The following is a 72,089-nucleotide window of genomic DNA, read 5'->3' on the forward strand; positions in this document are numbered from 1 at the left end:
ATTTATCATTAATAAAGACTCTATCAAGCCTCTTCCAAATTCTTTTCCTTGGCCCTATGTTATTACACCAGGTGAACTTGGGACCTGTATAGCCAATATTTGTAGTACTACAATTATTCATATAATTTTGAAATTCCAGGCTCCTGTGCATCATATGAGGTTTACCACCTAGCTTCTCTCCGGGGTCAAGAATAACATTGAAGTCACCTCCAATGCACAAAGGACCATTAATATTTAGGCTGATGTTCTCCAGGATACTCCATAGATCTCTTCTTTCCAAAGCAGTACATTTGCCATATATAGCAGTGATAATGATGGGGTGGTTGTCTGAACCATTTTCAATTTTAATAGAAATTTGTTGGTCATCATTTGCAATAATAGAGGTATTGCTGATATTTTTCCAGAAGCACCATATCTTTCCATTATCATTGAAAATGCATTCTTGATAGCCCAAGAATTTTATGTACCCTTCAATTTTTTCCTTTCCAACCATGGGTTCCATTATTGAAGTGTAAAGAATGTTGTTAATGTCTATATGTTGTTTTAGCCTATGAATGGCCTTTTTTGGCCTCACTGCCCTAATATCCCAAAAGATTGTAGTGATCATGATATATTTGGGGAGAGAGTATCTTTCTTTTGTTTTCTCTTTACAGAGGTAGCATATCTATTTTTGTTACCCTTGCTTGAGTTTCTTGTTCTACTTCTTCCCCTTTATGTTTGGAGATACTCTTCTTCTTCATAGTTGCCTTTGTCTTGGTGCCTCTATTTACTTTGCTCAGTTCTCTGTGTACTTTGATGTAGTGAAGAGTCTTGCATTGGGTGGTCAACTGTCTTGTGTGTATTGCTAGGAATCGCCTAACAATGGTGAGTCTACATTCATCAGCCATGATTCTATAATAATCCTAGCCTTTGAAGATCACCGCTGGAATACCATTATGGGTGGTATGTATAACAATGACTGTTTTTCTGGGATGATGTGTATTGGTAGCCGAAATTGGGATAGCAGCAGCGACAGTGTTGGCGTAGGTAGGATTCTTTGAAATTGCTTCAGTAGATGGGTGTGCTGACATTGGGAGATAATTTTGATTAGTAGTATGCTCTTGGGGAGATCCGTCCGACGGTGCTATGAGGCGACGCGTAACAAAGACGCACCTAAGCTACCGTCTTTTGGGTGTTAACGGCTAATTGTACGAAGAGAGAAATAATTTTAGAGAGATGTTTAGAGGTAAAGCCACTTCTCTCCTTGTTCGCTAATTAGTTTAGTTAACAAGAAAACCTCTTACAAAAATAACTTAAACAATGAGTAAAGAAGGAAATTCATCCAAACATGTGATAAGTTAAATATAGAGTAAACCGTAAATTTTTAAAGTTAATAAGATAATTACTATTTAATTTTAAATCAATTGGTTATATGAATCTTATTATAGTCATTCCCCTCTTTCTAGGAATACAACTATGCGCACATTGAATATTTAGCATAACTAGACACTATATATACACTAACCATCAATTTATTACAATTCTCTTTCTTTTCTTTTAATATTTTTTTTTAGCTTAGGACCGATAATGATTTACGTGCAATGTTCAAATAAGTAGAGTTAGATCATGGTGCAAACTGCAAAGGTGTAATGACCCGGCCGGTCGTTTCCAGAGTTATAGCCTCGTTTTCTCTATTTTTACTTCTTTTTGTGTTATTCAGCTATATTATGTTATGCCGGGTTAGTTGGTTCGGGACCGGAGTGGTTTCAGAGTGAATTGAGACACTTAGTCTCTTAAGTAGAAACTTAAGTTGAAAAAGTCAACCGGATGTTGACCTATATATAAACGATCTCGAATTTGAATTCTGATATTTTCGCTAGCTCCGATATGTGATTTTGGACTTAGGAGTGCGTCCGAAATATGATTTGGAGGTCCGTGGTAGAATTAGGCTTGAATTGACAAAATTGGAAATTTGGTGATTTTGGTCGGCAGTGAAAAATTTGATATCAGGGTCAGAATAGAATTTTGGAAGTTGAAGTAGGTTCGTAGTGTCATTTGTGATGTGTGTGCAAAATTTGAGGTCATTCGGACGTGGTTTAGTTGGTTTCGGCATCGGTTGGCAGATTTAGAAATTTAGAAGTTCTTAGGCTTGAATCCGAGGGTAATTTCATGATTGGATGTTGTTTTGAGTGATTTGAAGGTTCAACTAAGTTTTTATGTTAATATATGACTTGTTGGTATTTTTAGTTGAGGTCCTGAGGGCCTCGGGGTGATTCCAGGTGGTTAACGGATTTGTCGAAGTTGGAATTTGTAGCTGGAGCTGCTGCTACTGCTATTTTCACACCTGCGGAAGAAAGCCTCGCAAGTGCGAGGCTGCTGGTGTGCGTGGGGAGTGCGCAGGTGCGGGCAACGCTGGGCCAAGGCTGGGAATGCAGGTGCGAAGAATTGGCCGCATCTGCGAGCCCGCAGGTGCGAGGCCTTGAGCGCAGATACGGAGATGAGAATTTTGGGTTGGTTTCGCAGATGCTCACCAGGGACCACAGATGCGAGTCCACAGGTGCGAGAAAGGTGTCAACAGGTGCGGAAGCTGGGGGATTAAGTGATTTGTGCAGGTGCGGCTCCTTGGACCGCAGGTGCGAGAAAATGGCCACAGGTGCGAAAACACCTGGGCAGAAACTATAAATAGAACCCTTCGGGATTTTGGTGCATTCTTCACCATTTCTATTCGATTTTTGAAGCTTTTGGGAGACATTTGAAGAGGGAATCAAGGGGGTTTCATTGAGGTAAGTTACTTGAGCCCTAATACTTATATATATGGTAATTTTTCGTTGTTTAATCATGATAATTAGTGAAAATAAGGGGTTAGAGCTTGGAATATTTGGAAAGTAAATTAAGGATTTGAAGGACCAAATGTTATCGGATTTTGATGAATTTGGTATGGTTAGACTCGTGAGTGAATGAGCTCTCTAGTTTTGTAAATTTTGTCAGATTTCGAGACGTTGGCCCAGGAGCCGGGTTTGAGCCAATTTCGGATTTTGGTCTAATTTTGAAGCTTTTCTTGTGGAATTCATTCCATTAGCGTATATTAATGGTATTGTACTGATTGTGAATAGATTTGGTGCATTTGGAGGCCGAGTCCAGAGGCAAAAGCATTGCGGGGGTAGAGATTTGACCGTTTTGAGGTAAGTAACGATTGTAAATCTAGTCCTAAGGGTATGAAACCCCGGATTTTGTATCATTCTACTATTTTTAGTAACGCACATGCTAGGTGACGGGCGTATGGGCATGCACTGTTGGTGATTTGTGACTTGTTCCATCTCGTAGCAACTGTAAAGTTGCATACTTTGTTGAAACCATATGATACTTATATGTTTTAGAAAGAATTTCTGTAAATTGAGTTGAATGCCATGTTTGGGCCTTGCGCCAATGCTGTTTGGACCCTTAGGGGCTGTTTCTTACCATCCTCTCATTGTTTTCGATTGAAAATCTATACTCAGTCATATTTATACTTGTTCACCGCATAACTCAATTTTATGACTCTATTTTGATGCATATAAATGTTTTGGGCCGAATGCCCTGTTTTACTGAAATGCCCGAGTGGCTTGAGAGGTTTATGACTGAGTGAGGCCGAGGGCCTGATTTGCGAGGATGAGTGTAGATCGGGGCTGCCCGCCTGCAGCATACTTTATTATTATGGCACCTGAGTTGTCCGTGCAGCACGTGAGTTGTCCGTGCAGCTTATAGCGCTTGGGCTGAAGGAGCCCCTCCAGAGTCTGTACACACCCCCAGTGAGCGCAGGTACCTACTGAGTGCGAGTGCCGAGTGCTGAGTGACTGGGAGGCATGAGTGATTGTGAGGTATGCCCAAGTGGCAAAGTGATTGTGAGGTATGCCCGAGTAGCACGAGTGACTGTGAGGTTTGCCCGAAGGGCTGTTTATGAGTGATGTTTTGCCTGAGGGGCTGTTTATAATTTTATCATTTTTGCTCACCTTTGCATTTTTCCCCTGTCTGAAAACTGTTGAAAAATATCTTTAAATGATTTTTACTGGAACGGGGTTAAACGAGATGTTTTGATTCAAATCCTGATTTTTAAAAGCATGTGGTATTTTACTGAGATTTCTCGATATGAATGTTATATGCTTTATTGCTCGTCACTACTGCTTAGTCTTTATTTATTGTTGTTACTTACTGAGTTGGCGTACTTGCGTTACTCCCTACACCTTGTGTGCAGATTCAGGTGTAGCTGGTCACGGTAGCAGTTATTGAGTGTTCTGGTTGCAGATTTTCTTGGAGATAGCAAGGTAGCTATTTGGTGATCGCAGCCCTTGCTCTTCTCCCTCTTATCTTCCTGGTCCTTCCCAGTTCGGTCCCAATTTCCCTTCGTTCAGGTTTCGGGTGCTCAATGTGACCTTTCTTAGTACCAAGTCTCCGGTATTGAAGTGTCAAAGGTTGGCCCTTCGATTGTAATACCTTTCGATCCGCTGTTTTTGGGCAGCCAACCGGACAAGGGCGGCTTCGTGCCTTTTATCTAATAGCTCCAAGCTCGTACTCAAAGCCTCATTATTTTATTCCTTTGTTGCATATCGGAATCTGATACTTGGTTCTCCGACCTCGACCGGTATTAAAGCTTTAGTGCCGTAAACCAAAGAAAATGAGGTATCCCCGGTACTGGACTTTGAGGTCGTACGGTGTGCCCATAGGACTTTGGGTAGTATTTCCTTCCATCTTCCTTTGGCATCGGTTAACCTCTTTTGAAGGTTTTGGTGTATGATTTTGTTGGTAGATTCAGCTTGTCTATTCCCACTAGGGTGGTAGGGTGTTGACAGGATCCTTTTGATCTTGTGGTTTTCATGGAATTTGGTTACTTTGTTGCCGATGAATTGTTTCTCATTATCGCATACAATCTAGGCCGACTTTCCGAATCATATGATGTGGTCAAAAATGAAATTGATGACATCCTTCTCCCTGAACTTCTCGTACGTCTGGGCTTCTACCCATTTAGAAAGATAGTCAAGCATAAACAATATAAATTGAGCCTTACTGAGTGCACATGGAAGGGGGACAACGATGTCCACTCCCCACTTTATGAATGGCCATAGCGACAAAACCGAATGCAGCAGGTCCCTGGGTTGATGAATCATTGGAGCATGCCTTTGGCATTCATCACATTTTTGAACGAACTCCTTTGCGTCTTTTTCCATGTCGATCCATTAGTAACCGGCTCTGACTATTTTTTGAACTAGCGATTCGGTGCCTGAGTGATTTCCACAGGTACCTTCGTGGATTTCCCTCAAAACGTACTCAGTATCCCCTCGGCCCGAAACATATTGCAAGTGGGCCATTGAATGTTCTTATGAACATGTTCCATCTTCAGACAGGCTAAATCGGGCTGCCTTTGTGCATAGGGACCTCGATTCTTTTGGATCCAAGGGCAGTTCACCGATCCTGAGATATTTCACGTACTTATTCTTCCAGTCCCAAGTTGGGCTCGTTGAGTTGATCTCGATGTGTCCTTCTTCCACCACCGATCTTATAAGCTATACGACTTCTCCCGAGTTGAACTCGTTGTCTTCGAGTGACGACTCCAAATTAGCGAGGGCATCGGCTTTGCTGTTTTGATCCCGAGGTCGGTACTCTATATTGTACCCACTTATTTCTACAGCCCATTTGGACAATCGGCCCGAGAGTTCGGGCTTATGCATAACGTTCCTCAATGGGTAAGTAGTCACAATAAATATGGGGTGACACTAGAAGTATGGTTTTAGCTTTCTAGAGGCGCTTAGCAAAGCGAGCACCAATTTTTCTAGGTGAAGGTACCTAGTTTCTGCCTCACCTAAGGTCCTACTAACATAGTAAATTGAAAATTACGTACCTTGCTCTTCCCGAACTAAGAATCCACTTACCTCTATCTCTGAGACCGCCAAGTACAAGTACAGTTGTTCGTCTGTCTTTGGTGTGTGAAGTAGCGGTGGGCTCGATAAGTCCCTCATGAGTTCCTCCAAAGCTCATTGGAACTCCGGTGTCCACAAGAAGTTATTCTTATTGTTTAATAGTGCAAAGAATTGGTGGCTCTTATTGGATGACCTCGAAATAAATCGCCCCAGGGCGGCTATGCGCCCAGTTTACCTTTGCACGAACTTTACATTGTCCACGACTGTGATATCTTTGATGACTTTGATATTATCGGGATTGATCTCGATTCCCCAATTAGATACCATGAATCCGAGAAATTTACCCGACCTAACTCCAAACGCACATTTTTTCGGGTTCAGCTTCATATTGCATTGCGTCAGTATGCTAAAGTTTTCCTGCAAATGTTTTAAATGGTCCTCTGCTCGCAGGGACTTAACTAATATGTCGTCAATGTAAACTTCCATTGATTTTCCTATTTGTTCTTCGAACATCCGATTTACTAGGCGTTGGTATATGGCGCCGACATTTTTTAATCCAAACGACATTACGTTATAACAGTATGTGACGTATTTAGTGATGAAGGAAGTTTTTTCCTGATCACCTGGGTCCATCCATATTTGGTTGTATCCAGAATAGGCATCGAGAAAACTAAGGATCTCATGGCCGGTCGTGGCATTGATCATACGATCGATGTTGGGCAAAGGAAAAGAGTCTTTGTGACATGACTTATTTAAATCTTTGTAATCTACACACATTCTTAGTTTATTCCCCTTTTTAGGGACTACCACTATATTTGCTAACCAATCCGGGTATTTAATCGCCCGAATAGACCTTATTTTAAGGAGTTTAGATACCTCGTCCTTGATAAAAGCATGCTTGATCTCGACTAGGGTCTCCTCTTCTGTTTGACCGGGTGGAACTCTGGGTCCAGGCTTAGCTTGTGAATGGTTATCTCTGGGGGGATCCCTGTCATGTCAAGGTGGGACCAAGCGAAACAATCTTCGTTAGATATAAGAAAGTGAATGAGTTTTTTTCATGAGCTCGGAGCTTAACCCCGTGCTCAGGCATACTTTTCGATCGGGCAAGCGTTCTCAGAATATGACTTGTTACAACTCCTCGACCATCGATTTAGTGGCATCAGAATCATCGGGGGCTATAAAGGATCTAGGAACCCTATAATCATCATCCTCGCCTTCCTTTTGTTTGTCCATATCTGCCGAGGATGGTACCGGTGATTGCTATTTGGCCCCGTTTCTAGCCATCTAGTTTGGGTCCTTCGATGTTGAGACTGTAGATGCCGGTATCACCTCCTCGGTCGTGAACATTTCCTTTCCTGCCGGTTGTTCACCATATAATATTTTGACTCCGCCAGGTGTTGGGCATTTCAGTGACTGGTGCAGTGTCGAGGGCACCTCCCTCATGTTGTGGATCCATGGCCTTACGAAATAAAGCATTGTATCTCATGTCTCCTTTGATAACATAAAATTTAGTTTCCTGGATGGTCCCGACAGTGTTTACTGGTAACGTTATTTCGCCCTTAGTGGTCTCACATGCCATGTTGAATCCGTTTAGAACTTGAACTGCAGGCACGATTTGGTCTTGTAGACCGAGATGCTCCACGACCATCGATCGAATGATGTTGGCCGAGCTACCTGGATCAATTAACACACGTTTCACCTGAATTTTATTTACGAGTACAGATATTACCAGTGCATCATTGTGGGGCCGTATGATCCCTTCCGCATCCTCGTCACTAAAATATAAAGTTCCTTCCGGTATGTAGTGTCGAGTTCGTTTCTCCCTAGTGATGGATACTTTGGTGCGTTTCAACATCGGCCCCTGTGGGACATCAATCCCACTGATGATCATGTTAATGACGTACTGAGGTTCTTCTTGTTCTGCTTGTTTGTTAGAATCCCAGTTCCTGAAATGATTCTTGGCTCGGTCGCTCAAGAATTCTCGAAGGTTCCCATTGTTGAATAGTCAGGCTACTTCCTCTCTCAGCTGTTGACAATTTTCCGTTCTGTGACCGTGAGTGCCATGATATTTACACATCTAGTTAGGATCCCTTTGGGTTGGATCGGATTGTAGGGGCCGAGGCCATTTGGTATCTTTGATGTGACCGATAGCTTATACAATGGCGGCGACGGACCTTCCGATAGCCTCGACGCTTCTTTAGGCCCGACGGACCTGTCGAAGCCAATTTTGGTCATAAGTCCCCGGTTGATTTAACCTCGGTCATTTCTCCTTTCGTTTCTCATGGAGTTACACCCAGACCCACTGCTTCTCTGATCTCCATTATATGGCTGGTACCGATCCCTCTTTGGCCTCAGTTCATGATCAATGTCTTTCTTGATTCTGTCGAGGGTTTTGACGGGATAGACAGACCCCGAAAGGGCCCCGAGTTGATCAACTTTGACTCTGATTTTTGATTAATATCGGTTATGCACGTTGGCCCATGTAATAGCCGGGTATTCTATCAGGTTCTGCTTCAGCTGGTGTGAAGCCACCGAGCTTCGAATATTGATTCCCTGAGTGAAATCTTGAACAACCAAATCATGACCGACCAGCGGCAGATCCATTCGTTCCATTTGAAATCGGGACACGAATTCCCTGAGCATCTCGTTAACCCTCTGTTTAACTTTGAAAAGTTCTGATTCCATGGTCTGGACCTTGATGGCACCAGCATGTGCTTTTACGAAAGCATCTACAAGCATAGAAAATGAGTCAATAGAATTAGGAGTTAAGTTGTGATACCATATCATAGCTCCATTTGACAGTGTCTCCCCAAATGTTTTCAGCAGAACAGACTCGATCTCGTCGTCCTCAAAGTTGTTCCCTTTGATGGCACATGTATAAGAGGTCACATGCTCATTTGGGTCGGTCGTTCCATTATACTTAGATATTTTGGGCATACGAAATATTTTGGGGATCGGTTTTGGAGTCGCGCTCGGAGGATCAGGTTTTTGCACGAACTTCCTGGAATCCAGTCCTTTCAATATGGGAGGTGCTCTTGGGATTTGATCTACCCTGGAGTTGTAGGTCTCCACTTTTTTGTGGTTAACTTCGATTTTCTTCTCCCCTGATTCTACCCGCTTTGTCAGCTCCTCGAGCATATTTATAATCTAGGGGTTAGCCCCCGATTCATGTTCATTTGACCTTTCGATGACCATCCCTACAGGTGACTTTTCGGGGCGGATCGGGCTCAACCCTGCTCGGTGCATGACTTTGGTTCTGTAATTGAGCAATCGCCGCCTGTTGAGCTTGCAACATTTTGAAAATACCTGTAGACTGATTCTGTCTCCTTCAACATTTTGTGTGTTTCGAGTTGCCAATTGGGCTCCACCACGAATGCTATTTTCGGGGTTGGTAGGCGAGTTTGCATCGATAGCCACATGTGAATTAGCGTCAATCGGGTATGCGATCGGAATTCCAATGGGAGTAGCATGTGGTACCTCGTTTATGGGAGCTATGTTGTTATTTTCACCTTAATGACCGGACTTGTTTTCAACATGTAGGGGTGCTGATTGAGAGTTCGACATTTTGTATTTTAGCCTGGAATCAAAGTCACTTCAAAGGGCAAGTCTAAAGTAGTGTGTGTTATTTGAGATTTGTATCAAATAACCACTATTATCCTTAGCCCCACAGCGGGCACCAAACTATTTACCCTCAAAATCGGATAACAATTGAATTTCTACGTGGTTTTAAGAATACGTGATCTAACTTGATACAAAATGAGAAATCGGATTAATATTAAAATAAATGATGAGGAAGTAAATGCAAACCACACAAGTTGAACGATCTTAGCCTTGAAGATTGGTTACCCTCGAGTGAGAAATGCTTTTATCGATGCCGAAACAGAATGACAAGATAATGAGAACTAGAAATAATAATATATTTCTTTGTGATGCGTGTTATAGTGTGTTGAATGAATTATCAGATCCCCTTTATATAGTAGAGGAGTCATACTCTAGGTACATTCCTATAAAAGGTAGAAATCTTATGATTCGCTGATATTCAGTTCCTTGCTGATACGTGCCGAGATTCTCGCCGTAATATCCGACCTGTCGCGAATATTTTTTATTTTTGTTAGTTCTCCGAGCTTGTTCGAGGATAAGGACGACACCAGACTTAATGTTCCTCGAAGGCAGGCTTTCCGACCATGGGTTCTAGCTCGACGGGACTCGAGGTCGATCTTCAGTTCTTGGTCGCCACGTTCCAAGCCTAATCCACCAAGTTGTAGTCGAGCTCGACTTCGACCGTATACATACTTAATGATAGTCTTTTTCCTTTCTTCTTAGTTAACCAAAACATTCTTGCTTGTGTCGCGACCCCAAATCCCCTTTGAAGGATGTCATGATGGAATCTAGTCTCTACGACTAGGTAAGCCTAACAAATAGCAACCACTGAACAAATGTATAAATACAAGATACTGAAAGTGGCTAAATAATGGATAGAACCATCTGTAAATAGAATTTCACAATTTCATATCCCAAAACCGGTGAAACTAATCAAAAGCTCTATAGAATGCTACTACATTAGTGCTAGCTCGTGCTTGTGAAGATGCTAAGCAAACCCGTTGTTGTTTATTAAAAATAATTCATTTATCATTTATACAAGCAAGAGGGAGGTGAGGCCTTACCTCGTCAATATAAATCTAAGAAAGGTGGGACCATACTTATATAAAATTCAGTCAGATAAACATTAAGAGGATTAATTTCTCTTTTCTGGATGTTAAATCTGTTTACCCTTAAATTGGATAACAATTAAACTTATAATGAGGTTCTAAGAACACATTATTTCATTTAATACCAACTGATAAATATGAAGATTAATAATAGAAATGAACTATAAAGTAAAGCAAACCAGTGTTAGAATAGAACTCAGCCCTTGAGTTTGGATACCCTCGAACTAGTTGATGCAAGAACAATTAAAATATAACAAGCTGATAAACAATAGTATAAACGAAAAAGAGAATTATATTGCTTTTATATCTGTGAACAGTATGTCCTTACAAATGGCTAATACTCCCCTTTATATAGTAGAGGAATTCTACTTATGGTATAACTCTAATTACAGAAGAAAATCCCATTATTAGCTAATTAACCGTTCCTAATTTGATCCGTTCCTATATTTCCGCCATGATCTTCGATCAGTCACGGATATTTCGCCTTTTTGTTATTATGTTATCTTCGATCTTGCTCGATCCCTGTCTTATTCGGTCTCGATCGCTGCTGGCCTCGATCTCGACAGGAACCTCGAATCCCGAACTTGGTACTTTGTCCTCGTACCTTGGTCTGATCCACTACGGGACCGACCTTCGATGCAGCTCCCTGGTCCCGATCAGATAGAAAAATTGGGCGAGCTCGGTTTTAACCGTATACAGATAGTCCCCTCGATTTTTGGAGTGTAATGACAAGAAAAAAATTGAGCCTTTTATTTTTACCACGACCTGCCATGATGTCACCATCGTGATGTAAGCGATGGAAGTGACCGAAACATCCCGTCGGTACAGTTCCCCAAGTTATTAATGTGTATGTATACGGTCGAAATAGATTTCGTCCTTCGTACGATTGATCGAGGTCGAAACATAACGGATCGAAGAAAAACTTCGTAATATCGAGACGGGTTCTGGAGAGGGTACAAATAAGCTCCAGATTTCAGGTATAGGTCAAACACCGAGTTCGAAGTCATTATCGAGCTCGGTCCTGAATCCAGCTATGATGAGATGATTTCGAGCTTAAGGGGCAGAGGACAACCGGGATCGAGTCCAAATCTTCACCTGATCCTGAGTACATATTGAGTTCTAGAAGCAATACCAACCAGCACCGAGGCCGATCGAGCTCGAGCTCACAGACATGAGCCGTTGCAAACACACTAAGGGAAAGAATCTCGGCGGAAATTATGGAAAAGGTGATTTATCATGGGTTCTCCACTATGTATTTTTAATTATATCTAAAGTAGGATCCTCCACTATAAAGAGGATGGCTACATTTCTATAGAAGGCAGTGTTTTGCTTACATTGTAATTCAGGCACCATATTCTCCTATATTCAAGGATTATTTTTTTAGGATTCATGAATTAATTCATTTTGCTTAGTCCTAAAAATTATCTTTTTTCCAATCATGTTTTTATTTTGCATTCTTTGCAATCCATATTTGATATTTCTATTTGTCTTTACGATTTGTATTAAGCTATACCACATATCCTTAGAACTATGTACAAATTCAACTCTATCCGTTTTTCGGGTAAACAGTTTGGCGCCCACCGTGGGGCTAAGGATAACAGTGGTTATTTGATACGAATCTGCAAAAAGACACTATTTTGCACTTGTTTCTGAAAGTATCTTGGATTTCGGATTAGCAACGACTAACTACCAATCAAATGGCCTCACCTATCGACAACGAAGCTGGTCTTCAAGATGAGAACAACAACTTGACAGCCAGTACCGAAAGAATACTGTCAATGTCGTTGGAGCTCGAATCGAAGTGCCGATATATATCAATTCGCATGTGGCCATTGAGGCGAACCTACATTCTGAACCTGAAAATAGCATTCATGGTGGCACTCGCTCTGCAGCTCGAGATACCCATAACGTCGAGGAAAACGGCTTCAGCTTGCATATGATTTTCGAAATATTGCAAGCTCAACAGGAAGCAATAGTTCAGTTGCAGAGCCAAACCCAACTACCGAGCAGGCCGGAGGCCAGTCCACCTCGAGAAATTATCCACAGAACGGAGCAAACCATAGTGAGGTCAAATGAGCAAGGATCGAGGACTACTCCTAAAATTGCTAAAATACTCGAGGAGGTCACAAAGCGAGTTGAAGCCAACGATAAAAAAGTATAAATATATAACTCCAGGGTCGATTAGATCCCGGGAGCTCCACTAATGATAAAAGGGTTAGATTCCAAAAAATTCATGCAAAAAACTTTTCCCTCGAGCACAGCCCCAAAACCAATCCCCAAAAAATTCTGTATGCCCAAAATTCCCAAATATAACGGAACGACCGACCCCAACGAACATGTCACCTCTTACACGTGTGCCATCCAGGGCAATGATCTAGAAGACGATAAAATCGAATCTGTGTTGTTAAAAAAATTCGGAGAGACCCTCTCGAAGGGAGCAATGATCTGGTATCACAACCTACCACCGAATTCCATCGACTCGTTTTCCATGTTAGCAGATTCTTTTGTAAAAGCATACGCCGGCGCCATAAAAGTCACAACAAGGAAATCATACCTTTTCAAGGTAAGACAAAAGGATAACGAGATGCTGAGGGAGTTCGTATCTCGTTTTCAAATGGAACGAATGGATCTGCCACCAGTCACAGACGATTGGGCTGTTCAAGCTTTTACTCAAGGTTTGAACGAACGAAGTTCGACGGCTTCATGCCGGTTGCAGCATAACCTAATCGAATACCCAGCCATCACGTGGGCCGACATGCACAATCGGTACCAATCAAAAATTAGGGTCGAAGATGATCAGTTGGGGTCTGAACCTGCTGCTCGAAAGGATATTAATCGAGAACAACATCCGATCATGGATCGATACCAACCGTATAATGGAAACCACAGAATCTGTGAATCGAGACATAACCCCAGACAAAATAACAAAAGAAGTGATCGAGGTCAAGGGTCTCGGGGGCTGATGAACAGAAGTAGGTTCGACAGGCCTGCCGGATCTAAGGAAGCGCCTCGGTTATTGAAGTATAACTTCAGCATTGATGCATCTGCCATCGTGTCGGCTATCAGATGCATCAAAGATACTAAATGGCCTCGACCCATGTAGACCTATCCTGTCCATAGGAATCCCAATCAAATGTGCGAATATCATGGCACCCATGGCCACAGAACGAAAGATTGCAGGCAACTAAGAGAGGAGGTAGCCCGGTTATTCAACAAAGGGCACATTCGAGAATTTTTAAGTGATAGGGCAAAGAACCATTTTAAAAACATGGATTTCGGCAAGAAAAAAGAACAAAAAGAACCACAACATGTCATTCACATGATCATCGGCGTCACCGATACCCCTCAAGGACCGGTGCTTAAAGGCACTAAGACATCGATTGAGAGAGAAAAGCGATATTGAACTCAGGATTACGCACCCATAGGAACTTTGTCCTTTAATGATGAAGATGCAGAAGGAGTCATACAACCTCATAATGATGCACTGGTAATATCCGTACTTATGATAAAAATTAAAGTTAAGCGTGTGTTAATTTATCCAGGTAGCTCGGCCAACATCATTAGATTAAAGGTCGTAGAATAGCTCGGTCTACAGGACCAGATCGTATACGTAACCCTGGTTCTAAATGGATTCAATATGGCATGTGAAACCACCAAAGGCGAGATAATTCTACTGATAAATGTGGCCGGGACCATCCAAGAAATGAAGTTCCATATAATCGAAGGCGACATGAGGTACAACGCCCTTTTTGGAAGGCCATGGATCCACAACATGAGAGTTGTACCTTCGACCCTACACCAGGTCCTTAAATTCCCAACATTGAGGGGAGTCAAAAAAGTGTACGGAGAATAACCGGCCACAAGAGAAATGTTTGTCGTCGAGGAAGAGAATCCAATATCCTCGCCTTCGTCAATAAAGGGATTGGGCTCAAAAGGGGAACGAGATGCCAAATAGCAATCACAAACATCAGCTTTAACTCGACCAGAAAATCAGAAGATCGATGAAGATGATGATCAAAGGATCCCTCGATCCTTCGTGGTTCCCGATGATTCCGATGCTACTAAATCAACGATTGAGGAATTGGAGCAAGTCACACTAATCGAGCACTGGCCCGAACGGAAGGTATACCTGGGAACGGGGTTGGCCCCTGAACTCAGGAAAAAACTTATTCAATTTATTATCGATAACATAGATTGTTTTGCCGGTACCATTTAGATATAATAGGGATCCCACCGGATATAACGACGCATCGGCTAAGCTTGGACCCTAGGTTCAGACTGGTGAAGTAAAAGAGAAGACCCCATTCCGAGGTAAAGTACACATTCATAAAGGACGAGGTAACCAATCTTCTCAAAATAGGGTCCATTCGGGAGGTGAAATATCCTGAATGGTTAGCCAATGTAGTTGTAATGCCTAAAAAGGGAACAAACTTAGAATGTGTGTAGATTATAAGGATTTGAACAAAGCATGACCCAAATATTCCTTCCCGCTGCCCAACATCGATCGCATGATCGATGCCACGGTCGGCAACGAGATACTTACTTTTCTCGATGCCTATTCCGGGTATAATCAAATCCAAATGAACCTGGAAGACCAAGAAAAGACTCCGTTTGTCACCAAGTATGGAACATATTGTTATAATGTGATGCCCTTCGGGCTAAAAATGCAGGAGCTACTTACCAACGCCTAGTAAATAAAATGTTCGAGGAATAAATAGGTAAGTCAATGAAAGTTTATATTGATGACATGCTAGTTAAGTCCCTGCGCGCAGAGGACCATTTGACCTATTTGCAGGAAACATTCAAGATTTTAAGGAAATACAACATGAAGCTCAACCCCGAGAAATGTGCTTTCGGGGTCGGTTCGGGAAAGTTCTTCGGCTTCATGGTGTCAAATCGGGGGATCGAGATTAACCCCGATAAAATCAAGGCCATCGAATACATCGCCATCGTAGACAGCGTAAAAGCCATACAAAGGCTAATGAGACGGATTGCAGCCTTAGGCCAATTCATTTCAAGGTCGTCAGATCAAAGTCACAAATTTTTCTCTCTACTCAAAAAGAAGAACGATTTCGCTTGGACCTCGGAATGCCAACATGCAATAGAGTAATTAAAACGATATCTATCGAGCCCACCACTTCTTCATACTCCAAAAACAGATGAAAGGTATGCAATTTCCCGTTTATTATGTAAGTCGAACCTTAGGAGAATTTCCCGTTTATTATGTAAGTCGAACCTTAGGAGAAGCAGAAACTAGATATCCGCACCTAGAAAAATTGGCACTTGCACTGATAAGCGCCTCTAGAAAGTTAAGATCGTACTTTCAATGTCACCCCATATGCGTATTGACCACTTACCCGCTTCGTAATATTTTGCACAAGCCCGAACTATCAGGCCGATTGGCCAAATGGGCCATCGAAGTCAGTGGGTATGATATCGAATATCAACCCCATACGGCCATCAAGGCTCAAAATTTAGCAAACTTCGTGGCCGATTTCATGCCGACCCTCGTACCCGAAGTTGAAAAAGAACTCTTATTGAAATCGGGTATGTCACCCGGGGTATGGACCCTTTTTACGGATGGGGCTTCGAACGTGAAGGGGTCCGGGCTAGGCATCGTTTTAAAGTCACCCACGGGTAACACTATTAAGCAATCTATCAAAACTACTAGGTTGACTAACAACGAGGCCGAGTATGAGGCCATGATTGCAGGTCTCGAGCTAGCTAAAAGCTTGGGAGCAGAAGTCATTGAAGCCAAGTGTGACTCTTTGCTGGTAGTAAATCAAGTGAACAAAACCTTCAAAGTTCGAGAAGATAGAATGCAAATATATTTGGACAAACTGCTTGTCACTTTGCACCATTTCAAAGAATGGACTTTACAACATGTTCCACGAGAGCAAAACATTAAGGCTGATGCACTTGCAAATTTGGGATCATCGGTCGAGGAAGGTGAGATAAGCTCAGGGACTGTCATTCAACTCTCGAGATCCGTGATCGAACAAGGTCATGCCGAGATAAATTCTACAAGCTTAACCTGGGATTGGAGTAATTAGTATATTGAATACTTAAAGACTATAAAGCTCCCATCAGACCCTAAAAATTTGAGGGCCTTATGAACCAAAGCTGCTCGATTCACATTAATTACAGATGGAACGTTATACCGAAGGACATTCGATGGACCATTGGCAGTATGCTTAGGTCCAAGAGACACCGACTACGTCCTACATGAGGTGCACGAAGGCACTTGTGGAAATCACTCTGGTGCCGATTCATTAGTCCGAAAAATAATCATGACAGGGTATTATTGGATTGATATGGATAAAGATGCAAAGACGTTTGTTCGAAAATGTGACAAATGTCAAAGGTTTGCACCAATGATCCATCAGCCCGGAGAACAACTTCACTCAGTCCTATACCCATGGCCATTCATGAAATGGGGAATGGATATCGTCGGCCCCCTGCCATCGGCCCCAGGTAAAGCTAAGTTCATTTTATTTATGACTGACTATTTCTATAAATGGGTTGAAGCACAGGCGTTCGTGAAAGTAAGAGAGAAAGAGGTTATAGACTTTATCTGGGATCATATCGTATGTCGATTTGGGATACCCAGCGAAATAGTATGTGACAATGGGAAACAGTTTGTCGGTAGCAAAGTGACAAAATTCTTCGAAGACCACAAAATAAAAAGGATATTATCAACACCATATCACCCCAGTGGGAATAGACAGGCCGAATCAACAAACAAAACTATCATTCAAAACCTAAAAAAGAGGCTGAACGACGCTAAGGGGAAATTGAGAGAAATCCTACCCGAAGATCTTTGGGCATATCGAACAACATCAAAATCCAGTACGGGGCCCCGTTCTCTTTAGTATATGGCTCTGAAGCCTTGATTCCAGTCGAAGTCGGGGAACCCAGTGCCAGTTTTTGATATACAATAGAAGAGTCAAATAACGAGGCTATGAACACTAGCCTCAAATTATCGGATAAAAAATGAGAGTTGCTGTCGTCCAATTGGCTGCCCAAAAGCAGCGAATCGAAAGATACTATAATCGAAGAACCAAGCTTCGCCATTTTAAACTCGGGGACTTAGTGCTAAGGAAAGTCACCCTCAATATCCGAAATCCAAACAAAGGAAAACTAGGACCGAACTGGGAAGGACCTTATCTGGTTCTCGAAAGCATCGGAAAAGGATCTTACAAGCTCGGTATTATAAACGGCAAATAACTATCAATCAATTGGCATGTGTCACACCTAAAATGATACTACATTTAAAGTACGACCCTCCCATATTCGTTTATATTCCGAAACTAACCCATGCAGGAGTCCGATCAGGAGCTAGGATGGATCCTTCAATACAAAGCCCTAGGTCTGAAAGCACGTGTTGCACTCTTTTTCCCTTAGACCGGTTTTATCCAAAATGGTTTTTTCAGCAAGGTTTTTAATGAGGAAACCATTGATCGTGCTAAACTTAGAAATAATTCGACAGTATCCGAGGCCTGTTCATAATCGACCTCTAATACTGGGGGGCATTAGCCCTTAAATATATCAAGTTCTGATGCAAGAAAGTTATTTCGTAACAACAGGATTCCAATAGGAAAAGTTGTAAGCGCCAAATGGTCAAAACGAACCATGCTCATGTAGTTGGCCCGAGCCCTGACGCAAAACATGAACACATGTATAATGACTTGCAAAGAAAGTTCTCTTCTTTACCGATATCTTATATCCAAGAAAGATTTCTCTATTTCGAGATTTATTATGCAAACAGGATTGAGATAAATCTCCGAGTTCGAGCAAGCACTCACTCGACCATTATGCCTACGGGCTACATTACTTCGAGTTCGAATCATTCACTCGACTACTAAGCCTACGGGCTACATTACTTCGAGTTCGAATCATTCACTCGACTATTATCCTACGGGCTACATTACTTCGAGTTCGAAACATTCACTCGACTAATAAGCCTACGGGCTACTTTTGTTCCGAGTTCGAGCAAGCACTCACTCGACTATTATGCCTATGGGCTACATTACTTCGAGTTCGAAACATTCACTCGACTATTATGCCTACGGGCTACATTACTTCGAGTTTGAAACATTCACTTGACTAATAAGCCTATAGGCTACTCTTATTCCGAGTTCGAGCAAGCTCTGACTCGACCATTATGCCTACGGGCTACATTACTTCGAGTTCAAAATATTCACTCGACTAATAAGCCTACGGGTTACTCTTATTCCGAGTTCGAGCAAGCACTCACTCGACTATTACGCCTACAGGCAACATTACTTCGAGTTCGAAACATTCACTCAACTATTACGCCTACGGGCTTATTACTTCAAGTTCGAAATATTCACTCGACTAATAAGCCTACGGGCTACTCTTATTCCGAGTTTGAGCAAGCACTCACTCAACTATTATGCCTACGGGCTACATTACTTCGAGTTAGAATCATTCACTTGACTATTACACCTACGGGCTACATTACTTCGAGTTCGAAACATTCACTCGACTAATAAGCTTACGGGCTACTTTTGTTCCGAGTTCGAGCAAGCACTCACTCGACTATTACGCCTACAGGCTACATTACTTCGAGTTCGAAACATTCACTCGACTATTACGCCTACGGGCTACATTACTTCGAGTTCGAAACATTTACTCGACTAATAAGCCTATAGGCTACTCTTATTCCGAGTTCGAGCAAGCACTCACTCAACCATTATGCCTACGGGCTACATTACTTCGAGTTCGAAACGTTCACTCAACTAATAAGCCTACGGGCTACTCTTATTCCTAGTTCGAGCAAGCACTCACTCGACTATTATGCCTATGGGCTACATTACTTTGAGTTCGAAACATTCACTCGACTATTACGCCTACGGGCTACATTACTTTGAGTTTGAAATATTCACTCGACTATGACGCCTACGGGCTATATTATTTCGAGTTCGAAACATTCACTCGACTAATAAGCCTATGGGCTACTCTTATTCCGAGTTCGAGCAAGCACTCACTCGACTATTATGCCTACAGGCTACATTACTTTGAGTTCGAAATATTCACTCGACTATTACACCTACGGGCTATATTATTTCGAGTTTGAAACATTCATTCGACTAATAAGCCTATGGGCTACTCTTATTCCGAGTTCGAGTAAGCACTCACTCGACCATTACGCCTACGGGCTACATTACTTCGAGTTCGAAACATTCACTCGGCTAATAAGCCTATGGGCTATTTTTATTTCGAGTTCGAGCAAACACTCACTCAACTATTATGCGTATGGGCTATATTACTTCTAGTTTGAACCACTCACTGAACTAATAAGCCTAAGGGCTACATCACACTTCAAGTTCAAACAATCACCCAACTCGACTACTAAGCCTATGGGCTACTTTACTTCAAGTTTGAGTAAGCGCTCACTCGGTTATAAAGGCTACGAAGACCAAATTCGATCAAATTGCCAAAATCTTTTTGAAAACATTCATAAGGCATGAAAAAAATGTTCACAAGGCAGGAAACAAAACAGAAGCAAGTCGGTAAAACAAGAAGATATTTATAAATATATATATACAAAAGATTGTTTACATAATTGATTGCAACATAAAAACAAAGGGCTAAGTTTCTTGGCTATCTCCGAGATCGGTCTCTTCTCCATCGGGCTCCCCTCCATTCTCGGACCTGCTCTTACTCCCATCACATCATCATTATCATCATCATCATCATCGGAAGCTAAGGCTTCAGCATCGGCTTTGAGTTCTTTAGCGCTTTTTATCTCTTCAGCGAGATCGAAACCTCGAGCATGGATCTCCTCTAGGGTTTCCCTCCGAGATCGGCACTTAGCAAGTTCAGCGACCCAATATGCTCGAGTATCGGTGGTCTCGGCTGCCTCTCTTTCTTGGACCTGGGCAGCTTCAGCATCATCCCGATAAATGGCCACGAGTGCATCTGCATCGGCCTTTTCCTTTTCGGCATCAGATTCGGCCTTGGCAAGTTTAGAGGCCAATCGAGCCTCGAGCTCCTCTATTCTTCTTGCTTGAACTGAGCCTTATTCATTCATTTTTTGAAGTTGGTTTTCGGCCGATGATAATTGGGTTGGAGAAGCTTCTTTCTCTGCAGCAAAGCGGTCCATACCTTTTTTCCACTTCAAAGACTCCGCTTTTATCACATCGACTTCTTCACGGAGTTTTCCGATCATCTCAATTTCCTGCTGCAGCTGTGAGACCGAAAGATTAGCCATCATTCCGGTATCAAGCCCATAGGCTTTTAAAAGTATTATTACCTGCTCGGACAGATCGGTCTGATCTTGGTGAGCCTTGGCCAACTCAGCTTGGAGGTCTTTTATTTCCTCTCCCCTTTTCCCTAAGAGGAGTTTTAGGGAGTTCCTTTCCTCCATAACTCGTTGAAGATCGGCCTCGTATCGACGTACCTCGGTTCGGGACCGAGAACATGCTTCTCGATGAACTGCCGCAGCCTGCAAAGAAAGAAGAAACGAAGTTAGAAAAGAAAAGCAAACATAAAAGTAATACCAACAAAATAATTTAAGGCTTACCTGATTCAAAGCCTGTTGCACCCCCGTGAAAAAGATTTGATGCATCACTAGTACCGGCAACATCCTCGATACCGGTAAACAGGTCATGAAAAGGATCCTCTCCATCATGAGGCCTATCTAGTTCGAGGGCCCCCAAAGCTTGGGCTTCCCGAATTGCCCCTGCGGAAAAATCAGGGAAGGTTGGCGAGTCTTCGATTGCTACTTCCCTAAGTGAATCACTTGGAGCATTCTCTTCGGTTCGAAGAGATTCGAGGAGAGCCTTTTCAAACATATCCCCCATCCGTTGGCTTCGATGGGAAGCATTTTCGATCTAAAACAACTCGGGGACTCCGTCCAACCATATAGTCCTGAGCAGTTGCAACTGGCTGGGCTGGTGGTGCCCCCAGTGTCTGGAATCCCTGCACCACCTTCTCTGTTGTGTGGGCGGCGGGAGTCTGAGCACCTCCCCCAGCCTAAGAAGTGGTTACTGCAGCCGGAGCAGAGATCGCCTGAGCAAGACTGGTACACGTAGTCAGGATCTGAGCTAAGGCCTCCTGAAGTCCTGGAATCACAATGGGCACTGGTGGTGCCTGAGCTGGTCCCACACGCTCATCCATAACTGGAGCCTGCTCCCGAACTGGGGCAACTAGAGGATCTGCAGGTGCTGCCCTAGCTGCGGTGCGAGTTGCACCTCTACCCCTACCGCATCCTCTATCGCGACCTAGGCCTCTCGCAGCCCTAACTGATGGTACCGGTGGTTGTCCATCCTGCCCCATAGTACGCGTCCTTACCATCTATGAGAGAATTAGAACAACAAAAATTTAGTTACTAGAATCAAAAGATTCGCACGACAAGAATTCAAGAATGTGAAATTTCCTAAGGGTTCGGCAGCCTCTCGAAGATAAGTATAGACATCTACAATCATCGATCCAGCTGCCTATGGAACGTCGATGGTCTTCTTCGTTCGGGCCGCCAGTGCGGACCCATTATTTTCTTCTTCTTCTTCGTCTTCATCCCTTAGACGTAGAACTGATTCTACGGTCAAAGGAATGGTATTCTTCTTCGGCTTACAAGCCGTCCTCTTCTTCGGTTTTGGATCTTCGGGAACGGAGGCTCTTTTCCTCTTATTTTCTTTCATCGGCTTTGGGACAGAGGCCGAAGCCTCATCCTCAACGGACGAGGGCCTCAAAACCACATCTTTGCTCATACCTACATATGGGTAATTTTATTAAAGTATATGGAAATCATCTCGTTTGAACTACCAAAAAGTACGAGAAAGGGGCTAACCATGATATTTGGCCTCCCATCGGCCCTTTGACAAATCACGCCATGAGCGCTCGGCGTATGTGGAGGTCGAAGCCAGAGCTCGTACCTAGTTCTTGAGATCAGGAACTTCTCCAGGCATCCAGGGAACTGCTGCATCACAAAAAGAAGAATATCAGTGAGAAAAGAAATGAAAGGGCAAAATAGAAGGAAGTAACAACAGAATTACACTTATGCTTCATATTCCACTCCTCGGGAAAAGGCATCTTTTCAGTCGGAATCAGGTCCGAAGTCCTTACAAGAACGAACCTGCCCATCCAGCCTCGATCCCTATCCTCGTCAATTCTCTAGAATAGAGCCTTGGTAGCCCGGCGTTGAAGTTTTATTAACCCTCCTCGAAAAAGGCGAGGACGGTACAATCGTATGATATGGTAGAGGGTGAACGGCATCCCCTCGATTTTTTTCACAAAGTATCAAATCAAAATAATGATCCGCCAAAAAGAAGGATGGACCTGGCCTAGGGTTATTTGGTATTGATGGCAGAAGTCAATAATAACAGAGTCAAGGGGACCTAACATGAAAGGGTAAGTATACACACTTAAAAACCCTTTGACGTAAGTGGTGATATCTTCGTCAGAAGAAGGGTTTATTATTTCCTTTTTCTCCCAATTGCAATCTTCTTTAGCTATTTGAGGTGCCTCTCAGTTATCAAACACATGTACCTCAATACTGGATCACATCGGCCGGGAATCGATGAGCCTTTATCGACCTTAAAATCAGAGGTAAGAACACACGCCCCAGGAATGCACTCCTCAGGTCGTGGCTCTACCGGTGTTTCGTCGGCGATAGACTGTGAAGATGAAGCTTTCTCTTTCTGATGAATGGTTTCTGATGTTTCGCCATTTTTGAATTTAAAGGTCGAGAATAGAAGAAAGTGACAAAGAGGAATCACAGATATGCGAATAAACTCAGAGGGTACAAAAAAGAACTTAGGAAATTTGGAAGATTGAAAATGTAAAAGTTGTAAATGGTAAAAGGAAGGGCTATTTATAGATTAAAGTAATGGCGGTTCAATATCAGCGGTGGCCAACCACCATCTGACATGCATTAAATGCCTTGAAAAACTAAATCGACGGGACAACTATCACGTACGTCATGATCAAGCCCAATGTGAACGTCAGCATATAATCCAATCGAGCCATCGAGAAATCATATCGTTTCTCACCACATCCTTCCCGAGAAATGAGGGGACTATCTGTATACGGTCGAAATAGATTTCGGCCTTCATATGATTGATCGATGTCGAAACATAACGGATCGAAGAAAAACTTCGTAATATCGAGACGGGTTCCCAAGAGGGTACAAACAAGCTTCAGATTTTAGGTATAGGTCAAACACCGAGTTCGAAGTCATTATCGAGCTCGGGTCCAAATTGAACTATGATGAGATGATTTTGAGCTAAAGGGGCAGAGGCCAACCGGGACCGAGTCCTAATAATCACCTGATCCCGAGTCCATATCGAGTTCTAGAAGCAATACTGACTAGCACCGAGGCCGATCGAGCTCGAGCTCAGAGACAAGAGCCGGTGCAAACACACTAAGGGAAAGAATCTCGGCGGAAATTAGGAAAACACTTATTTATCATGGGTTCTCCACTATATATTTTTAATTATATCTAAAGTAGGATCCTCCACTATAAAGAGGATGGCTACATTTCTGTAGAAGGCAGTTTTTTGCTTACATTGTAATTCAGGCGCCATATTCTTCTATATTCAAGGATTATTCTTTTAAGCTTCATGAATTGATTCATTTTGCTTAGTCCTAAAAATCATCTTCTTTTCAACCTTGTTTATTTTGCATTCTTTGCAATCCATATTTGATAATTCTTTTTGTCCTTATGATTTTTATTAAGCTATACCACATATTCTTAGAACTACGTACAAATTCAACTCTATCCGTTTTTCGGGAAAATAGTGTATTAGTTGGTGGTCGGCCACTAGTGTCCTTGAGTCGTCGCCGTGAATCCCATAAATATGCCTCTTTTTACATTCTTTAAAACTTTACCTTCAACCTTTTCTAATCTCCAAAGCTTTTTACATCTTCTAAGTTCTTCATCTGCAAATCTACGATTTTCACTGCTAACCTCTTCTTAGAACACCAAATCTTATCATTTCCATCTATTTTTAACTTCAAATCCAAATGGTGAAAACGTCAAAAATAGTTCCTTAAAAGGAAAACGCTTTTTCATCGTGTTCAGCCGGCGACAAAATACCGGTGGAGCCGCGCCCTGAGGAGTGTATTCCTGGGGGGTGCGTCCTCACTTCTGACTTTAAGATCGACAAAACTCCATCGGTTCCTGGTCGATGCGAGCAAATGTCGAGGTATATATGCTCTATAACTGAGAGCTTCCTTAAGCAGGTGAAGAAAGACTGCAACTGGCAAGGAAAAGAGGTGGTGATTCCAACCCCCGAGGAAGACATCACTACCCATGTGGAAGGGTTTCTGAGTGTTTACACTTACCCTTTCACGCTGGGCCCCCTCGATCCCATTATCGTCAATTTCTGTCACAAGTATCAAATAACCCTAGGTCAAGTCCATCCCTCCTTTTGGCGGATTGTTATTCTGCTCCGATTTTTCGTGAGCAAAGTCGAGGGGATTCCTTTCACCCTCGACCACATCATTAGGTTGTACATCCCCCGCCTCTATCAAGGCAGGTTAATAAAACTTCAATGTCGGGCTACCAAGGTGCTGTTCTCGAGCATAAATGATGACAAGGACCGAGGTTGGATAGGGCCGGTTCGTTTGAGTGAGGACTTCCGACCTAATCCTAGCCGAGAAGATGCCATTTCCCGAGAAATAAAATATGAAGCGTAAGTACAATCCCACTGTTAGCTCCTATTTATTGTTTTACTCCTTTGCTTCTTCTCATCGATATCCTTTTCCATGATATAGTGGTCGCTTGGATCCCTAGTGCAATTCCTAACCTCGAGAGTTGGGTTCGAGACCTGGCCTCAACCTTTACGTACGTCGAGCGCTCATGGCGCGATTTATCAAAGGGTCGATGGGAGACCAAAAATCATGGTAAGCCCGTTTTCCATGTCTTTGATGATTTTTTTAAAGCATTTCTTACTTAATTTCCTTTCATACAGGTCTTGGCAAAGATGCTGTCATGAGGGCCCTATCTGGTGAGGAGGAGACTTTGATCCTGGCACCGACACCAGCAAAGGATAAAAAGAGGAAAAAGATCTCAACCTCCGAGGATCGAGAACCTAAGAATAAGGCGGCTCGTAAGCTGAAGAAGAACATCATCCTTCTGATCGAAGACTATGTTCGATGTCTAAGGGAAGAAGATAAATAAGAGGAAGAAGACGAATCCGGGCTGGTGGCCCAAGTGGGAATGAGCACCGAGGCCCCAAAGGCCACTGAATCGGTGAAGACTGCAGAGACCCCATCTTAAGATGAGTGGGTCTCGGGAAGAGACTTGGGCGAAGTCCTCGAGTCATCAAGGATTGAAGATGCCTCCCACCCTAATGAGACAACGATGGGTATGGCTGTAGGGGCTGGTCTCGATGCCCCTCGAGATGGAGAGAACACCCCAAGTTATCCACGTGGGGCAATAGAAATTGGAGGCTCCCCGCTGCTCCCCTCATTTTCTGAGGAGATAATTCAAGAGGCTCGGGCCTTGAAGGCCCTCTCCATCGAAGGAGCCCACGGAAGGGAGGACCCCTTCCGAGATTACTTTACTAGGGTCAAGGATGCTACCAGCCTGGGCGACTTGGAGGTCTCGAGGAAGGATTCGTATGAGGTATCGAGCCTTTTCAATGAAGCGCGACAAGCTCTGAATCGAGTAAGCCTTAACTCCCTTTGTTGGTATTACCCTTGTGTTCATTTTTCTCTTCCTGTCTAACTTTTTTTCTTCTTTCTGCGTAGGCCTCAGCGCTTCATCGGGAAGAATTTTCTCGGTCTTGAGCTGAGCTGAGTCGGTATGAGGCCTACATTCAAAGGATTACCGAGGAGAGGAATGCCCTCAACCTTCTCGGTGGGCAAAAAGAAGAAAAGATCAAGGACCTCCGAGCCGAGTTGGCCACAGCTCACCAAGATCAGACCGACCTGATCGAGCAGGTAATGAAAATCTTAAAAGCTCATGGGCTCGATTCGGGAATGATGGCTAACATTTCAATCTCACAGCTGCAGTAGAAGGTCAAGAGGATTGGGCAGTTCCGCGAGGAGGTCAACATGATGAATGCGGAGGCCTTGGGGTGGAAAGAAGGTATGGACCACTTTGCTGTACAAAAAGAGACAGCTCGAGCCCAATTGTCATCGGAAGAAAGTCAGCTTTGAGGCATGAAAGAGAAGAGCTCGTCTCAAGCAAAGAAAATAGAGGAGCTCGAGGCTCGGTTGGCTTCCGAATTTGCAAAGGCCAAATCTGAAGCCGAAAAGGCAAAGGCCGAGGCAGATGTGATCATGGCCATCTACCAGACCGAGGCTGAAGCCGCTCAAGTCCAAGCGAGAGAGGCATCCGAGATCGCTCAAACTCGAGCACATTGGATTGCTGAACTCGCCAAATGCCAATCTTGGAGGGAAACCCTCAAGGAGATCCACGCTCGAGGTTTCGATCTTACCGACGAGATAATAAAGGCTAGAGAGCATGAAGCTGATGCTGGAGTGCGGGCCTCTTCCGATGATGATAATGATGAAGGCAGCAAGAGCGGGTCTGAGAATGGGGAGTACCTCAATGGAGAAGAAGCTGCCCCTGAGAAAAATTAGGAATCTTAGGCTTTTTCTTTTTTTATTTTTGTGCGGGACCCTAATCGGTCCTTGTAAATATCTTCATATATATAAAAGATCTTTTTTCTGTTTCATTCACACTTTAGGAAAATATTGCTCATAAGTTTGAGGCGTAGGCAACTTGATCGAAGCCGGACTAGTGTAGTCTTAATCGAGTAAGTATTTGCTCGAACTCGGAGTAGGGTGACCCTTAGGTTTTAATTGAGTGAGGATGATTTCTCGAACTCAGAAATAAAATGGCCCTTTAGGCTCTTGAATTAGGCCGATACGATAATACTAAGAAGAATGGATTTCTCCCCATTTTCGGCATAAAACATTTATTGTTTAATCATATAAAATCTATTGTACCTTAGCATGAAATAAGGGATTTGCTCGAGAGTTTAAATGATTCCGTACCCATTAGGATTTTCAAGGGTCGATATTATCGAGACCCTTTGTTTCATAATGCCTTAGCATAAAATAAAGAATTTGTTTGAGAGTTAAGTTGGACTTTGTACCCATTAGGGTTTTTGAGGGTCGATATTATTAAGACCCTTAGTAATTCAGCCGAGGGTAGCCTTTTTAATCGGTTTATGAAAATATTTGAAGGCCGGTTTTATAATTGAAATCGGACGTCTCCAAACCGTGTTAATTTGGCCGTAGCCTTTAGCTTGGGATTCACCTTTTGGGCTTGTTCCCCTGTTATACTTCGAACTTGTTTGAAGTATCAGTCCCCGAGTGGGGTGTCCGTGGCCTATAAAATCGAGGGTTGCCTTTTTAACATCTTACGATCTCGAGGTTTTAGTAATTCGATCATGTCAATTTTTTGGATGGCAGTCCCCGAGTGCTGGGTCAATTGTTCGAACTTTAGTTGTGACCGGCCCTTAAGTCAGTTTCCACAATAGATCACAAACACGATATTGTAAAGTAAAACTTTATCTACGACATAAAATATCTGGCAAGGAAAAATAATTTTTTCAATAGATTAACATGTGTACATGTTTGCCATTAGGGCTCGAGTAATCTAGATGGGCATGGTTCGTTCGACCGTTTGACCCTTACAAAATTTACATATCGAGACCCTATCGGCACGAAGTATTTTCCTTGTAACTATCCGAGGGTAATGCCCCCCAGTATTCGAGGTTGATTGTAAAGGAGCCTCGGATACTGTTGAATTGCTCTAAGTTAGCACGGACAATGGTTGCCTCGTTAAAAACCTCGCCGAAAAACCCATTTAGGACAAAAATCGGTCTAAGTGAAAAAAAAGTACAACGCGTGCTTTCAGACCTAAAGACTTTGTGTTTGAAGAATCCTTTGATGTCTTCGATTAAACACCTGCAAATTATTAGTATAAAATATAAACGAAAGTGGAGAAGGTCGTACCTTAGCAGTAATATCGTTTGAGGAGTGATATGTTCCGATTGTTTAGTAATTGTTCGTCGTTCATCATGCCAAGTTTGTAGGATTCCTTTCCGATGATATCGAGGACCTGATACGGTCCCTCCCAGTTCAGGCCAAGTTTTCCTTCGCTTGGGTACCGAGTATTGAGGGTGACCTTACTCAGAACCAAGTCCCCGATTTTAAAGAGTCGGAGATTGGCTCTTCGATTGTAGTACCTTTTGATCCGCTGTTTCTTTGCGGCCATTCGAATGAGGGCGGCTTCCTATTTTTCATCTAGCAATTCGAGACTTGTATTCATAGCCTCGTGGTTTGACTCTTCTGTTGCATATCGAAACCTGACATTAGGTTCCCCGACTTCAACCAGGATCAGAGCTTCGGTGCCATATACTAAAGAGAATGGTGTTGCCCCCGTACTAGATTTTGGCATTGTTCGATACGCCCAAAGGAATTCGGGCAATATTTGACTCTTTTTTCCCTTAGTGTCGTTCAATCTTTTCTTTAGATTTTTAATGATGGTCTTGTTTGTTGATTTGGCCTGTCCGTTCCCACTAGGATGGTATGGCGTTGACAGGATCCTTTTTATTTTATGATCTTTGAGAAACTTTGTCATTTTGCTGCCGACGAATTGCTTTCCATTGTCGCATACGATCTCGGCAGGCATTCCGAATCGGCATATAATGTGGTCCCAGATAAAGTCTATGACTTCTTTCTCACTAATTTTCTTGAAAGCCTCTACTTCAACCCACTTAGAGAAATAGTCAGTCATAAACAAAATAAATTTAGATTTACCTGGGGGCGATGGTAGAGGGCCGAAGATATCCATTCACCATTTCATGAATGGCCATGGGGATAAGACATAGTGGAGTTGCTCTCCGGGTTGGTGAATCATCGGCGCATACCTTTGACATTTGTCGCACTTTCGAACAAACTCTTTAGTATCCTTTTCCATATCGGCCCAATAATATCCTGCTCTGATGACTTTGTGAACCAATGATTCGGCACCGGAATGATTTTCGTAGGTGCCCTCGTGGATTTCTCGTAGGACGTAGTCGGTATCTCCTGGTCCCAAACATATTGCCAATGGTCCATCGAACATCCTTCTATATAGTGTTCCATCTTTGGCCAATGTGAATTGTTCAGCCTTCGTATGTAGAGTCCTCGATTCCTTAGAATCCGATGGAATCTTCCCGTTCATTAGGTACTCGATATATTTGTTCCTCCAATCCCATTTCAGACTTATGGAGTTGATTTCAGCGTGGCCTTCTTCGATTAGTGACCTTGAAAGTTGTACGACGGTCCCCAAGCTAATCTCGTCGTCTTGATGACCCAAAATTTTCAAGGGCATCGGCCTCGCGGTTTAGTTCTTGAGGCACATGCTATAATGTCCATTCTTTAAACCGATGTAGAGTCACCTATAATTTGTCCAAGTACATCTGCATTCGAACTTCTCGAACCTTGAAGGTTCTGTTGACTTGGTTTACCACAAGCAGGGAGTCACATTTGGCCTCGATGACCTCTACTCCCAAACCTTTAGCTATCTCGAGACCTACGATCATGGCCTCATACTCGGCCTCATTGTTAGTTAACTTGGAAGTTTTGATAGATTGTCTAATTGTATTACCCGTGGCGGCTTCAAAACGATGCCTAGCCTAGGCCCCTTCACGTTCGAAGCGCCATTTGTAAAGATGGTCCACACCCCCGATGATGTACCCGACTTTAATAATAGTTCCTTTTCGACTTCGGGTACGAGGGCTGGCGTAAAGTCGGCCACGACGTCCGCTAAGATTTGATACATGATGGTTGTTCGGGGTCGATACTCGATATCGTACTCACTAATCTTGATGCCCCATTTGGCCAATCGACCCGAAAGTTCGGGCTTATGTAAAATACTGCGAAGGTGATAAGTAGTCACCACACAGATCTGGTGACGCTGAAAATATGGTTTTAATTTCCTAGAGGCACTTATTAGGGCAAGCGCTAATTTTTCTAAGTATGGGTACCGGGTCTTGGCCTCACCTAAAGTTTGACTAACATAGTAAACAAGAAATTGCGTACCTTGCTCTTCTCAAACTAGGACCCCACTTACCGTGATTTTCGAGACTGCTAAGTACAAGTAGAGTCGCTCGTCCGCTTTCGAAGTATGAAGCAGTGGCGGGTTCGAGAGGTACCGCTTTAACTCTTCCAATATTTGTTGGCATTTCGGGATCCATGTAAAACTGTTCTTCTTTTTGAGCAGTGAGAATAACCCGTGACTTCTATCTGAAGACCTCGAGATGAATTGGCCTAGGGCGGCTATGTGCCCTATTAATCTTTGTATGACCTTAACATTGTCCACGACTGTGATGTCTTCGATTGACTTGATCTTATCGGGGTTGATTTCGATTCCCCGATCAGATACCATAAAGCCGAGGAACTTGCCCGAGCCGACTCCGAATGCACATTTCTCCGGGTTGAGCTTCATGTTGTATTTCCTTAGTATATCAAAGGTCTCTTGCAAATGTGTAAAATGTTCATCTGCTCGTAGGGACTTAACTAGCATATCGTCAATATAAACCTCCATTGATTTACCTATTTGTTCTTCGAACATTTGATTTACTAAGCGTTGATAAGTAGCACTAGCATTTTTTAGTCCAAACGGCATTATATTATAACAGTAGGTGTCGTACTTAGTGATGAACGAAGTCTTTTCCTGATCCTCCGGGTTCATTTGTATTTGATTGTACCCCGAGTAGGCATCGAGAAAACTAAGGATCTCGTGGTCGGCCGTGGCATCGATCATGAGATCGATATTCGGCAGAGGAAAAGAGTCTTTAGGGCATGCTTTGTTTAAATATTTATAGTCTATGCACATTCTAAGTTTATTTTCCTTTTTAGGGACTACGACTACGTTTGCTAACCATTCAGGATATTTTACCTCCCGAATGGATCCTATTTTGAGAAGTTTGTCTACCTTGTCCTAGATGAATGCATGTTTTACCTTGGACTGGAGCCTTCTCTTTTGTTTTATCGGACGGAACTTCGGGTCCAAGATCAGTCGATGTGTAGTGATCTCCAGCGGGATCCCTATCATATCTAGGTGGGACCAAACAAAACAATCCATATTATTGATAAGCAATTTAATGAGTTTTTCATTAAGCTCGGGGGTTAACCCCGTACCGTGGTATACCTTTCGATCAGGTAGATGCTCGATCAGTATGACTTGCTCTTGCTCTTCGACTGTCGATTTGGTGGCGTCGGAATCCTCGGAGATTATGAAGGATCGAGGGATCCAGTAGTCATCGTCCTCATCCGTTCCCTGCTTCTCCGACTGAGTCGAGGCCGGTGGTTGTGGCTGTTATTTAGCTTCCTATTTTTCTTTGGACTCCGATCCCTTTATTGACAAAAGCGCTAATACCGGTATTACTTCGTCGACCGCGAACATCTCTTTGGTAGCATGTTGTTCCCTATACACCATTTTTATCCATCTGGTGTTGGGAACTTCAACATTTGGTGAAGGGTTGAGGGGACCGCCCTCATGTTGTGAATCCGGGGTCTTCCGAGCAGTGCGTTGTATATCATATCGCCCTCGATCACAAGGAACTTTGTTTCTTGAATTGTTCCAGCTATATTTAATAGTAGGATGATTTCACCTTTAGTTGTTTCACTCGCCATGTTGAAACCATTGAGAATCCGAGTTGCGGGTACGATCTGATTTTGTAGGCCGAGCTGTTGCACGACCCTTGATCGAATAATATTAGCCGATCTTCCTGGATTAATTAAAACATGTTTAACCTGAATTTTATTCATAAGGATAGTGATTACCGAAGCATCATTATGGGGTTGTGAGATCCCTTCTACTTCCTCATCTTTGAATGATAAAGTGCCTTCTGGCACATAGTCTCGAGTTCGTTTTTCCCTGGTGATTGATACTTTAGTGCGTTTGAACACAGGCCATTGTAGAATATCGACCCCGCCAACGATCATGTGAATCACCTGCTGTGGTTCTTCTTGCTAATTTTTCCTGTTCGCATCCCTATCTCTAAAATGGTTTTTAGCTCGGTCGCTCAAGAATTCTCGAAGGTGACCCTCGTTGAATAGACGGGACACATTCTCCCTTAGTTGTCTACAGTCTCCGGTTCTATGACTATGTGTACCATGGCATTTGCATATTTGGTTGGGGTTTCTTTGTGATGGATCGTTTTGTAGGGGTGTAGGCCATCTAGTATCTTTGATTTTCCCAATGGCTGACACAATACCTGATGCGTCGATGCTGAAGTTGTATTCTGATAATCGTGGTGCTGTTGTAGGATCGGCATGCTTATCGAAGCCACTTTTGCTCATGAGCCCTTGAGAGCTCTGTCCTCGATCGTTCCTTCGATCATTTCGGATGGAATTGCGTCCTGGGCCGTTGTTTCTACGATCTGCATTGTATGGTTGATATCGATCTCTGTTCGACCGGGGTTCTATGTCGATATCCCTTTGAGTTCTGCCGATGGGCTTGTTTGGATAAACGGAACCTGAAGGGGTCCCCAATTGATCATCCTCGACCTTGATCTTTGACTGGTACCGATTATGTACATCGGCCCAGGTTACCACTAGATATTTAATTAAATTCTTCTTTAGCTGTCGTGATGCCACCGAACTTCGTTCATTCAAAACCTGAGTAAAGGCTTAAACAACCCAATCGTCTGTGACCGGTGGTAGTTCTATGCGTTCCATTTGGAACCGAGATACGAATTCCCTCAACATTTCGTTGTCTTTTTGTTTCATCTTGAAGAGGTCTGACTTCCTAGTTGTAACCTTTATTGCTCCGGCATGTGCCTTTACGAAGGAGTCTACAAGCATGGCGAAGGAATCGATGGAATTAGGCGGCAAATTGTGGTACCATATCATTGCTCCTTTCGACAAGGTTTCTCCAAATTTCTTCAGTGAAACAGATTCAATCTCATTGTCTTCCAAGTCATTCCCTTTTATTGTGCATGTATAAGAAGTGACGTGCTCATTAGGGTCGGTGGTCCCATTGTACTTAGGAATTTCTGGCATTTGGAATTTCTTCGGAATGGGTTTCGGAAAAGCATTTGGAGGGAAAGGCTTCTGTACAAATTTCTTTGAATCTATACCCTTTAGAATCGGTGGCGCCCCCGGTATTTGGTCAACCCGTGAGTTGTATGTCTCTACTTTCTTGTCATTTACCTCGATTTTCATTTCTCCTGATTCAATCCATTTAGTGAGCTCCTCGAGCATTTTCATAACGGAGGGGTCAGTACCCGATTCGTTGGCGTTCGACCTTTCCGGCACATGCTCGGTCCTGTGGACGACTTCTGGTTCGATCCTACTCGGTGTTCGGTGCTAATTTTGTAGTTGTGCTATAGTGGCTTGTTGAGCCCGTAACATTTCGAATATCAATTGGAGGCTAACTCTACCATCTTCTCCTCCCTGTGTACTTCGACCGCTTGATCGAACTTCCCTGCGTACGCTACCTTCGGGATCAACTCCCAAATTTGCATTTAGGGCGATATGTGAACAGACATCGACGGGATTTGCAATTTGTACTCCCTCGAGGTCAGTCTGAGGCACCTCGATTCCTGGGGTGGCTATATTGTCATGAAATCCGAGGCTGTTGTCACCCTGTGTGGGTGTTACTTGTGAGTTTGACATGTTTATCATGAAAATAAAGATTCTTACGAGAACAAGTGTAAAGCAGTGTATGTTATCGTAATCAGTATTAAGCAATCACTATTATCCTTAGCCCCATGGTGGGCGCCAAACTGTTTAACCTTAAATTTGGATAACAATTAAACTTATAATGGGGTTCTAAGGACACGTGATTTTACTTAATACCAATTGATAAATATGAAGATTAATAACAGAAATGAACTATAAAGTAAAGCAAACCAGTGTTAGAATGGAACTCAGCCCTCGAGTTTGGATACCCTCGAACTGGTTGGTGCAAGAGCAATTAAAATATAACAAGCTGATGAATAATAGTATAAACGAGAAAGAGAATTATATTGCTTTTATATCTGTGAACAATATGTCCTTACAAATAGTTAATACTCCCCTTTATATAGTAGAGCAATTCTACTTATGGTATAACTCTAATTACAGAAGGAAATTTCATGATTAGCTAATTAACCATTCCTAATTTAATCAGTTCCGAGATTTTCGCCATGATCTTTGACCAGCCACGGATATTTCGCCTTTCCGTTATTATGTTATCTTCGATCTTGCTCGATGTCTGTCTTAGTCGGTCTCGATCACTGCTGGCCTCGATCTCGACAGGTACCTCGAATCCCGAACTTGGTACTTTGTCCTCGTACCTTGGTCTTATCCACTACGAGGTCGGCCTTCGATGCAGCTCCCGATAAAATAGAAAAATTGGGTGGGCTCGATTTTAACCGTATACAAAATCAAAATGAGGAGAAATATCTTATCAAATCGATCGGAAGTTTTTTTTTTAATCATGGAACGTTCATTAGGTTAATAAAACTTTGAGGAGAGTGTATCTTCTGACCATGCACCCAACTTAATTAAGTCTTCTTTTTAGCAGAAAAATTAGAATTATTCTTGTTATTCTTTTAACACAAGAAACCTTCAACAAAAAAGAAAGAATATTGAGATGAGGCAACTGGTAAATATGATTAGGGGCTGTGAAAGCATATATTTTATGGCATCCTTGGGACTTAAAGAAAGATTGACAGAACTCAAGAATGGAGCAAGAGCATATAAAAGGGGTGAAACGAATTTTTTTTATGAGTTCAGGACTAAAGATATATATACTTAATTAGAAACGTCTCTAACATAAACGTTAATTATTAATGCAATTCAATCCAATAAAAATTACAAAATATCCAAAGTATATTACAAGAATCGGATTTGCATTTATTTACTGTAATTTAAACAACTCCTAAATATGAACTTATTTCTTTGACCAACTCAATTTATGAAAACATAGTTTATTTAAGTTATGTTATTAACATGTCACTTAAAAGATAAGTTCATATAATTTAGCTTTATCTTGTTTAAACTGAGCTTTATACCAGCAAATCCGTTCAATTTAAGATTTTCTGCTAATAAGGAATATTTCGAATTTGTAACTTTTTAAAATATTTATATGTTATAGAATTTACACCTTGTTATTGCCATTTTAAATGTTCTAGTTGCTATGGATAAATACTATTGTTTACCCACAAAATCGGATAACAATTAAATTTGTGCTTGGTTTTAAGGATACGTGATCTAACTTGATACAAATTGATAAATCAGATTGAAATTAAAATAAACAATGGGAAAGTAAATGCAAACCACACAAGTTGAACAGTCTTAGTTTTAGAAGGTTAGCCGCCCTCGAGCCAAAAGTGCTTTTATCGATATCAGAACAAAATAACAAGAGAGTAATAAGAACTAAAAATAACAATATATTGCTTTGGGATGCGAGTTACCGTGTGTTCAATGAATTATTGGACCCCCTTTATGTAGTAGAGGAGTCCTACTTTAGGTACAATTCTATAAAAGGTATAAAATCTCTTGATTTGCTGATTGTCGGTTCCTTATTGATACGTGCCGAGATTCCCTCTGCAATATCCGACCGGTCATGGATATTTCGGTCTTCTGTTAGTTATCTCAACAATGTCTCTCCGAGCTCGTTCGAGGCTAAGGTCGACACCGGACTCACCGCTAGTCGAAGGCAGGCATTCCGACCTCGGGTCCTAGCTCGGTGGGACTCGAGGTCGATCTTCATTCCTTGGATGTTGTCACGACCCGAAATTTCCACCTTCAGACCGTGATGGCGCCTAACATTTTACTTGCTAGGCAAGCCAACGTTAGAATAATATTAACTAATTTTTAAGCAATCTTTAAATTATTAATAATCAAAGAAACAAATACGGAGGAAAAGTTTGAAATATAGTGAAATAACCCATAAAACAACGGTATCTAAATACCATCAGAATTGGTATCACAAGTGCACGAACTTCTAGAATAAATACAAATAAAGGTCTGAATAAAATAAAGCTGTCTGAAAATAAGCACACAGCCAAAGTAAAATAGACGGAGACTTCAGAATTGCGGACGCCACGTAGTTATACCTCAAGTCTCCTCTGGTAGATGAAATCCGAGCAAGTCTATGGTACGCCGCTGGGACCAGCTCCAAAATCTGCACAAGAAGTGCAGAGTATAGTATCAGTACAACCGACCACATGTACTGGTAAGTGCTAAGCCTAACCTCGACGAAGTAGTGACGAGGCTAAGGCGGTTCACTTACATTAACATATACGCAATATTAATAACAATAACAAATAATAAAAATAAATCAGGTAACTCATTTATAATAATTGAAGCCAACTCACCAGTCATAATCCATTATTATTTCAACCAATTCTGTTGCAGCGTGCAACCCGCTCTCACAATATATTCACATTCAATTCTGTTGCAGCATGCAACCCGCTTTCACAATATATTCACATTCAGTTCTGTTATATATTTATTTCAATCAAGTATATATAGACTTTTTAATAAGTCTGTTGCGACGTGCAATCCGATCCCCCAATATTGACTTTTAATAAGTCTGTTACGGCGTACAATCCGATCCCCCAATATTGACTTTTAATAAGTCTGTTGCGATGTGCAACCCGATCCTCCAATATGGATTTTTTAATAAGTCTATTGCGGCGTGCAACCCGATCCTCCAATATAGACTTTTTAATAAGTTTGTTGCGGCATGCAACCCGATCCTCCAATATGGACTTTTTAATAAGTCGGTTGCGGCGTGCAAACCGATCCTCCATTATGGACTTCTTAATAAGTCTGTTGCGGCGTGCAACCCGATCCTCCAATATGAACTTTTTAATAAGTCTGTTGCGGCGTGCAACCCGATCCTCCAATATATCCATTTCAATCAATTCTTATAGAAGAAATTTCTCCAATAAATGCAACAATTAATATAAAACTATAAGACAACAAACATACAATAATTATGATTTAATTATGAAACAAACAATGACAAATAACAATTTATTATGGGAATCAAGGAGAAAATAGGCAGTTTAATATTTAATATGCTAAATGTCACGTAGCAATTAATACACATAATTCAAATAAGATGTAACAGTTAATGCAGGAATTCAAGAATTAATATTTGACAAAGAATAGGAGAGAAACAATTATTATAACAATTAATTCATGATTTAAAATAATTTATGATTTTTCAAGTAAATATGCAAACAATTAATTTGACTATGTATAGACACTCGTCACCTCGCCTATACGTCGTTCACATGCATTTCACATAACAAATAATTTAAGGGTTCTATTCCCTCAAGTCAACGTTAACCACAACACTTACCTCGCTTTGTAATTTCCAATCAATTATTCAACCACAGTTTTTCCTTTTAAATTTGTCTCCGAAAGCTTCAAATCTATTCACAAACAATTCGATATATTCAACACTAATCATTGGAATTAATTCCATATGAATTTACAAATTTTCCGGATAAAAATCTGAAATTCATTAAAATATTCGACTGTGGGACTCACATCTCAAATCCCGAAAAAACTCGTGAAATCCGAACACCCGTTCTGCTACGAGTTCAACCATACAAAAATTGTCCAATTCCGATATCAAATGGACCTTCAAATCTTAACTTTTTATTTTTGAAAGATTTTATAAAAATCTAATTTTTTTTCCATCTAAATCCGAAATAAATGATGAATATAGACATGGATTTGTGAAATATAATCACTTTTGGTTATAGAACACTTACCCAATTCAAAGTCGTGAAAAACCCCTTTGATATCGCCCAAATCCGAGACTTGAAACTCAAAAATGAGTAAAAATGGCTAAGACCCAATTTTATGTATTCTGCCCAGCATTTTCGCATCTATGGGCTATATTTTTGCACCTTCGGTCACGCATTTGCGAGAAAAATCCCGCATTTGTAAAGTAGGGCTGCCAGGCGAGGTTCCGCATCTCCGAACATTTCTATAGAACATGCGACGTAGCACATGCGATGTCGCAGAAGCGACCAAATGACCGCAGAAGCGGTCTCTTCCCCATAAGCGATTCAGCCTTCGCAGAAGAGGTCGCGCATTTGCGCCCCATTTCTCCGTAGAAGCGACGCAACTGGTCAGTGCCCAAGTCACAGAAGCGACCATCTTCTCACAGATGCGGTTGCGCACCTGCGATCACCATTGCGCAGGTGCGATTACACCAGGTTCTGCCAAGAACCTGCTGCTTTCAACATGCTCTAAACAATCCGAATTTCGTCCGAAACTCAACCGAGCCCCTCGGAACCTTATCCAAATATCCCAACAAGTCCCGTAACATAATACGGACTTACTAGGGGTCTCGTATCACGTCAAACAACGCTGAAATTACAATTCACATCCCGATTCAAACTTTGAGTTTTAAACTTTTCAATTTGCAAACCTCGTTCCAAAACATATTAAATGAATCCGGAATGACTTTAAATTTGTCACACAAGTCATAAATTACATAATGGAGCTGTTCAAATTTCCAGAATCGGATTCTGGCTCCGATATCAAAAAGTCAACCCCGTGGTCAAACTTTGAATCTTTAGCCTTTAAATTGCTAGTTCCGTTAAATGGTCATAACTTGAGCTAGGGACCTCCAAATTAAATCTCGGGCATACGCCCAAGTCCCAAATCATGATACAGAGCTATCAAAACTGTCAAAACACTGATTCGGGTCTGTTTGCTAAACATATTGAACAAAGTCAACTCACTTGAGTTTTAAAGCTTTATTTCGCATTTTAATCTATTTTTCTCATGAAAACTTTCCGAAAAATTTTATGGACTGCGCACGCAAGTCGAAAAAAGATAAATGGTGCTTTTTGAGGTCTTAGAATACAGAACTATTTATTAAATTTAAAGATGACATTTTGGGTCATCACATTCTCCACCTCTAAAACAAACGTTCGTCCTCGAACGGAGTTAGAAAAAAAAAGTACTTGAGGTGGTGAATAAGTGTGGATATATACTCCGCATGTCCGACTCGGACTCCCAAGTAGATGCCTCTACCGGCTGACCTCTCCATTGCATCCGAACTGAAGGATAACTCTTTGACCTCAACTGTCGGACCTGCCGGGCTAGAATAGCCACCGGCTCTTTGTGATGACCCAAAAGGTTATCTTATGTTTTAGAACTCGAATCTGTGCTCTTAAGCCTAAAAAATCTCATTTTAACACTCCTCAATTTGCGTGCGCAACCCGGGCAGGTTTTCAAAAATCCTTTATGTTGAAAACTAATGAAAATAAAAAATTTTGCCGTAAAAGTTGATTTTAGAATACTTCGTCCAAAATAAGAATCTGTGCGTTGACGATTCTGGTAGGTCCGTATCAAATTATGGGATCTGGGCAATGCCCGGAATTGAATTCGGAGGTCCCTAGCTTGAGTTATGAATTTTTGATAAAAATTAAAAGTCTAAAAATTTATTATTTTTAAGAATTGATTGATGTTTGGCATTGTTAGTACCGAGTTCGTATTTTGGTTCTGGAGCCCAGTACAGGTTCATTATGATATTTAAGACCTGTCTGAGAAATTCTGTCAGAAATGGAGTTGATTTGACGTGATTCGCACCTTCGGTTTAGAAAATAGTAATTTTAAAGTGTTCTTGAGAATTTCATTCGATTTGGTGCTAAATTCAGAGTTTTAGTTGTTATTTTGGTGATTTGATGGCACGAGCAGGTCCGTATGATATTTTTAGACTTGTGTGCATGTTTGGTTTGGAGCCCTGAGGGCTCGGGTGAGTTTCGGATAGGCTACAGGGTGATTTGCACTTAGAAAATCTGAGATTTTTGCTGTAGCAGTTGTTCTGGTGTGCCCTTCTTCGCGTTCGCGTAGGTAGTGTCGTGAACGCGAAAGGTAAAATTGGGGCAGGAGAAATTTCTTCTTCGCGAACGCGAAGGATTGGTCGCGAACTTGAAGCGTTGGGGGTGGTACCCTTCGCGAACGTGATCTGTCTCACGCGAACGCAATAGTTTAAGGGACTTGAGGGAGGGGGTCATGTTTTTCTACACGAACGCGTCCACTAGTCGCAAACGCGAAGGCTTGGGGGGCGTTTCCTTACGCGAATGCGAACGCGAAGGCCTTAGGCCGCTGTGCATTGCGATCGCGACAGGCCTCTCACGAACGCGATGAAGGCATGTCCAGTGACTTAAAACAGACTCCAAACACGGGTTTAAGCTATTTCTTCAACATTTTTCAAGAACCAAATGGGTAGAGGCAATTTTCAAGAGTCAGTTTCTTCCCCAAAGTGTCTGTAAGTGATTCTAAAACATTTTCTTTCAATTACCCATTACATTTCTTGAATTATCAACCTAAAAATCTATAGTTTCATGGTAGAATTAGGGGTTAGGGTAGAAACTAGGGATTTCGAAAATTTGAAGATTTAGACCCCAATTGAAGTCGGATTCCAAAATTAATTACATATTTAGGCTCGGGGGTGAATGGGTAAAAGGATTTTTGGTCCGAACCTCGGGTTTTGACCAAGCGGGCCCGGGGTCGATTTTTTGACTTTTTGGAGGAAAATTTGGGAAATTTAATTTATGCAATATAATTGATTTCTTTAGAAATATTTGATATTATTGAGTTATTTTTGAATAGATACGAGTGGTTTGGAGGTGAATTCCAAAGGAAAAACTGTGATTGAGAATTAAGTGGCCTTCGGAGCGAGGTAAGTGTTGTGTCTAACCCTGACTTGAGGGAATTAGGAACCTTAGATTACTTTCTAAGTGAAATTCATGTGAGCGGCGTATATGTGAGGTGACGAGTACTTATGCGCCGCCAATTTACCTGTTTTCCATGTTTCTCTATTTTTCTTATATTGTCTCATTCCTATGCCAAATTGCTACGTGTTATACTACTGTTGTTCAATTTATCGTTCTTATCATGTTTACGAATTTTCTGGTGATAGTTCAGTTTTTATTTCAAAGTTGAGATTAATATTATGGAACCAAATGTTGAAGTAAGGTTTGTACTTGTTATTCTATCTCCCTGTTAGTATTTATGCATTGCATTATGGTAAGGGAGAGTGTTAATGCATGAAGGGTGATGTCGTGCCATATTTTGAGTGTTAATGCACGAAGGGTGATGCCGTGCCATATTGTGAGTGTTAATGCATGAAGGGTGATGTTGTGCCATATTGTGAGTGTTAATGCACGAAGGGTGATGCCGTGCCATATTGTGAGTGTTAATGCACGAAGGATGATGTTGTGCCATGATATGAGAGTTACTGCACGAAGGGTGATGCAGTGTCGTTTCTATTAATTTTATGGTAAGATTGAGAGTAGAAGCACGGAGGGTGATGCCGTGCATTTTTACTTATTGTATTCACTATTCCTGTTGATTCATGGTATATTGACTACTCCGATGATCATTCTGTTGTAGTTCTTTATCTTGTATTCCCCTTAGTATGTTCCCCTCCCGACATTTCCTGTTTAGTTCTTCATTTCTGTTATTTGCATATACACTGTTAAATTATACAGGTTGATTTGTAGGTGCCTTGCCATAGCCTCGTCACTACTTTATCGAGGTTAGGCTCGACACTTACCAGTACATGGGGTCAGTTGTACTGATACTGCACTTTGCACTTTCTGTGCAGATTTTGATAACGGCTCGGGTTGATCGAGATTTTGCTATTGGTCCGCTGTCCGGAGACTCAAGGTAGATCTGTCGGCGTTCACATACCTTGAAGTCCCCGTCTATCTTTTCTGTTCTATTGTTTCTTTCATTCAGACTGTTGTATTTCTTTTCTGACTATTACTTGTAGCAATTTCTAAAATGGTCGTGAATTGTGACTCCAGATCCGGGTAGTAGTAATTAATACAGTTTTATGATATTCCGTGCTTATTATATTTCATCTTAGTTAATTATTGATATTTACTGAATGGAAATAAGTAATTGGTTTAATGATTCTCTAACGTTGGCTTGCCTGGGAAGTGAAATATTAGGCGCCATCACGGTCCCGTCAGTGGGAAATTTCGGGTCATGACAGTTGGTATCAGAGCACTAGGTTACATAGGTCTCACGAGTCACGAGCAAGCTTAGTAGAGTCTGAAGGATCGGTACGGAGACGTCTGTACTTATCTCTCAGAGGCTATGACATTTAGGAAAAATATCACCTCTTTCATTCCTTTTCGTGCGGCATTGATTTTACTTGAAACCTATATCTCACATTCCTTTGTATCTACTCGTGTATGACATTGCACACTCGGTATCAGTTGTGCGTCGACGGTTCGTGATGCCGACAATGAACTACGAGGAAGCCAAAGATGCGCAAACATTGCCTCAACGTGTGACTGAATATACGGACATATAAAGAGATCACCCAGTGGATAATGTGGGGGGGTGCAACCTACCTTGGCATCTGGTGAACTATGACTTCGCGCTGAGTGGGGGAGTCCACTATCAATGAATGGATTGTGAGTTGTGTGTTATATCAGTTTTGGCCTCAAATGCATATATGTGGTACTGAAAGGTTCTCCCAAAATTTACATGTGTTTAAGACCTGAGATTTTGTAGAGGATTTGGTTGGGACTTGCGGTATGTCTGCCTCCATAATAATCCTATACTTCAGTACCAAAGGAGTTAGAGAAACAACTTTAAATTTACAGAAGATCTACTCAGCGTGGACGTCATGGTTACGGATTTTGGGATGCTTCGGAGGAAGTACAGTGGTTGACGAGATTCTGGACTATGTGGTTTGTGCCAAGATTTGTTTGTATAGAGCTCTACTTTTGTGATCATTGTGTATAAATAGGGCTAAGGGTTACCTCTGATAAGAATCGAAGAGTATGTTAAGAAATGGGTCAGCTCAACAGTGTCGAGACAGCATAACAAAAGAATAAATTGGCCTTGGGAGAGATAATTCTCCACATGTATCTGTGGCAAGCCTATGAAGAGGGCAGACCAGCCAATACAACACCGCCCCACTTGGCTCGGTTCTCAAAAATGCTTTTGAAAGAGTTTGTTTTCCGGACTCTCCGTAATGCATGGCGCATACGGTTTGAACGATTGCGTCAGGTCACCATGACGGTGTCATAATATGCCATCATGTTCAATAAGTTAGCTCGTCATATTCCTACTTTGCTTCCTACAGCCAGAGAACGAGTCCACAGACTCATTAAAGGACTTATTATGATCGTAAAATTTTGTATGACTCGGGAGCTACAGACTGACACTTCATTTCCACTAGTGGTAGAAATTGCCAAGATATTAGAACGTGTTCCGGGTGAGGAAAAGGAAACCAAGGAGACCAAGATGTCTCGAGGTTCTTGGGGATTCAGTGGATTCTACTCTGTGAGTATAAATCATTATGGCGGGGGCTCGGATAGTCGGCCAGCCCAGTTCGCACATCGGATTAATCGAGGTGCTCCAGTAAGTTCTTTTAATGCACCACTGACATAAGTGTCCTACAATGGTTATTCTAGTTATCTGGCACAGACTCAGTATGAGCAACCAAACCCGCAGATGGGTTGTTATGAATACGGCGATACTAGGCACATCATGAGAAAATTGTCCCAAACTTGGGAGAGGCATATTTTATCAAAGCACTCAGGCTACGTGCCCCATTGCAGTTACTACACCACCCACACGATCAGTTAAGGGTGGAGGATAAGCGGGTAGAAGGCGTCCTAGAGGTGGAGACCCGGCTGTTGTTATATTTTTTTTATGGTATGATGGGGGTCGTTACATCAGATGGTGTCGTTATAGGTACGACCTCGATTTAAAATAAAGGAATAATTTCCTTAACTTGATTCGGTTCTGAGAATCAAGACGAGTCCTCCTATTGTGCTCCACTTACGAGTAAACTTCGTAATTCTATAATCTACTTATGTGTTTACTTCTGTTGGGAGGTTTTATGGAGATAACTATACCTATCATTCCATGATGGACTCTAATAATATCTGTGAAGCTAAAGGTGCCTTTCTGGTACTTATTTCGGTATGTTTTGATGTATTTCCGGATAATTTATTTACAAATTGTGAATTATATGCCCTACCGGTGTGGGGTTCATTATGTGTTGTGATTTTGTTTAACGAAAGTTATTTAAAAGGAGAAAATGGAAAGTTTCAATTGGCAAGATGTACATATTACTTGTGATTCAGAACAGAGGCCGAGGTCCTTATATTTTTAAATAAATTGATATGTTTAAACCGGTCTATGAGCTGCGGTGGAAGTTATATAAGGACGAGATCCTTGTGAAAAAAATAATTCTTGTATTTAAATTCTCTCTTGTGAAATTTAATTTGTACGATAGTACTAATAGGGAGTCATGCCTGCTAGGCTTATTTAAAAAATATTTGCATGAAATTCTCTGTGCATACTTGCCAAATTCGTGTTTTAATATTGAGTTGTAACCTACGAGATAGGTGCCCGCCCAGGTGGCGTTAAATGCGACTCGTTAATTCGGGTAAATAATTATGAGGTCTTCATGTCTCGCATCTCGTTATTAGTATTGTGAAGGTTTGAAACGAGATTTTTGTTAACATGAAGTTAATTGATGATTCTGTAATTGATTATGGAAAACTATTAAGACCAGATTAACCCAGAAGGGTTCCCCATTTAGATGGTCAGACAAGTGTGAGTTAAGCTTTCAGAAGCTCAAGACCGCTTTGACTACAATGCTAGTGTTGGTATTACACACAGGTTAAGGATCGTATACGGTATATTATGACGCCTCTTACATTGGGCTTGGTACAGTATTAATGCAAGATGGCAAGGTAATTGCATATGCGTCGCAGCAATTGAAAGTTCACGAGAAGAATTATCATGTTCATGACTTAGAACTGGCAGCCATTGTTCATGCGCTGAAGATTTGGAGGCATTACCTCTATGGTGTCTCGTGTGAGGTATTTACTGATCATCTTTGCCTTCAGTACCTGTTCAAAAAAAAATGATCTTAATTTGAGGCAGAGAAGATGGTTAGAGTTGTTGAAAGACTATGATATCACCATTTTGTATCAACCCGGAAAGGCCAATGTGGTGGCCGATGCTTTGAGTAGAAAGGCTGTGAGTATGGGCAGTCTTGCGTATATTCCGATTGGTGAGAGGCCATTAGCTGCATATGTTCAGACTTTGGCTAATAAATTCGTGAGGTTAGATGTTTCAGAACCCATTCGAGATCTACACTACAAGAATATTGACTTTTAGCGACCAAATTCTAACGAAGGGAATTGAATCCGGTCATTATAAGTGTATTTATGACGACCAATATTTTTTCCGGTCGTCAAAATCAATTTCTAGTGCAATATTAACGAAAGGATAATTTTTGGTCTTTAAAAATTATAAAATCCGGACGTTAAATATGAAATATTGGGCGCTAATTTTTTCCCTCTTTTTTTGCAACCCACATTCAACCCACGCACCCCCTCAACTCTCTTCTCCCACCCCCACCCCCACCCCCCAAAAAAGGGTATATCTTTATATTGTTACTTAAAGAGCAGAGACCTAGTATCTCAGAAATTGAACTCTTTAAAGAATCATAATTTTGGTTCTTCTCTGCAACCTAGGGTTTCAATCTCCTTCTCGTCAAGGTAAGCTCTAAACTTGCAGTCAATTATTTTGTCCAAATTTGCCTATAAGTTGTTAAAGGAATGACTGAAAATTATCTTATTTTTTCATACGGAGTATAACATGCTGTCCAACTTTGGATTGAAGTTGTTGAAAGAATCTCTTAAAATTATGTTTGCATTTATACCAAGTATAGTGTGCTGCCAAATTTGCATTTTAGTTGTTGAAGGAATGTCTAAATCAGCCTGTTAGAGCCTTATTCATGAGAGGATTTACTGGAAATCATTGGAAATTTCTTTAATCCTTGTTCCATAAATTCATTAGAGCTGATTCTAAAGCATCTCTACGGAGTTATTGAAGGGTTCTTTATAAGAATTAATTATTTTTATGGTTTGAAATTGGGCATTTTTTTATGTTATCGTCTCTCTCTATCTCTATGTTTTTCAAATACTGGGTTGCATCTTATAATTACATATGCTCCAAACTAATAATTACATGTAGGTTTTATGACATTGCTGATGAATTCGCAGAAGTTGGTTTTTTATTTTCATTGAATATTGCCTCGTTATAGGTCAATTATGTGTATTCGTCTTGTAGAGCAGATAATTTTGTGGAATTGGGTTTGATTGCATATTATTATTGGAACAAAAGGTTTCTCACTATCTAGTCGTGATTGTATTGTAAAATTTTCGTGTGAAATAAGAATTCGCTAACTTTATCCTTAATTAAACTTTCTGAGTACATTAGGAAGAAATACGCGATTCTCTTTTTCTACCCACTAGACTTCACATGTGTTTGCCTGACATGTTAGCTTGTATCCTAAAATCACTCAACTGCTACTTTCACTTACTTATAATGAAGTTGAACTGATTATGGTTGTTTCTTAATGTATGTTTTCGCTATTATCAATTCATGCTACTGTAGAGATCACTGCTTTCACTGATCCTTATGAAGAATTTTAGAAGGTGAACATGCCTGCAATAAGATCATTTATATTAGCTCCACCTTACCAAAGCAATCAAATCATGGCCAAATCCCTTGTTTCCTCGCCTCTTGATGGACTTACTTCATCTGAAGACATTCCCACATTGTATGAATTAATTGAAGTAGTTCGTTTTCTGGATTTTCTTGTTTTTAGCTATCTCCTTTTTGACTTTCTAGTTCTTCTTTATTATATTGTAAAAGAATCGAACAAGTACGTAGAGCTTACCATGATCACCTTTGTTTTCTATATTATAAAGCAAATGGTGATTTCACTTAGATGCTCTTTAGTTTTGGCTGTTAGGCACTAGTTCTGCCATTTTCCATTCTCATTATCTAGTTATTTATGATCGATCAATTTGAAAGCTTGAAAATATTTAGTTTTGTCTTTGCTGTAAAGAAACATTCTTTTTGCTTTATTTAGTATAATGCTTTGGGTTGTGCTAGTGTACTTGGATATTTGAGATACTGCTGTGGTGCATTTAAAAAAGATTGGTCTGCATTTTTTGCTATTTCTGCACTTATTGTCAATACTAAAAGTTTTTGAATTAGAAGAAATAAGGAATAACACACAGTACCCTAATAATACTTGCTAGTTGGCATCCTTTTTCTTATTGGCAGCTTGCTGAAATATTTTTCTTTTTCGGGTAGCTTAATAATACTTTTCTTTCTTTTGTTGTATTAGGTTGACATGAATCTATCAAAATCTCGGAAGTTTGAAATACAATCAACTTGAAAGACTGTTAAGCATTCATACGTTGCGCCAAGTGCCTTAGCAAGGGGACGAGGGCAAAGCTTTAGATCTTTGGGTTCGGTAAGGGTAAATGCTGAACAGAGACTCCCGATTGGAAATAGTAAAAATCTTAATGCAGCAGCTTCTTATCTGAATGAGCTAGCTCAGAATATGAATCTTGCACCTCCTGGTTTTGATCCACTAGAAGATGATGTTTTCCTCCCTCAAGAAGTTGAAGTGATGCAAGACACTCAAAGAAGCAAAATAAGTATTTTTCTGTCTCAGTTTGTAATATTTGTTTGCTGTTATTGGATTGGCCCTTTTTTATGATTAACTCAAATTGGAAATTAGCAGGTTCGTGTGAATCTGAAAAGGTAAAAATGTTCTAGGACTCAAAGTTGGAGAAAAGTTGAGCGTCACTTTCTACCACAATCGAGCTGTTGGGAAGCATTCAACCACATTTGTGAGACACTTAGGTATATTAGTTCGTGATCATAATATGTGTCCATTGCGCGTACACTCGTGGGCGGATATCGAAGAATATAAGCTGGACCACATTTGGGAAGTTGTTACTGTAAGAATTTAAAGTATTACTTTAATTTGTTCTTTTGCCTTTTTCTTTTCTTCTTTCACAAATGAAAAGAAAATTAATTTTGAACCTTATAATCTTACATAATAATCATGTTAAATCATTGAGTTTTAGTTTAAGCGTAATAAAAAGAAAATATATTTTAGAGGCGCTAATTTTGCAGCATACAGATACTTCCAGAATAAAGGTTTGATGTTCGCCTCTTCATGCTTGCTGCTAGAAAAGAATTTGACTTTTTAGTTTTAATTTTTTTGATTGCTGTTAATTTTAATAATAGTAATAAAAGTTTGATCGGTACATCTACAATATGAGATCGCCAGTAATGGAGGCAGGGCCTCCTTAAGGTTTATTGCCGCTTTGCGACATAACATTTCAGTTTATATGCCATTTGAAGATTTCTGCTTTGGTTGAAGTTAGGTCACTAAGATTTTGTGTTAAAAGAAATAAGGAAGAATGAAATCAAGATAGGCAAAGGAAGCTCTTTTGCAGCGTAAAAAACTAAAGTAAATGTTTGGGAGGTTTTATCTCCATTCAGGCATAAGGTGTATTTTGTTTCTTCTTTAATCTTTGGATACAGTAATTTGAAGTTGTTGGCGTCGTTTCTGGCATGTATGGCTACAACCAGAATACTAGTATTATAGTTTAATTCTTTCATATAACATTCAAAAGAAAATAATTATTATTTAAAAGTCGAAGGATTTCATCTTAAAGTGTTTTGGTTCTAACAATTAATTTGTCACTAGTAACGCTCAATGTTTTATTTAATATTATTGGTTAAATTTTTCTTTTTTGTTTGGTTAAAACTCATTGAGTTTTATGTTTGATGATATTCTTAAAATATTATAGGACAAATTTGATAGTGCTGACATAAATGGTCAAAGAGATCATGTCTTGAAACATATGAGAAGGTTATGGAATAATTGGAGAGGATCATTGCACATTATTGTGAAATCTAAGCCATTGCACGACGTTTTAAAGGATGTGCCAGAGGGGGTCGATAAGAGTGATTGGGAATGGTTGGTCAAGGAGCACTTCTTATCTGAAAAGTTTAAGGTATGACTTCATAACAATTTATAGCATCTTAATTTTTTTAAGCGGCAGACCACACCTTCTATGTTCTGTTGTTATTATAGGAAAGAAGTACAAGAAACTCAATGAATAGGTCTAAGTTGATTATGCCTTATCGTACGGGCAACAAGCCTATCAGAGAGATTATTTATGAACTGCTATGTAAATCGTGCTATTGTGTTAAGAAACCCCATCTTTGTTTAAATGATTTGTTTGACTTGTTTATTTAAATGCGAAGGGAGGCAAAGATGGTAATCCACCAGATATGGCAACTATTTTCTTTGAGACTCATAAGAAGAACGATAAACTTGTCGAACCTGAAACCAATGAAAAATATGTATGTTTATTGATAAATTTTATTTTACCCCTTCCTTTGACTAAAAGCATTGCATTATTTCAAAGCTTATAATTTTTTAGGCTGAAATTCAAGAACTGGTACGATCTGAGCCGTCTCTTATAAACATTGAGGTTGTAGAAAGGTGCTTTGGACCTCAATGCAAGATCCATGTGTTTGGATTTGGAGGTGGAATAACCGCTAAGGAGTTGAAAGATGGTAACTCCTCTAAGGTTGAACTATTGGATGAGTTGAATGCAACTCGTAAAGAAAACCTATCACTTAAAAAAACGCCTAGATAACTTAGAGAGTACAGTTGCACGACTTGCAAGCAAATTTTCTGGTCAGCCTTTATCAACACCATGTTCAAGTGAATCAGATACAGGCATCTGACAGACAGGTTAGTAAACTTTTTACCAACCTTTTACAATTATCACATGTCATATTCATTTATTTAGCTAGTCACCCTGCCACTTTCTACTGCCATATCTTTCTTTATACAAATTATAATTCCACTTATGATATGATGAGTATTTCTTAATCAAATGAATAAACAAAACTTTCTTCTATTTTTCATGTCAACAACTCATGTGCCTCGCTCGTTTTTGTTGAAGGATGAAATAAATAAATAACTGCTCTTCATGAACTGAGTGATCACCATCCTACTTCACTATGAAAGCCTTCTATATTTCTTAATCCATTTTTCTTGATCACTTATAGAACTTATTTGTCCTTTGCTGAACTTTTTCCTTTTCTTTTGGGTTAAATCAACAAGATTATATGTTATTTTATCTAATTTTGATACTTTTCTACACTCAACAATGTGCTAAAAAAATTCTGTAAATATTTTTGCATAGACAATGAGCTTATTTCAAGTATCCAGAGAATTCTAATTCACTGGAATATTAATGGATAGCAGTCAACTAGTCAGATACCTCTGCTTCTGAATTTTTGCAAAAATCTCTATTTTGTTCTTTAGAAGTGTAACTTTCTTGTATGCTTTAGCATATTGTTTTGTTAGTACTATATAAAAAATTAGTAGCAACTACTTCTAGGTACAAAAATAAATGGCAGTGTCTCTACCATATGTAGTTGCGCCATTTTTCATTTTCCTTTTCTACTCTTTATTGATATTGACAAGTGTTAGATAGTCTCATTCAAGATACAAATAGACAGAACAGTAGTAGGAAAAAGATGACAGAAATTTTATAAATTAGTTTGTTTGGTATTTTTTTCTCAATGTAATTATGTGTACTGATATGTTTTGTTTGCTTTTTAAGATTCTTTTTTTAGGAATTTGTCTTTTCATTGTTGTTGTCTGCCCCCTCCCCCTCTTTGGTATTAGGGAAAAAAGAAAAAAGTGTCAACAAAGGCACACCATTACTGGAGATGGTGCTTGACTGTAGTTTAAATTTTTGGGACTTTCCCAGTCACGGTTATTTGAATTTCAGGAAATCTCTTATCATTTATATTTATAATGGCCAAGCTTGATTTATTTACTTCAATTGTTTAATCAACATACTGATTAAATTTGTTCATTTATTTTTCAAATAACATTGCTAGAGAAGTTTTTACTAAACTGACATGAACTTGTTCTTTTAGCAGATAAAAAATTTGAAGTATGAAGACGTCATTGAAGAAAGTGCAAAGCAAGTTGATGCATAATAGATTGTATAGCTTTCTTAGCGGTTGTCTAGGGATGTTATCATTTTTACATATGTTACTATTTCATCTTCTCTCTTTTAGGAGTTGATAGTGACAAAGTCATTCAGTTTAGATAGGTATTGTGTTGTTTTTTTAGTTCTTTCTAATTAACATATTCATTTTATTTGAATACATATTGATTACTTATTATTTTTTCTGATGCGTGTGTGAAAGTATATGGAATAATGAATATTATTGTGCAAACACCGGGAAAATTATGATATTATCTATTTGCATTTATAAAACTTGCATAGTAGCAACGACTGAATTATTAAATAGGTATTAGCAAAAATAAATTTGGTCATTAAAAATACTATTGTTAAAAGTAACATAAAATTAATGTCGGTAAAAGTAATTATAGTAATCAAATTTATGGTTGCTTTTAAAGAGCTTTAATGAATGGATGACAAATCAACGAGGGAAAAATTCGGTCACAAAAAGTAGGTATAACGACCATAACTTATGTCGTCGCTAAAGAATCTTTAATGACCGACCTCCAATATGGTCGTTAACTTTTAACGACGACGCTTTTCGTGACCGCTGACGACTAGTTTTTGCCCAGTCGTTAATGACCTATATCGACCATATTTGGGCTTTTAACGACTGGATTTTCCCTCGCTAAAGATCACTTTTCTTGTACTGCTAGCTTGCACAGTGACTCGGCCTTCTTTATATGAGCGCATCAGAGAGAGGCAGTATGATGATCCTCGTTTACTTGTCCTTAAGGACACAGTGCGACACGGTGATGCCAAACAGGTTGCTGTGGGGGAAGATGGAGTTCTGCGAATGCAGGATCGTATTTATGTACCTAATGTGGATGGGCTTCGTGAATTAATTCTTGAAGAGGCACACAGTTCCAGGTATTCTATTTATCCAGGTATCGCCAAAATGTATCAAGATTTGCGGCAACATTATTGGTGGAGGAGAATAAAAAAGGATATAGTTGCATATGTAGTTCAGTATCTGAATTGTCAGTAAGTTAAGTACGAGCATCAGAGACCTGGTAGGTTGCTTCAGAAGTTAGAAATTCCTGAATGGAAATGGGAGCATATCACTATGGATTTTGTTGTTGGACTCCCACGGACTCAGAAAAAATTTGATGCAGTTTGGGGTCATTGTGGACAGGTTGACCAAGTCAGCACATTTTATTCCAGTAGCAGCTACCTATTCTTCAGAAAGGTTAGCTAAAAGTTTCATTCGTGAGATTATCCGCCTTTACGGGGTACCCGTATCTATTATTTCAGATCGAGGTACACAGTTTACCTCGCACTTTTGAAGGGCAGTACAACGTGAGTTGAGTTGAGCACAACATTCCATCCTCAGCCGGACGGGCAGTTTGAGCGTACTATTCAGATCTTGGAGTATATGCTCTGCGCCTGTGTTATTGACTTTGGAGGTTCTTGGGATCAGTTCTTGCCATTAGCGGAGTTTGCCTACAATAACAGCTACCAGTCGAGCATTCAGATGGCTCCATATGAGGCCTTATATGGAAGGCGATGCCATTCGCCAGTTGGCTGGTTCGAACCGGGAGAGGCTCGGTTATTGGGTACCGATTTGGTACAAGATGCCTTGGATAAGGTCAAGATTATTCAGGATCGACTTCACACAACTCAGTCTAGGCAAAAGAGTTATGACGACTGTAAATTTCGTGATATTGCATTCATGGTTGGAGAAAGAATATTGCTTCGGGTATCGCCCATGAAGGGTGTTATGAGATTTGGGAAGAAGGGCAAGTTGAGCCCTAGGTATATCGGGCCATTTGAGATCCTCGAGAGAGTGGAGGAGGTAGCTTATAGACTTGCGTTGCCTCCAGGGTTATCCTCAGTTCATCCGGTATTCCATGTGTCTATGCTCCAGAAATATCATGGTGACCCGTCCCACGTGTTAGATTTCAGCTCTGTCCAGTTGGACAAGGATTTGACTTACGAGGAGGAGCCGGTGACAATTCTAGATCGGCAAGTTCGCAAGTTAAGATCAAAGAGTTACCCTTCAGTTCGAGTGTAGTGGAGAGGTCAGCCTATTGAGGCAGCTACTTGGGAGTCCGAGTCCGATATGCGGAGTAGATATTCCCACCTTTTCACCAGCCCAGGTACTTTTCTATATCCGTTCGAGGATGAACGGTTGTTTTAAAGGTGGAGAATGTGATGACCCAAAAGGTCATCTTATGTTTTAAAACTCGAATCTGCGCTTTTAAGCCTTAAAAATCGCATCTTTACCCTCCTCGATTTGCGTGCGCAACCCGGACAGTTTTTCAAAAATTTTTTATGTTGAAAACTAATGAAAATAAGAATTTTTACCTTAAAAGTTGATTTTAGTTGACTTCGGCCAATATTTTTGATAAACGGGCCCGGATTCGTGCGTTGACAATCCCGATAGGTCCATATCGAATTATGGGACCTGGGCGTATGCCCGGAATTGAATTCAGAGGTCCCTAGCTTGAGTTATGAATTTTTAATGAAAATTAAAAGTCTGAAAATTAATTATTTTTAAGAATTGATTGATGTTTGAAATTGTTAGTACCGGGTCCGTATTTTGGTTCCGGAGCCCGGTACAAGTTCATTGTGATATTTAAGACCTGTCTGAGAAATTTGGTGAGAAATGGAGTTGATTTGACGTGATTCAGACGTCTAGTTGAGAAAATAGTAATTTTAAAGTGTTCTTGAGAATTTCATGCAATTTGGTGCTAAATTCGGAGTTCTAGGTGTTATTTTGGCAATTTGATCGCGCGAGCAGGTCCGTATAATGTTTTTAGACTTATGTGCATGTTTGGTTTGGAGCCCCGAGGGCTCGGGTGAGTTTCGGATAGGCTACGGTGTGATTTGCACTTAGAAAATCTGAGATTTTTTCTGCAGCAGCTATTCTGGAGTGCCCTTCTTCGTGTTCGCGTAGGTAGTGTCGTGAACGCGAAAAGTAAAATGGGGGCAGGGGAAATTTCTTCTTCATGAACGCGAAGGACTGGTTGCGAATGCGAAGCATTGCGGGTGGTACCCTTAGCGAACGCGATCTGTCTCACGCAAACGCGATAGTTTAAGGGACCTGGGGGAGGGGGATCATGTTCTTCTACGCGAACGCGTCCACTGGGTCGTGAACGCGAAGGCTTGGGGGGAGTTGCCTTATATGAACGCGTAGAAAGACTCGCGAACACGAAGGCCTTAGGCCGCAGTGCATCGCGATTGCGACAGGCCTCTCGCGAACGAGATGAAGGCCTGTCCAGTGACTTAAAATAGACTCCAAACGCGGGTTTAAGCCATTTCTTCAACATGTTTCAAGACCCAAACGGGTAGAGGCGATTTTCAAGAGTTATTTTCTTCCCCAAAGTGTTGGTAAGTGATTCTAAACCATTTCCTTTTAATTACCCATTACATTTCTTGAATTATCAACCTAAAAAATCTAGAGTTTCATGGTAGAATTAGGGGTTAGGGTAGAAACTAGGGATTTCAAAAATGTGAGGATTTAGACACCAAATTGAGGTCGGATTCCAAAACTAATGACATATTCGGGCTCGGGAGTGAATGGGTAAAAGAATTTTGGTCCTAACCTCGGGTTTTGACCAAGCGGGCTCGGGGTCGATTTTTTGACTTTTTAGAGGAAAATTTAGAAAATTTAATTTACGCAATATAATTCATTCATTTAGCAATATTTGATATTATTGAGTTATTTTTGAATAGATACGAGTGGTTCGGAGGTGAATTCCAAAGGAAAAGCTGTGATTGAGAATTAAATGGCCTTCGGAGCGAGATAAGTGTTGTGTCTAACCCTCACTTGAGGGAATTAGGAACCTTAGATTACTTGCAAAGTGAAATTCATGTGAGCGGCGTATATGTGAGGTGACAAGTACTTATGCGCCGCCAATTTACCTATTTTCCATGTTTCTCTATTTTTCTTATATTGTCTCATTCCTATGCCAAATTGCTACGTGTTATACTACTGTTGTTCAATTTATCGTTCTTATCATGTTTACGAATTTTCTGGTGATAGTTCAGTTTTTATTTCAAAGTTGAGATTGATATTATGGAACCAAATATTGAAGTAAGGTTTGTGCTTGTTATTCTATCTCCCTGTTGTTATTTATGCATTGCATTATGGTAAGGGAGAGTGTTAATGCACGAAGGGTGATGCCGTGCCATATTATGAGTGTTAATGCACGAAGGGTGATGTCGTGCAATATTGTGAGTGTTAATGCACGAAGGGTGATGCTGTGACATATTGTGAGTGTTAATGCACGAAGGGTGATGCCGTGCCATATTGTGAGTGTTAATGCACGAAGAGTGATGCCGTGCCATGATATGAGAGTTAAGGCACGAAGGGTGATGCCGTGTTGTTTCTATTAATTTTATGGTGAGATTGAGAGTAAAAGTATGAAGGGTGATGTCGTGCATTTTTCCTTACTATATTCACTATTCCTGCTGATTCATGGTATATTGACTGCTCCGGTGATCATTCTGTTGTAGTTCTTTATCTGGTATTTCCCTCAGTATGTTCCCCTCCCGACATTTCCTGTTTAGTTCTTCATTTCTGTTATTTGCATATACACTGTTAAATTGTACTGGTTGATTTTTAGGTGACTTGCCTTAGCCTCGTCACTACTTTGTCGAGGTTAGGCTCGACACTTACCAGTACATGGGGTCGGTTGTACTGATACTGCACTCAGCACTTTCTGTGCAGATTTTAATACCGGCTCGGATTGATCGAGATTTTGCTATTGGTCCGCTGTCCGGAGACTCAAGGTAGATCTGTCGGCGTTCACAGACCTTGAAGTCCCCATCTATCTTTTCTGTTCTACTGTTTCTTTCATTCAGACAGTTGTATTTCTTTTCTGACTATTACTTGTAGCAAAGTCTAGAATGCTCGTGAATTGTGACTCCAGATCCGGGTGGTAGTAATTAATACAGTTTTATGATATTCCGTGCTTATTATATTTTATCTTTGTTAATTATTGTTATTTACTGAATGGAAATAAGGAATTAGTTTAATGATTCTCTAACGTTGGCTTGAATGGCAAGTAAAATGTTAGGCGCCATCACGGTCCCGTCGGTGGAAAATTTTGGGTCGTGACACTCCTCCTCGTAAGTCAAATCTTTGTCTAATTGGACCGAGCTGAAATCTAACACATGGGACGGATCACCATGATATTTCCGGAGCATAGACACATGGAACACCGGATGAACCGCTGATAAACTTGGTGGTAATGCAAGCATATAGGCTACTTCACCCACCCTTTCAAGAATTTCAAAGGGTCCGATATACATAGGGCTCAACTTGCCCTTCTTTCCAAACCTCATTACACCTTTCATAGGTGAAACCCGGAGCAATATTCGTTCTCCAACCATGAATGCAATATCACAAACTTTACGGTCGGCATAATGATTTTGCCTAGACTGAGCTGTGCGAAGTCGATCCTGAATAATCTTGACCTTATCCAAGGTATCCTGTACCAAATCGGTACCCAACAACCGAGCCTCTCCCGGTTCAAACCAACCAACTGGCGATCGGCATCGCCTTACGTATAATGCCTCATATGGATCTATCTGAATACTCGACTGGTAGCTATTATTATAAGCAAACTCCGCAAGTGGCAAGAAATGATCCCAAGAACCTCCAAAGTCTATAACACAAGTGCAGAGCATATCTTCTAATATATGAATAGTGCGCTCTGACTGTCCGTCTGTCTGTGGATGAAATGTTGTACTCAACTCCACCCGTGTGCCTAACTCACACTGTACAGCACTCCAGAAATGTGAGGTAAACTGCGTACCTCGATCTGAAATAATAGATACGGGTACACCGTGAAGGCGGACAATCTCATGAATGTAAATTTCAGCTAACCTCTCTGAAGAATAGGTAACTGCCATTGGAATGAAATATGCTGACATGGTCAACTTGTCCACAATGACCCAAACTGAGTCAAATTTTTTCTGAGTCCGTGGAAGCCCAACAACAAAATCCATAGTGGTACACTCCCACTTCCACTCAGGAATTTCTAACTTCTAAAGCAAACCACCAGGTCTCTGATGCTCGTACTTAACTTGCTGATAATTCAGACACCGAGCTACATATGCATCTATATCCTTTTTTATTCTCCTCCACCAATAATGTTGTCGCAATTCCTGATACATTTTGGCGGTACCTGGATGAATAGAATACCTGGAACTGCATGCTTCTTCAAGAATTAATTCACGAAGCCCATCCACATTAGGCACATAAATACGACCCTGCATTCGTAGAACCCCATCTTCCCCCACAGCAACCTGTTTGTCATCACCGTGTCGCACCGTGTCCTTAAGGACAAGTAAATGAGGATCATCATACTGCCTCTCCCTGATGCGCTCATATAAATAAGACTGAGCGACTGTGCAAGCTAGAACCCGACTGGGTTCTGAAACATCTAACCTCACGAACTGATTAGCCAAAGTCTGAACATCTGCAGCTAATGGCCTCTCACCAACCGGAATATACGCAAGACTGCCCATACTCACAACCTTTCTGCTCAAAGCATCGGCCACCACATTGGTCTTTTCAGGGTGATACAAAATGGTGATATCATAGTCTTTCAACAACTCCAACCATCTTCTCTGCCTCAAATTAAGATCCGTTTGTTTGAACAGATACTGAAGGTTACGATGATCAGTAAATACCTCATACGAGACACCGTAGAGGTAATGCCTCCAAATCTTCAGCGCATAAACAATGGCTGCCAATTCTAAGTCATGAACAGGATAATTCTTCTCGTGAACTTTCAACTGCCGCGATGCATATGCAATTACCTTGCCATCTTGCATTAATACTGCACCAAGCCCAATGTGAGATGCTTCACAATATACCGTATACGATCCTGAACCTGTGGGTAATACCAACACTGGCGCCGTAGTCAAAGCGGTCTTGAGCTTCTGAAATCTCAACTCATACGCATCTGACCATCTGAATGGGACACCTTTCTTGGTCAATCTGGTCAATGGGCTTGCTATAGATGAAAACCCTTCTACGAACCAACGATAATAACCTGCTAAACCCAGGAAACTCCAGATCTCTGTAACTGAAGTAGGTCTAGGCCAATTTTGAACAACCTCAATCTTCTTAGGATCCACCTTTACGCCTTCTGCCAATACAACATGCCCCAAAAAGGCAACTGAGTCTAACCAAAACTCACATTTTAAAAACTTGGCATATAACTGATTAATCTTCAAGGTGTGAAGCACACTTCAAAGATGTTGCTCATGTTCCTCTCGGCTGCTGGAGTAAATCAAGATATCATCAATGAATACAACCACAAAAGAATCCAAATAAGGCTTGAACACCTGATTCATCAAATCCATAAATGCTGCTGGGGCATTTGTCAACCCAAATATCATCACTAGGAATTCGTAATGCCCATACCAAGTTCTAAAAGCTGTTTTAGGGACATCAGATGCCCTAATCTTCAACTGATGGTAACCAGACCTCAAATAGATCAAATAAGTCATCAATTCTTGGCAGCGGATATTTGTTTTTGATAGTGGCTTTGTTCAACTGCCGATAGTCTATGCATATCCGCATAGAGCCATCTTTCTTCTTTACAAATAATACTGGTGCACCCCAGGGTGAGATACTAGGTCTAATGAATCCCTGATCAAGCAATTCTTGTAACTGCTCTTTCAATTCTTTCAACTCCGGCTGAGTGCCCGGAGCCAAATCAATACAGAAGTTAATATCTCTGTCGGGTGGCATCCCCGGTAAATCTGCAGGAAATACTTCTGGAAATTCACCAGCAACTGGTACTGAGTCCATAGAAGGAGCATCCGCACTGGTATCGCGAATATAAGCCAAATAGGCTAGACACCCTTTCACTACCATGCGCCGAGCTTTCATATAAGATATAACCTTGCTGGCAGAATGACCAGGAGTTCCTTTCCACTCTAACCGAGGTAACCCCGGCATAGCTAGGGTCACTGTCTTGGCATGACAATCCAATATAGCATCATAAGGAGACAGCCAATCCATACCCAAGATGACATCAAAATTTACCATATCAAGAAGTAGAAGATCCACACTAGTCTAAAGATTACTAATAGTAACCACACATGAACGATAGACATGATCTACTACAACAGAGTCTCCCACCGGTGTAGATACACACATAGAAGCACTCCGAGAATCACAAGGCACAACAAAATATGAAGCAAAATAGGAGGACACATAGGAATAAGTAGATCCTGGATCAAATAGAACTGAAGCATCTCTATGTCAAACTGGAATAATACGTGTGATCACAACATCAGGTGATTCGACCTCAGGCCTAGCTGGAAAATCATAAAATCGGGGCTGGGCCCCACCACTCTGAACTGCGTCCCTGGGACGGCCTCTAATTGGCTGGCCTCCACCTCTAACGGTCTGACCTACACCTCTAATGGCCTGACCTCCACTTTTAATGGCCTGACCCCTACCTCTAGTTGGCTGAGCAGGCGGTGAAGCACTCGGTGCCGGTATGATGGCATGAGAATCTTGCCAAAATCTGTTACTCGCCAATCTAGGGCAATATGATGTGACCAATGTTTTTACACTCATAACACCCATCCTGATGTCGTGGCTGCTGAAGCTGAATTTGACCCAGATGGGCCGGATAACCACTGTAGTAACTCTGGAGCGATGATGCACTAATAGGAGCTGAATGTGCACTAAATGTTGGCTGCCCAGAGTAAGGCATAATAGGACCGTGACACCCTGAAGCACCGGGAAATACATGAAGTGCTGAATGAAACGGTCTAGGAGGATGACCCCTACCAAAATTACCTCTGCCTCCAGACGAGGCACCACTGAAACCACCGAACTGACGAGGCCTTTTATCGAACCTCTGCCCTCTCTCCTGTGCAAGAACCATCTCGATCCTCCTTGCGACATTAGCAGCCACCTGAAAAGAAATCTCACTTCCGGTCTCCTTGGCCATCTGAAGTCTGATAGGGTGAGTGAGTCCCTTAATAAACCTCCTCACTCTCTCTCCATCTGTAGGTAGTAAAAGGAGAGCATGATGGGCCAAATCCATAAAATGGGACTCATACTGAGTAACAGTCATACTGCTCTACTGTAGACGCTCAAATTGCTTGTAGAATTCCTCTCTCAATGTGATAGGGAGGAACTTCTCCAGAAATAGCTGAGAGAACTGCTCCCAGGTAAGTGCAGGCGATCCAACTGGTCGGGTCAATGTATAATCTATCCACTACCTCTTGGAGGAACCCGTCATCTGAAATACAACAAAATCGACCCCATTGGTCTCAACTATATCCATGATCCGCAGCACCCCATGGCAGCGTTCAAGATAATCTTGTGGGTCCTCAGAAGGTGTACCACTGAAGTGAACTGGAAAGAGCTTGGTAAACTTATCTAGTCTCAATAAGGCCTCAAAAGACATGGCGGGCCTATCACTGATCTGTGCCTCAACAACTGGCTGAACTACCCCAACTGGCGGGGCTGCTGGAGCTTGATTCTGGGGAGCAATGTGCTCCGGAGCGGGAGTAGTAGGAGTTTTTGCTCTTCCCCCAGCCTGTGAGATGGTTGGTGCCACTGTAAATGTACCATTATGGGCCACGCCCTCCATAAGACTTACCAAACGGACTAGAGCGTCCTGAAGTACTGGAGTAGCTATGAATCCTTCCGGGACCTGAACAAGTCCAACTGGTACATTCTGAACTGGAACCTCCTCCTGAAGGTCCACCTGAGGTTCTTCAACAGGTGCAGCTGCTCGAGCTCTGGACTGAGCTCTACCTCGGCCTCTGCCTCGGCCTCTAGCATGACCTCGGCCTCGACCTCTACCCCTGGCCATAGTTGCCACCGGGGGTTCTGGTCCCTGTCCATCGGTAGAGGTATTACGTGTTCTCACCATCTACGAGAGAATAAGAGTAGAATGGTTTAATCATCGATGATATAATAAAATCGCACGACAGAAGAAGAAAGAAGTGATATTGTTCCTAAACTTCATAGCCTCTGAGAGATAAGTACAGACATCTCCGTACCGATCCTTCAGACTCTACTAAGCTTGCTCGTGACTCGTGAGACCTATGTAACCTAGTGCTCTGATACCAACTTTCACGACCAAAAATTCCCACCTTCGGATCGGGATGGCGCCTAAAATTTTACTTGCTAGGCAAGCCAACGTTAGAATAATATTAACCAATTTTTAAACAATCTTTAAATTATTAATAATCAAAGAAACAAATGCGGAAGCAAAGTTTGAAATATAGCGAAATAACCCATAAAAACAACGGTGTCTAAATACCATCCCAGAATTGGTGTCACAAGTGCACGAGCTTCTAGAATAAATACAAATAAAGGTCTGAATAAAATAAAGTTGTCTGGAAATAAGCACACAACTAAAGTAAAATAGACGGAGACTTCAGAACTGCAGACGCCATGCAGTTATACCTCAAGTCTCCTCTGGTAGCTGAAATCCAAGCAAGTCTATGGTACGCCACTGGGACCAATTCTAAAATCTGCACAAGAAGTGCAGAGTGTAGTATCAGTACAACCGTCCCCATGTATTGGTAAGTGCTGAGCCTAACCTCGACGAAGTAGTGACGAGGCTAAGGCGGTTCACTTACATTAACCTATACGCAATATTAATAACAAAAACAAATAATAGAAACAAATCAGGTAACTCATTTATAATAATTGAAGCCAACTCAGCAGTCATAATCCATTAATATTTCAACCAATTCTGTTGCAGTGTGCAACCCGCTCTCACAACATATTCACATTCAATTTTGTTGCAGCGTGCAACCCACTCTAACAATATATTCACATTTAGTTCTGTTATATATTTATTTCAATCAAGTATATATAGACTTTTTAATAAGTCTGTTGCGGCGTGCAATCTGATCCCCCAATATTGACTTTTAATAAGTCTGTTACGGCATGCAATCCGATCCCCCAATATTGACTTTTAATAAGTCTGTTGCGGCGTGCAATCCGATCCCCCAATATTGACTTTTAAAAAGTCTGTTGCGGCGTACAACCCGATCCTCCAATATGGACTTTTTAATAAGTCTGTTGCGGCGTGCAACCCGATCCTCCAATATGAACTTTTTAATAAGTCTGTTGCGCCGTGCAACCCGATCCTCTAATATGCACTTTTTAATAAGTCTGTTACGGCGTGCAACCCGATCCTCCAATATATCCATTTCAATCAATTCTTATAGAAGCAATTTTCCTAATAAATGCAACAATTAATATAAAACTATAAGACATCAAGCCTACAATAATTACGATTTAATTATGAAATAAACAATGACAAATAAAAATTTATTATGGGAATCAGGGAGAAAATAGGCAGTTTAATGTTTAATATGCTAAATGTCAAGTAGCAATAATACACATAATTCAAATAAGATGTAACAATTAATGCAGGAATTCAAGAATTAATATTTGACAAAGAATAGGAGAGAAGTAATTATTATAACAATTAATTCATGATTTAAAACAATTTATGATTTTTCAAGTAAATATGCAAAGAATTAATTTGACGATGTATAGACACTCATCACCTCGCCTATATGTCGTTCACATGCATTTCACATGACAAATAATTTAAGGGTTCTATTCCCTCAAGTCAAGGTTAACCACGACACTTACCTCACTTTGCAATTTCCAATCAATTATTCAACCACAACTTTTCCTTTTAAATTTGTCTCCGAAAGCTTCAAATCTATTCACAAACAATTTGATATATTCAATACTAATCATATGAATTAATTCCATATGAATTTACAAGTTTTTCGGATAAAAATATGAAATTCATTAAAATATTCGACAGTGGGACCCACATCTCAAATCCCGAAAAAACTCACGAAATCCGAACACTCGTTCCGCTACGAGTTCAACCATAAAATAATTGTCCAATTCCGATATCAAATGGACTTCAAATCTTAACTTTTCGTTTTTGAAAGATTTTATAAAAATCTAATTTTTTTCCATCTAAATCCGAAAAAAATGATGAATATAGACATGGATTTGTGAAATATAATCACTTTTGGTTATAGAACACTTACCCAATTTAAAGTCATGAAAATACCCCTTGAAATCGCCCAAATCCGAGACTTGAAACTCAAAAATGAGTAAAAATGGCTAAGACCCGATTTTATGTATTCTGCCCAGCATTTTTGGATCTGCAGGTTATATTTTTGCACCTGCGGTCACGCATTTGCGAGAAAAATCTTGCATTTGTGAAGTAGGGCTGCCAGGCGAGGTTCCTCATATGCGGACATTTCTATCGCACCTGCGACGTCGCAGAAGCGACCAAACGACCGCAGAAGCGATTCAGCCTTGGCAGAAGCGGTCACGCATTTGCGCCCCATTTCTCCACAGAAGCGATGCAACTGGCCAGTGCCCAGGTCGCAAAAGCGACCAGCTTCCCGCAGATGCAGTTGCGCACCTGCGATCACCATTGCACAGGTGCGATTACACCAGGTTCTGCCAAGAACCTGCTGCTTTCAACATGCTCTAAACAATCCGAATTTCGTCCAAAACTCACCCGAGCCCATCGGGACCTTATCCAAATATCCCAAAAAGTCCCGTAACATAATACGGACTTACTCGGGGTCTCGTATCACGTCAAACAATGCTGAAATTACAATTCACACCCTGATTCAAACTTTGAGTTTTAAACTTTTCAATTTGCAAACGTCGTGCCAAAACATATTAAATGAATTCGAAATGACTTCAAATTTGGCACACAAGTCATAATGACATAACGAAGCTGTTCAAATTTTCATAACTGAATTCCGGCTCCGATATCAAAAAGTCAACCCCGTGGTCAAACTTGGAATCTTTAGCCTTTAAATTGCTAGTTCCGTTAAATGGTCATAACTTGATCTAGGGACCTCCAAATTAAATTCCGGGCATACTCTTAAGTCCCAAGTCACGATATGGAGCTACCGGAACTGTCAATATAATCCGGGTCCGTTTGCTACAAATATTGACCAAAGTCAACTTAGTTGAGTTTTAAAGCTTTATTTCACATTTTAATCCATTTTTCACATGAAAACGTTCCGGAAAATTTTATGGACTGCGCACGCAAGTGGAGGAAAGATAAACGGTTCTTTTCGAGGACTTAGAATAGAGAATTACTCATTAAATTTAAAGATGATATTTTGGATCATAGGCGAGCTCGATTTCGACCGTATACATATAGTCCTCTCATTTTTCTAAGAGTAGATGACGGGAAACGACATGAACTTCCGATCCTGACTTCAATATTAAGTGACAAAAATGACAAAATGGTCGAAATGTCTTGTCAATCAAGTCTTAATGGCATTAAATGCTCGTCAGTTGTCGGTCGTCCATTCCCAGATGTGAACAGTCGCTAGGAAGCTATAAATACCCCATCATTAGCTCATTCAAACTTTACTTTCAAACCTTCTGACCTCGTACCTTTAGAAATTTCAACACTTCCAAGCATTAAATTTCTGGCTATTCTGAAATCTTTTTATAAGAACTTCAGCTCTGTTTTTATCCCAAACCATCAAGCTTAATCTTTTAACTCCCTCTCTTTTCTTTATTTATCAAAGAAGTGGCGAAGACTTCAAAATCTGTTCCCCAAAAAGAAACTCTCTCTGCCTCGCGACAAGTTGTTGAGGAAAATGTTTCGCCTGCTGCTACCGAGGAACCGACACCAAAACCTCCTTTGAAAATATTCATGCCCGAGGGGTGCCTGACCGGTGCTGATTTAAAAATCGAGAAGCCCTCTTCCGTACTGGGTCGGTGTGAGCCGGTCTCATGATATATTTGCTCGATCACCGAGGACGCCCTCTCCGAGGTCAAGAAAGATTGCAACTGGGCTAATAAGCACGTAGTGGTCCCCAAGCCTGAGTAAGACATCACTACCCACGTGGAGGTACTTTTAAGTATTTACACTTATCCCTTCACGTTGGGTCCCTTGGACCCACTCATTATTGCCTTCTGTAAGAGGTACGAGGTGACCCTTGGTCAAATTCACCCTTATTTAAGGATAGTAATTCTCCTCCATATTTTCGTAAGCAAGATCGAGGGGTATCCCTTCACCCTCGACCATATCATGCGCTTATATTTTCCGCGACTTTATCAAGGGGACTAATGAAGCTTGCCCGTCGGGCAAGTAAGGCCCCGTTCTCGAGCATCGAAAAAGATCGGGATCAAGGCTGGTTAGGCCGCTTTGTCCGAGTGAAGACCTCAGATTTGATCCCAGCCGAGCATATGCCATTTCCTAAGAAGTGGAACATGACACGTAAGTATAATCTTGCTTTCAAGATTTTGTTCATCGCTCTATATTTTCCTCCCTTCTCATCGATATTTTGTGGTGGTGCAGTTGTTGCTCGGATGACGGATGTAGTTCCTCGACTTAATGAATGGGTTGAGGGCATTGTAACACAAAGGCCCTATTCCGAGCGTTCATGGCGCGATCTTTCGAAGGGACGATGGGAGGCCCGTTCCCACGGTGATATTTTTCTTAAGTGGCATTTGATTTCCTTTCTGTGCTGTTGAGTTCTTACACGTATTATTTCTTTTGGCAAGTTTATTAAAAGATGTCACAATGAGGCCTCCATCTGGTGATGACAACATCCTCACCAAACCATCTGCTCTGAGGCAGGATAAAGAGAAGAAAAGAAAAAGGGCTCCGAGTTCTCCGAGCTCTGAGAAGAAGAAGCGAAGGAAAGCATCAGTGCTAGAGCACTGTCTCTGGACTCACTATATCAATTGAGGGATGAGTCCGAGGGGGAAGGAGAAGCCTTCGATCTGGTAGCCAGTGTGTCGCCGCAGCTCGAAGGGCAAGGGGGCTCCGAAGTAGAGGGAGGAAAGGCCGATCTTCATCAAGTCGGGGAGGCAAAGGAAGAAGCAGGAACTGAAGCTTCTTGGGATGAGGGCAAAGCCCCGCAGGAAGCACTTGGCCCGATAGATATTTTCGAGTCACCCTCATTCACAGAGTCGATGTTCAACGAGGCACAAGGTGCAAAAGAACGCCCCATCGAGGGGGCCCATAGAGCAAACAAACCCTTCCGCAGTTTTTTCGACGGCGTGGATTCGGCGGCCACGGAGGACGCCACTAGATTTGGCGATATAGAGATACCGAGGAAGAGCTTATCATCTGAAGCAAGCGGGCCTTCCTCGAGCCCAAAATTAGTCGATAGATTCCCTTCTCTAAGTGCTAATCCCAATCGTAAGCGATCCATTGTTATCTCCCTTCCGAAGGATGCCCGAGTCCTCTCCGCTCCTATAGGGGTGGCCAGTTATCTTCGGACTTGGCATCGTATTGAAGCCACCAACAGGCAATATAGTTAGACAATCTATTAAGACTGTGAAATTGACTAACAATGAGGCAGAATATGAAATCATGATTGCAGGCCTTGAACTAGCCAAAAGGATGGGGGCAGAAGTGATAAAAGTCAAGTGCGACTCCCTCCTTATGGTAAACCAAGTTAATGCAACATTCGAGGTCAGAGAAGAACAAATGCAAAGATACTTAGACAAGTTGAAGGTAACATTACATCGGTTCAAAGAATGGACTTTGCAACACGTACCTCGAGATCAAAACAGTGAGGCCAATGCCCTCGCTAACTTAGGGTCATCGGTCGAAGACGACGAGTTCAATTCGGGGGCAGTCGTACAACTTATGAGATCGGTGGTGGAAGAAGGCCATGCCGAGATCAACTCGATGAGCCTAACTTGGGACTGGAGAAATAAATATGTAGAATATCTTAGGACTAGGAAACTTCCCTCGGATACAAAAGAATCGAGGGCCCTGCGTACAAAGGCAGCCCAATTTAGCATGTCCGAAGATAGAGCCCTATTCAGAAGAGCGTTTGTTTGCCCACTCGCAATATGTCTAGGGCCAGGAGATACTGAGTACGTTTTGAGTGAAATCCATGATGGTACATATGGAAATCATTCGGGCGCCGAATCGTTGGTTCGAAAAATAATCAGAGTCGGTTATTACTGGATCGATATGGAAAAAGACGTGAAGGAGTTCGTACAAAAATGTGATGAATGTCAAAGACACGCACCGATGATTCATCAGCCCGGGGAGCAGCTGCATTCGGTTTTGTCACCATGGCCGTTCATGAAGTGGGGAATGGATATTATTGGCCCCATTCTATGGGCTCTCGGTAAGGCTCAATTCATATTATTTATGACTGACTATTTTTCTAAGTGGGTGGAAGCCCAGGCATACGAAAAGGTCAGGGAGAAAGAATCATCGACTTCATTTGGGATCATATCATATGCCGATTTGGAATGCCGGCCGAGATCGTATGCGACAACGGGAAACAGTTCATCTGCAGCAAGGTAAGCAAGTTTCTCGAGGATCATAAGATCAAAAGGATCCTATCAACACCCTACCACCCTAGTGGGAGCGGGCAAGCAGAATTAACCAACAAAACCATACTCCAAAACCTCATAAAGAGGTTAACTGACGCCAAAGGAAGATGGAAGTAAATCCTGCCCGAAGTCTTATGGGCATATCGAACGACCTCAAAGTCAAGTACCGAGACCACCCAGTTCTCACTGGTTTATGGCGTGAAAGCTCTAATACTGGTTGAAGTCGGAGAACCAAGTATCAGGTTCCGATATGCAACCAAGGAATCAAACGACGAGGCTATGAACGCGAGCCTAAATATACTGGATGAAAGGCGTGAAGCAACCCTTGTCCGGTTGGCCGCCCAAAACCAGCGGATCAAAAGGTATTACGATCGATGGGACAACCTTCGGCACTTCAATGTCAGGGACTTGGTACTAAGGAAGGTTACACTAAACACCCAAAACCCAAACGAAGGGAAGTTGGGTCCGAACTGGGAAGGCCCTTATCAGATTATTGAGATCACCGGTAAAGGATCATACAAACTCGGAATGATGAACGGTGAGCAACTACCGAACAACTGGAACATATCTCACTTGAAGCGATACTATTGCTAAGGTACGACCCAATTCATTTCCTTTTATTTATTTACATTCCAAACTAACACTTGCAGGGAATCATCAAAGAACAATACAACCTTTAGGCCTGAAAGCACGCGTTGTAATCTTTTTCCCTTGAACCGGTTTTGTCCCAAATGGGTTTTTTGGCAAGGTTTTTAATGAGACAACAAGTAAATCGTGCTAACTTAGAATTGAAGGCCAGTTATGAACCGGTGTCGAAGAACACAACAGTATTCGAGGCCTCTCTTCGATAGGCCCCGAACACTGGGGGGTATCACCCTCGGTTAACGACTTTAGCAAGGAAGAAAATTTTATGATTGAACGGTCACAACTCAATCAATAGGATTTACTGTAAGGTCCAAATGGTCACATGAACCATGCCCGCATAGACTACTCGAGCCCTGGCACAAAACTTGTATATATGTGTAACTATCACGCACAAGAAGAAAAGTTTATACCTTGCGGATAAATATCTTGTCCTTTAAGAATTTATCTTTTTTTCTTTTAAGGAATTTCTTACATTCGATCCCCTAAAGTATCGAGACCAAGGGCCGCCTTTATCTGGGTTCAAACGATCACTCCCAATCGGAGGCTGTCGTTCGAAAACAAACTCGGACGACTCGAATTATCGAAACCTGGGGGCACAAAGCCTATTTGGGGTTGCCCGAATTACAAGGCTACGGCCATTCCGGGATATTGAAACCTGAGGGCACAAAGCCTATTTGACATTGCCTGAATTAAAAGGCTACGGCCATTCTGGGATATCGAAACCCGAGGGCACAAAGACTACTTGGCATTGCCCGAATTAAAAGGCTACGGCTATTCCAGGATATCGAAACCCGAGGGCACGAATTTATTTGGCATTGCCCGAACTCCAAAAAGCTACGGCTAATCTCGTTCGGGGATCGTTATCTAAGGCAAGTCCGGATAACTCGAGGTGACAAACCCATTGGGCAACACTCGAACTAAAAGGCTACGACTATATTAAAATGGCTCGTAGACGTCCGAAACCCGTAACAAAAAGTACCGTTGGAAAATTATAAATCTAAGGAATTATAAGTACTTTGGGTAAAATTTCCAGTCATACTGGATTCCCACAATGCCTTAGAAAAAATAAAATCAAAGGCAAAACCTGTTCGAAACTCCGAACATGGCTATTTAATGCTAACGCGTTTCAATCTCTACAAAACATAAAAAGAAAGGAAAATGAAAAACTCGAGAATTATCAAAGAGAAATAGAAAATTTGTATTTATGAAGTATAATCTTTACAAAGGCCAAACTACTCTGACAAAGAATACTAAATGCAAAAAGAAAAGAAACAAAATCAAATAGAGGCATTTAAGCAGTCTAATCTTGGCCAGAGCCCACCTCGTCACTGGGATTCCCGGAGTCTTCTCCACTCTTGGACCTGCTTGAGTCCTCAGAATCGTCCTCCTCGGGATAGGCCAGCTTCCTCGCCTCGGCTTCGAGCACCTTGGCATTCTCGATCTTAGCCGATAAATCAAAACCCTGAGCGTGAACTTCCTTGAGGGCCTCCCTTCGGGATAACAACTTCATATGCTCAACTACGTTTTTTACAAGGTCCTGAGCCGCCTCGGCATCAGCCTTGTACCGAGCCACCATTTCATCAGCATCGGCTTGGACCACAACGACCTCTAACTTGGCTGTTTTAAGCTCCTTGGCGAGATTTTCTCGATCTGAGACAATCGAACCTAACCGGGATTGGAGCTGCTCAACCTTTTTGGTCTGAACCTCGGCCCTCTCCTTTGCCGCTCTAAGTTGGATTTCAGCCGAAGTTAGTTGCACCCGAGCAGCCTTTTGTTTCGAGGCTAGACGATCCATTGTGCCTCTCCATTATTCGGTCTCAGCTTTGACTATATCTATTTCAGCTCGGAGCTGGTCAATACGATCGAGTTTTTGCTGGACCTGCGGATTTTGACCATCAGTTACCAAATCAAATTCATCATCACTAACTTTAAAAACTTTTACCTGCTCGACCAAATCAGCATGTTCCTTCCGAGCAACTTCCCGCTCGGCACAGAGGTTCTTAACCTCCCGCTCGAACAGGTCGCTAAGAAGTTTAAAGGCATCTCTCTTCTTAGTGAGCTCTCGAACTTCAGCTTCGAGTTGTTTTAGCTCGTCCCGGTATCTTAAAAAGGTTTCGTGATGAAGCACCGAGGCCTACGAGCACGAACAGAAACAATAAGTTATTTACAAAATAATCTAAGTGTAAATCAAAAAATCAATTAGGAAAGCATGAAGTTACCCGGTTTAGTGCCTGTTGTGCTTCGTTGAAAAGGCATGTAGAATCCATCTTGTTCATCTTGGCTTGATCATCCTCCATCAGCAGACACTGAAGATAACTGGCCACCCCTACGGGAGGCGGAGAGGACTCGGGCATCCTCCGGAAGGGAGATAACAATTGATAGCTTCCGATCGGGATTAGCACTTGGGGCAGGAAATCAATCTACCAATTTCGGGCTCGTGGAAGGCCCGCTTGCTTCATAGGGTGAGCTCTTCCTCGGTATCTCTAAATCTCCAAATCCGGTGGCGAATCCACACCGTCAGAAATATCATGGAAGGGGTCGTTCACTCTATGGGCCTCGATAGGGCATTCTTTTAAACCTTGGGCTTCGTTGAACATCGACTCTGTGAACGAGAGCGACTTGGCAATCTCTATCGGGCCAAGTGCTTCCTGTGGGGCTTTGCCCGCATCCTCAAAAGCTTCAGTTCCTTCCTCTTCCTCGCCCCCCCCCCCCGACTTGATAAAGATCGACCTCGCCTCCCTCTAGTTCAGAGGCCCCTAACCCTTCGAGCTGCAGCGGAACGCTGGACACCAGATCGAAGGCTTCTTCTTCCCCCTCAAACTCATCCCTCAATCGATAGAGTGAGTCAGTAGACAGTGCTCGAGCACTGGTGCTATGCTTGGGTTTACGTGCCAATCTTTTCCTTGGCTTCTTCTTCTTAGAGCTCGGAGCACTCGGAGCCCTTTTTCTTTTCTTCTCTTTATCCTGCATCGGAGCAGATTGTTCGGTAAGGATATCGTCATCACTGGATGGAGGCCTCATTGTGATATCTTTTGATAAACTTGCCAAACGAAATAATACGAGTAAGAACTCAACAACACAGAAGGGAAATCAAATGCCACTTAATAAAAATCTCACCATGGGAACGGGCCTCCTATTAGCCTTTCGAAAGCTCGCACCACGAACGCTCGGAATAGAGCCTTTGTGTTTCAATGCCCTCGACCCATTCCTTAAGTCGAGGAACTTTATCCAGCATCCGAGAAATAGCTGCACCACCACAAAACATTAATGTAGAAGGGAGGAAAAGAAAGAGCGATGAACAAAAAATTAAAAGCAAGATTTTACTTACGTGTCATGTTCCATTTCTCAGAAAATGGCATATGCACGGCTAGGATCAAATCTTAGGTCTTCACTCAGACAAAGAGGCCTAACCAGCCTCGATCCCGATCTTCGTCGATGCTCGAGAATAGGGCTTTGCTGGTCTGATGGGTAAGCTTGATTAGTCCCCCCGATAAAGTTCAAGACTATATAAGCGCATGAGATGGTCGAGGGTGAAGGGATAGCCCTCGATCTTGCTTACAAAAAAATGGAGGAGAATTACTATCCTCCAAAAAGAAGGGTGAATTTGATCAAGGGTCACCTCATACCTCTTACAGAAGGCCATAATGACCCGGTCCAAGGGACCCAGCGTGAAGGG

General features: G+C 41.5%; 3 protein-coding genes across 8 annotated transcripts in view; 2 read left to right on the forward strand and 1 right to left on the reverse strand.

Annotated features, from left to right (window-relative positions):
* The window catches only part of LOC138906462 (uncharacterized), a 594-nt gene extending 92 nt beyond the window's left edge, over positions 1-502 (reverse strand). The window contains exon 1 of the mRNA XM_070195285.1: positions 1-502. This exon is cut by the window's left edge and continues 92 nt beyond it. Within this exon, the coding sequence (XP_070051386.1) occupies positions 1-502 (502 nt within the window).
* A 26,211-nt stretch (positions 503-26,713) lies between these two features.
* On the forward strand, positions 26,714-27,136 carry LOC138906465 (uncharacterized). Its single transcript, XM_070195292.1, has one exon. The coding sequence runs from the start codon at positions 26,714-26,716 to the stop codon at positions 27,134-27,136; it is 423 nt and encodes a 140-aa protein (XP_070051393.1).
* Positions 27,137-45,911: 18,775 nt separating this feature from the next.
* On the forward strand, positions 45,912-51,611 carry LOC138896912 (uncharacterized). 6 transcript variants are annotated; one of them, XR_011410495.1, is made up of 7 exons: positions 45,912-46,068; positions 47,712-48,027; positions 48,114-48,890; positions 49,195-49,401; positions 49,482-49,578; positions 49,659-50,150; positions 51,356-51,611. XR_011410495.1 is itself a non-coding variant. In XM_070182540.1 (5 exons), exons 1-5 carry the CDS (start codon positions 48,259-48,261, stop codon positions 50,050-50,052), a joined length of 693 nt encoding a protein of 230 aa, XP_070038641.1. In that variant the 5' UTR covers positions 48,201-48,258; the 3' UTR covers positions 50,053-50,150. The 6 variants fall into 6 exon arrangements, 3 of the variants coding, with proteins under 3 accessions (XP_070038641.1, XP_070038645.1, XP_070038642.1); XR_011410494.1 differs by having other exon boundaries at positions 45,913-46,068; positions 49,482-49,753; positions 49,834-50,150; XR_011410492.1 differs by having other exon boundaries at positions 49,482-50,150.
* Positions 51,612-72,089: the final 20,478 nt, after the last annotated feature.

This window comes from Nicotiana tomentosiformis, chromosome 1 (assembly GCF_000390325.3).
Source record: "Nicotiana tomentosiformis chromosome 1, ASM39032v3, whole genome shotgun sequence".
NCBI classification, from domain to species: Eukaryota; Viridiplantae; Streptophyta; class Magnoliopsida; order Solanales; family Solanaceae; genus Nicotiana; species Nicotiana tomentosiformis.

Excerpts from the sequence above, each read along its gene's own strand:
- LOC138896912 (XM_070182540.1), top strand. The coding sequence starts at position 48,259 with ATGTGTCCATTGCGCGTACACTCGTGGGCGGATATCGAAGAATATAAG. Across the intron at positions 48,334-49,194 it reads ACATTTGGGAAGTTGTTACT|GACAAATTTGATAGTGCTGA; the intron begins GTAAGAATTTAA and ends AAAATATTATAG. Across the intron at positions 49,579-49,658 it reads GATTATTTATGAACTGCTAT|GCAAAGATGGTAATCCACCA; the intron begins GTAAATCGTGCT and ends ATGCGAAGGGAG.
- LOC138906465 (XM_070195292.1), top strand. The coding sequence starts at position 26,714 with ATGAAAGAGAAGAGCTCGTCTCAAGCAAAGAAAATAGAGGAGCTCGAG.